Below are 72,089 nucleotides of genomic sequence, written 5' to 3'. Positions count from 1 at the left end.
GACATTCGCTGGGATTGGCTTGGTGGTAAAATGGTTTAAAGTGACACTTAACAACTCCAGTATGGAAACAGATCAGATCCAATCTAGCTCCCTGATAATGTACCTTGAAGGCAATAGAAGATGGTCAAATGTTTGGGGGACAGCAAGTATGTGCAAGACACTGAAGAAACAGCTGACTTATACCTTCATCTTTACCCATGCTTGACTGGGGAGTGCACCAACTAGTGAAAGATTCTCTTTCTGGCTCACCCTCTCTCCATTTATCTGTCTCTCCTTTTCTCTCTGTAATCCCACCTTTCAAATAAATGAATGGAAAAAAAAATAAATAAATAGTTATTTTGGAAAGATTTTTGCGTGATGCCCTGTCCTAATGCTGATGAACAAGATGAAATTATGTGTTCTCGCAAAGAAAATATTAAAACAAAAAGATCAGGAAGAACTAATGTTTTTTTTATTATGATCAATTTATTAGTATTATTTTATTTTTTATAAATAATAATGGCATTGTTATGGTATTTTGGAATAAGTAAAATCTTAGTAACAGGAAATATATACAGCAATGCCTTTTTAAAGATTTTTTTATAGTAGGTAGCTAGGATCAATAATTTAATTGTGAAGTTATACTCATTTTAATACTAGTTTAATTAAAATCTACTTGAATGTGCCAATTATCAATTATTAACTCTACATTGATATATAGCAGAATGTTTAAATTTAAATTATAAAAATTTTGCACTGTTTAACTTACAAATATGAAGACGAATAAAAGATATGGCACTAAAGTTATTTATTATAGCTGTAGTTTCTTTGTCTACTATATTTTAATATGATTATACCTAACAGAAACTTTTCCACATAGTATAAGAAACATTAGTATACCAGAAATAAAGGGGTAAAATTACTGCCTACATTAACTCTTCATTATGTTGGTTGTTATCTAAATTAGGTAAAAGACAAATTAGGCTGACAACAATATTTGTAAGAAACTTGGAAGACAGCGGCAGTATTCTACAGCTGACGTAGAGCACCATTTGTGATAACAGTTGTAAATGTTCTCATTTGAAATGTTGAAGAAGATGAGTAGAGACAGAATGATGTAACTCCTGTGTGTAGGCCAAGATTTACATTAACGTCATGAGGTTGAAAGCTTACTCAGAAATCTCCTACGTAAGCACAGCACATTTATAACAAATGTTGATAGACCCAGACATGGAAACCTCTTTGAAAAACAAAGGGACTGTCAAGTCCCAGTCAGAGTTAATGGATTATAGAATGAGAGATGAGTCCAGCATCTTAAGCCTTTAAGTTGAAAATGTCTTATTAATCATTTTTTATACTTTAACAGTTTTATCACTGTCAAAAACAAGCCACAGGATGATTAAATGGAAAGTCAGAATCTTCAGCAAAATACACAATTCATCCAATTCCCAAATAAATCAAAGTTGATATCGGTATGCTCTGATGGATTAAGGTTTGAAAAACATTGAGGAAAAAAGAAGTGTCAGGTAAACAGAGATTCTAAAATCTAGTAAGGAGAAGTGCCATCCAGGGTTTTCTTAAAAGTGCTTATCTGCAAGATTCAACCCAAAAAATCTTGTTTAGAAGGAGAACAAACGAATCTGAACATTTAGTAACTTCTGTTGCAGGTGGTCATTGGGTCATGACTTGAGAAATTGCTTGGGAATCTAAGATCTTTAAAGTTAGAACAAGTGTTTTTATGTAAAACTTTGGGATCCAAAATATACTACCTATTGCTCCATTATTTACAATTCTTTGTCTATTTCCACACCTGCTATTTGAGATTTCAAAAAGACATTGTAAAAAGCTTCCTCACATTTGACATAATCAATAAAATTGATGAAAATATATGAAATTTATGGAAGGGACATTCAGACTGCATTAAAAGCAGCGGGCAGGGCCCAGTGAGGTGGCCTAGAGACTAAAGTCCTCACCTTGAACACACTGGGCTTCCATATGGACTCTGGTTGGTATCCCCACAGCCCCACTTCCCATCCAGCTCCGTTTGTGGCCTGGGGAAGCAGTCGAGGACAGCCCAAAGTCTTGGGACCTTGCACCTGTGTGGAAAAACCGCAAAAGACTGCTGGTTCCTGGCTTCAGATCGGCTCAGCTCCTGCCACTGTGGTCACTTGGAAAGCGAAACATCAGACGGGGGATCATTTCTGTCTCTCCTCTCTGTACATTTGACTTTGCAATAAAAATAAACAAATTTTAATTTAGAAAAGCCAGTGGGCAAAGATCTCTCCAAATTTGGGTGAGGTAGTAGAATACTCTCTTTTGCTCTCCTTGTCTCACACACATGCAAATCCTTCAGTTTACCTATTACAATGGATTAACAAAAAACAGACACATTGAGAGAGGTAAGATAGAGGGTGCAGAGAATCTACATATCTGTCTCTTTCATCTAATTTCATTAATCTAAATAAACACGCAATTTCATCAATCCGAAGACTAGCTCTGGAAAGCACAGGGGCAGTGACATATGCAGAATTCCTAAGTCCAGGTCTGTTTATTTCAAACACAGTATAGCTTATCTGCATTTCATTGCTTCTGAAATGATCAGCATGATGTAATTCCAAATGAGTTAGAATCACAATTAAATATCATTTTTACTTTGCTAAAGGTTTAGTATGATTGTTTATCTTAGTGATAAACATACACAAAGAAGTAACATGGATTTGAAAAAAACTCAGCTCATAATTTAAGTCACTTCTAATTATTAACTGACTATTGAAAACGTAGTTAAAGGATCACAATATAACTGAATAATATAAAGAATAACTTTAAAATAATTATTGATTATTGTTATAAAGGATGCATTTAAAATCTTTAATGGCCACAGATTCTGTTAGTTTTTACACATATTTATCAGTTCTATAAGTTATCACTTTTCAATGGTATATGCTAGTTATTACTCAAAATGTCATTTTAAATCCCTTGATTAGCATGGTTGAAAAATTAATTTGGTTAATGTGGAGTATCAATTACCTGCCCTAAAAAAAGACTAAGACTGGATGAAGATTTTCATTCCTATCCAACAAATGCATTTATAAATATGTTGTGCATATGACAATTAAAAAAAATAGAGCAAGAGAGAAATTCCTCTAACCAGTCAGCTCTATGATTGGCTTCAATATCCGAGACCAAAGCCAAGCCCAAACTAGTAATTTGGGGTATACTCCAGGTATCACATTTGGGTGGCAGGGGTCCAATGACTTGAGCTGTCACCACTGCCTCCGAGGATCCCTATTGGCAGGAAGCTGGAGCCAGGAGTAGATCTGGACCTGAATTCACAAGCCATACATACACTTCTTAACTACCAAGCTAGACGTTCATTCCTACAGGAAATTTTAATATGTAGCAAGTAATATACGTATGCAATTACTCCTTGCAGTTATTGTGTCATTACCGAGTGTCAGGCACTGTTTGAAGCACCATTCCTGTGTTACTTTATTTAGTTCTTGTTCAAGCACCATCAAGTTTTATTATCTTCATTTTATAAATGAGGAATTTGATGCAATGGGAAGGTTTATTCATTTGCTCTAGGTAATAGACCTAGAAAAAATTAGAGCTCGAATTTGAACCCAAGAAGTATGACTAAAGAGCTTACACTCTTATTACTATATTATACTTGAATGTATATCTAGAGAGAATTACCAAGTACAGCACATCATTATGAAGTATTATAAAATAATGTGAAGAGGAAATTGGTGCAAATAATCTGCAAATAGACAGAATATATCCTTAGGTTATATGATGAACTTATTTAAAAGTATATATATATGGCTTTTTTCTTCCTACTATAAAATAGTTTAAGAGAAAATTTATGAAGGTATGAGTAACAACCACATTTTTGCATGAGTTATACAAAATGTGTCTTCTGAATTACTGGGAGAACTTCTAAGGCAATGAGGACTTCAGGGAGCATGATTTCCCAATATGAAAATGAGAGGCTGTTGAACTTGGAATGTTACCATTCCCTGAGGGATGCTCACAAGAAGCACTGAGGAGATAGACAGAACTCACAGGAGGTCTGTAAGGCTAGGAAGCAAAACAGGAGAGCTAAGGATTCGCCAACATAGTGGCTGCAGGTAAATCTCTGCAAAGTAAAAATATGAAACCAATGAAACTGGAAATAGGGAAGCTCACTGAGTGTAAACGGTAGCTGAATTCAAATGCTACCAGTTGCTCATGGGTTGTATTTCAAATAATTCCTTGATTTATATCCTATTCTACCAGGCCAAATTTAAGGCAAAACAAATTCTGTAGAGGAATTCATCTTCACTGGAGTTGTAAAATGGCTTGACACAAAATTCCATAATTTGAATAAAAAGCAGTAGATTTTTCATTGTTGACACTATTCTCATTTTCTTCAATGTTAGCCTGTTCCATTAACTTGCACTCATTCCATCTGTGTGGATTAGAACATAATTTATCATATATGAGTCTTAACATGTTTTGTTAAATCACAATATTATACAATCACCACCTCCCTGATGCTGGCAATTGATCTCTCATTGCCATCTCACTGGGGAAATACTCAACAATTTCAAAATGCCATCAAGACATTCTGTTTTCTAGACCTATCCTATACCAATGGTGGGCATCTGGATTTTCCCAGGATACAACTGGGCAAAAGGCTGAAATAGTTAGTAGGAACATTTTCCCAGGAAAAGCTAACAGAGGAATTAGAGATGAGATATATACATAAGGGAAAGCAGCTTTAAAAACTATGCTGTGTAGAAAGTTACAAGTGGTGAAACATGAGAAATGATGTAGAGCACACTCATTAGTTATTCTTGATGAAGGGCAAGAAACATGGGACATAAGCAAGATTGAGTGCCGTTGCATATGGACCTCCCATACAGCCTATTAATTCATGCAACTCTGGGCTCACACTGGATCCCCACTCCGAGCTAGCGAATTTCCCAATGAAGCTGACAGTAACTGAAAGATGGAGCAGTGAACATTAAAGAAGAAAGAGGAACATGGGTAACTGTTTACCAGTTCTACTCCACAGGTCCAAATGTTCATGTTCTAGATTTTTCTTATTTGATCGAAGTCAACTATATGAGTCAATAGTGTATCTATTTGTACTTTTATCTATATATCTCTTTCTATTAACCATAACATCCTTCTCTGTATGCTATTTTTCACTCAACATCTTGCTTCTTACTTGGTCACAGGCCTTAGCACAGCCCCAAGCCCAGGAACATGTTGCAAAGCTGGTCCAGGAGAATGGTACAACTTACTCTGCTTTCCATCCTCTCATGAGGCACTTGGTGTCCTATGCTGGATTAGAGGAGCTGGCAGTCGTATCTCCCATGTGCATCTGGGCATGCTGTCTACTGCACCAGCATCAGCAATTGAGGAACTGCCATCCTGATACATTTACTGTGAGATAGTACCAGATTAATGATGATTATCCCTGGGACTGGCATTTTAATCCTGTTCCTGGTAATCTGCATTTTTCTGCTCTATTTCCTGCAGAATACAGTTTTCCTAAATGTAAATATAAATAGTAGAAGCAAATCTAATTGATTGTTTTTTGTTAATTCATTATCTAGTTAGTGGGTTGTATCTCCAGGAAATGTATTGTCCAAATCTCTTTATAAATCTTCTAGTAAGAATTCTATGGGGGAAAATAGTAATGCTAGAAATCTTAGAATAGCCCACTGGGAGTTAATTTCCTCCAGTTGGATTTTCTGCACCTTCTTCAAATCATATTAGTAGAGCAGCTGCCTCCTCTAATGACACATAAATCAATCTCACGTTACCAGTTGCTGAGACTGAACAAATTCAGCGAAAAATCTTCTGTGAAGTATAGCAAACAAAGTAATTTTTGTCATTATTTGTGATTTCTTTCCAAAAAAATAGTGCTATATTTCAAATTTAATTCGTATAGATTTATAGGTAGACAATCTCCTCTATATAATCACGCACAATGAACTATGTGACTGGCCAATCTTGTCAATAAGAAATGGAAACCAGATTCTAATTCATTTGTGATAAATAACCTGCTTTCCATTCTCATGCTCATAGGACTTGGCTGAGTTAATTTGTGAAGAATATGAATAAAGGAAGATGATAATACCATATAGTATATTATACTATATACTCAATATATGTTAATTAAAAGTACATATAATATATTAGTATAGCATATTAATATACTGTATAGTTCATCTTCAGAGTTTCAATATCAAGACTTTAAGAGTTCTCACTAAGGCAACAATATTTCATCTGAATATTGAACACTGTTTTTCAAATGACTAGATGAAGTTTATGCTGTTAACCAGACATGTACATACAAAATGAAGAAAATTCCACTCCCAGTCATGGCTTGCACTGGGTGAAAAACAGCAGATTGAAGTTTTCCTCCTTCATTGTTATCAACTTTATCTGTCACTCTCTTTTTCTCGTCTCAAGTAAAATGCTTTCAAGTGTAAAAGTACATGTTAAAACTTCATGCAGTAAAGAATAAAGACACAAAAGAAATTTGCCTATCATCCTAAGAAAAGTCTATGTTACATAACCACATTTTAAAAGTTCTGTATATGATTGGAAACCAACAATCTACTATAAACTATTTTTGGGTGGTAGTGAGCTTTATTTTATTCTGTTTCTATATTTATATTCTTTCACCTGGCTAAAACTGGAAGCCATATCACTCTTATACATGGAGAAATAATAAAAAGCTTTCTACTAAACAGAAGCAAAACTTGTGCTCTTATGAATTCAGATAGTGGTTACCCTTGGAACTTGGTAATGGATACAGGAGTCATAAATCTTTCAGAATATCACAAAATACTCTAATTGTTCTTCTTTTTTTTTGTTAGTCGCAGATATGTTCAGAATTTTCATCATAATAGCTTTCTTGTTAAGTACATATTCTTACTGAATATATTAACTAATATGAATTCTTTGCTACTTTAATTGGGGATATTCGTATACGATGCAATAAGTGCAGATTGATTTCAGATTTTTAAAAATCATTTGGATTTTCAAACAGCCCCATCATTTTGTACATTTGCTAAATGGAAATTGCCTTTTCATACTTTACGTCTCAACCTGATTCGTTTCTCTCTTTCCTTCTGAAAGTCTTGCAAATAAATACATCTTTTAAAAATTAAAGTAAATCCTGCTAACTACAGAGTAATTGGCTTAAAGGCTGTTAAGTATTAGGAAATCCTAAGAATTACTTTAAGCTGTGTTTTGAAGATTAATAATTACTTCACATGAAAAAGAAGAAGATAGTAGAACATCGAGTAAAGGCATCTTGTATCTTCAAGTCCACTAGAAGTGACTTGGAAGAAAGATGGTACAAAGAAGAGGCAGAAAACATCTGCAAATCTTGTTAAGCACTGTCTCTCTGAGGCTCGGAAGATTTTGACATATATGACTTAAAAGAAGTCTCTAAACGTAGGTACATTAAAGTGCAGGATCACGGAGGCGAATTCAGAAAATGTCCTATTTCTGCAGCTTGCAGCAAAGGCCAACTGAATCTGGCTGCGTGTACTGAGAGGAGTGATGTATGTTCCCAACGTTTTCTCGAGGATATGTGCATTGGAGAGGTTTAATATGTTTGGATTCAGCAGAATGAATATAAATGAGTGACAAAACAAGGGCTGCATGAGTCGTAAGTTCATGGCTGAAAAATAGCTGATAAGGAAAGACTGAGAAAGGAACACATGTGGCTGTCAAAGCTCTAATACAGAAATACCTACAGCAACACAAAGGCCATAGCTCAGCAATTTCAGACTTCTCGTCAAGCATATGGAAGAGAAAAGTGAATATGAAATTAGATATATACAGGGAGCGTAAAGAAAAAACATAGTGGGGTCAGAGTTGTATATTTGGAATTATAAAAATATTAAAGGATCTGGCCTACATGAAATGATGTGGGACTTACTTATGGAAAGAAAAATATAAAGTTCAGGAATGAGACCCAAAACAGTAATTTTGAAACAGCATAACAAAAATCAACAGCCAAATAGAAACAAAATCCCAATGAGGATTAAGTAGACATACAAGAACAAAGAAGACAGAGAAGTAGCTGGAAAATAGATGAACTAGATGAGACTGTCACAGAAACTTAAGAAATGGAATGGTAACAGAAAAAAAGCTGGGCCCGTCGCTATAGCGTAGTGGTTAAAGTCCTTGCCTTGAACCCGCCAGGATCCCATATGGGCACCTGTTTTAATTCTGGCAGCCCCACTTTCCATTGAGCTCCCTGCCTGTGGCCTGGGAACGCAATTGAGGACGAGCCAAAACTTTGGGACCCAGCACGTGCGTGGGAGACCTGGAAGAGGCTCTTAGCTTTGGATCAGCACAGCTCCAGTTGTTGTAGCCACCTAGGGAGTGAATCATTGCACAGAAGATCTTCCTCTCTGTCTCTCCTCCTCTCTGCATATCTGCCTTTCCAATAAAAATAAATAAATCTTTAAAAAAAAAGAAAAAGAAAAATAGCTAATGTCAGGGCTGACGTTGTGACTTAGTGGGTAAAACTACTACCTATTATGCTGGCATCCCATATGGGCACCAGTTCATGTCCTAGCTGCTCCAGTTCACACCCAGTTCTCGATTAACGCACCTGCGAGCAGCAGTGGAAGACCCGACTCCGCACTAATTCACCTGGAAAAAGCAGTGGAAGGTGGCCCAAGTGTTCTGGCCCTTGTCACCCATGTAGGAGATTTAGATGATGTTCTAACTTTGCTCTGGCCCAGCACTGGCTGTTGCGGCTATGTAGGGCTGGAAGATTTAGTATCAATCTCCGAACCATCTCCCTTCTCTTTCTCTCTGATTTTCAAAATAAAAAAAATCTTCAAAAGAAATAACCAATGTCCTTGTCATGATACTCCTGGGAGACCAAAATAAAAGAGGAGAGACTAGAAGCAAAACAGAAAACTTTGACTGCTGTTTCTCTGGGTGGCATAGTGGCAATGTATCAACACAGAGCCAGGAGACTCAGGCTGACAATCTCAGAGAAAACCGCAAGTTCCCCTCTTCTAATGTTAACCTCTCCATTAATCCAGCCTGAAGATTTCTGTCCACATTAGACTTAAAGTCCAATTCCTTTTTTAAAAAGAATTTTTTTTTTAATTTTTTTTTGAGAAAGGAGGAGAGAGAGAAACATCTTCACTCACTGGCTCACTTTCCTAGTGGACAAAGCAGCTGGAGCAGTCAGTTTGAAACCAGAAGCTTCCTCTGGGTTTCCCACGCGGGTGCAGGGTTCCAAATCCTTGGGCCATCCTCTACTGCCTTGTTTATATGATTTGATAATGACATTTTCATGGACCTCAATACCGATTTTTATAAGATGTTAATGTAATACCATTAAATTTATAACTATGAAATATTCATAAAAATTATTCTTATTGAATGAGAAAAAGATCAAATTTCTGGAACAAGAAGGTGAGGTATAGCAAGTCATTTTATTTTTAAAAGAACTCTTGAATGTACAAACATTGTTTCATAATATCAGCATACTATTTTTTAGTGTAAGTGCAAAAGGTTCAAAAACATTGCAGAGCTGGCCTTGTGGCAAAGCCCCCGTGCCACAATGCTGCTCTATGATCTGATTGCTGTAATTCTGTTCCTGTACCCTGCCAATGTGCCTGGAAAAGTAGAAGACGGGCTGGGCACCTGGACCCCTCTCTACTACGGGGGGTATTTTTGGGATGGTGTTGCTGATTCCAGGCTTCATCCTGGCCCAGTCCTGGCTCCTGTGGCCATTTGGTGAATAACACAGAGGATATAAAATCTCTGTCTCTTTCTCCTCTGCTCATTACTGTCACTGTCTTGCAACTGTATCAGTTTTTGTTTTGTTAAAGCAAAGCACTGAGACCATCAAGGCATAAGCAGGAGAGGCTCAGCTCTTCCTCATGTAGAAAGGCTACTGTGCATTATGTTGCATCATTTGAAGCAGCTCGGGGTGATTTGTTAGGACCATCACAGCTTGTAACCACCAGAAAGTTTAATATTTCCATTTCCCTTGGGTTAACATCATCTTAAAGTTGTCGGATATCAAATGGTTCACCCAACTCGATGGATTACAGGCACATTCAGAGCTGTCACTCTGTGCGTATGAGCTAGTTTTACCAACACCAACTTTTCTTTCTGATGACACTTGTACTGAATCATTACAATGGTTCTACCTGTTTCAGCATGGATACTGGTGGAACTGCTGCTGCAGCAGGACTGCATGTCTTTAAAAAGATCAAAAGCACACGTGCATATTAGGAGCTAATGACGGGAGGCAGACAACAGCATCTATCAATGAGAAAAGCTAGGAAACAAGATCATGTATTTATCCAAAATCAAATTCCATATTCCTGTTCTTTATGGGTCTATACTGCAGAATTTTCTTTCTTTCCAAAACTGGATCTCACTAGTGTATGGGCCACGAAATTTATGACATAAAAGCTAGCTTGACAGCTTCCTTCAGAAATTAAAGACTTTAGCCAAGATCAGAGCAAGTCTTGGGACTAGTGAGTTAACAGATATTAGTAATGAATATTAATTTCAGTATATTCAAGTATTAGTTGATTTTCATTACATAAAGAAATAAACAAAGAAATAACAGAAGCCAGCAGACAATGGATTGACATCCCTGAAGTTCTGCCTTACAATTTGATACCCTATGAAAATATAATTTATAAATGAACAATCTGTAGAAGACAAACTTGACAGAAGTCAGTTGCATTAAGCTTTTATGGAATGGAAATGAAAATTTCCTGGCATTGAAAATAATCACACATGCAACCATGGGGACAGAAGAATGAGAAGGAATGGGGAAGGTAAGTATGAAGGCGGATTAAATTAATTTTCAGCAAAGGGATAATTGTGTCTTGGGAAGTTTGTTGCATACTACTTATGAACATAAAATACATAAGTTATTATGTATGTATCTGTGTCAATAGCAGCCTAGAGGTACACAGGAAGGCACAAAGCACGTTCTAAGAATTCGAAAATCATTGCATTAGAAATATGAGCATTCTAACTTCACCCTACATCTAATGAGTCAAGGATGTAGCTCATAAATAAGACATGCACAAGACACTTCACTGAGCTGTACCAGGTTAAGCCACACGTGCAATTCAATGCCTGAATCCAAGGTTCAAGTACCAGCTGTTCCACTTCCACTTTCCATTTTCCTGCTTACACTCTGCAGAAAGCTCCTGGCTCCTGGCTTCCTCCAAACAAAATTCATCTTACTTCACTATATCAAATCACTCTGTTGAATTCTTGGCATTTGCTGGCAAAATCAAACATTTTTTTTAGAACTCTAGTAAGAGTTTAGATATTATTGTATTGATTTTCTTATCTAATCCTCATAATATTCAAGAGTTTTCATGTGGCTTATTATAAATTTCCCACTTCAGGATTATTTGACATTTTCAATATATTTTATAACTTTATTAGATTTAAATGATAATAATGTTTCTTAATAAACCCAAAATCTCAATAGCTTACAGCAAGCATTTATTACTTATGAATATATATTTGGTTTTTACGTATTTTTAAAATCCATCCTTCTGGCATTAACAGGAGCTTGGTTTAATTCTTTTCCAAATGGATCACTGAAATGGAAGACCTAAGCTAAACTACACAGGTATATTTTAAGAAAAAATTTAGTTCATTTTCAAGTATATATTCCGAGATTCAGTCATCAATCAATCGAGCCCTCATTAATATGGTAGAATCATAGGACCTGCATTTTCTTCCAAAAAGATCGCAATGTAACAGAGCAAATTTAATAAATGAATGATTTTATTATGGAAAGAGATTAAAGAAGACACCATGGAACCTAATTCTTTGAGGACCTATCAAAGTAAGAATTGTCATTATAACTATTTACGAAAGTAGACATCAAATGGTGGGATATTTTAGGCATTAGTAGTCAAATTATCAAAAAGTGGTAAATAAACCTAAAAACAGGAGAGAATATAAGAAATATTTGGTGATACAAAGGATGGCTACTTAACATAAATAATTGAAAAGTACCTATGTATGTTGGAGGAATGAGACACATGGTATGGGAAGAGGTGGGAGAGACAGAGAATCAGTGTTTGATTCTTCGATAATTTGCCTTTTTAAAAAAACAAAAAGCAGTAACATTCAGGTATTTTATGTTTGTTGGAATAATCAAATTTCAGCAATATTTTTCTGATTCCCAATGGAAAAGCATTAAGCTATTATAATTCAGATATACATGAAAATGACAGAAAGATAATGGATAAATTTGATTTTTTTTACCATGTAGAATATATTCTATGTAGAATATATTCCATGGGAATATATATCATTATATGCATGATAATGCATCCAAGATGGAAGACACCAAAAAATTGTGCCATGTCCATGTCAATGAGCTCTGAATTCCTTTAAGCTTCAGATATATCATTAAATATACATAATGTATTATTGAATAATATATTGAATAGAAATTTATTGAAAATTATTCAATAGAAATGACTGTCTTTCAACACACACTATCAAGTATGTGAAAAGGTAGGAGAGCACAGAAAAGAATAGAAAAGACAAAGAATAAAAGCTAGTCTCAGGAAAATTAAATGATTTGTGATTAACGCGCTAAAGACTTCACAGGAAAAGGCAGAAACATATCAACAAAAATGCACGGTACAAACATAATGCTGGACACGATGAGGAAGAACTAAAGATGTTGCTACAAATCAAAAATACTGTAGCTTCAAAATGACCGTCTTTGATAGTTAATAGATTGAAAAGGGCCCATGAAAGGAATTGTTGGTATTAAAATTAGGTAAATTACGTCCCTCAAATTCAAACGAATATAATATAATAAACAGATACATGACAGAATTCCAAAAGTAGATATGGAAAACAATAGTGCTAGAGGAAAAGATCTTGCAACAAAGAAATATTTCAAGTAAAAACTGCAGGGAACTTTAAAGATTTAGAGCATTCATCAAAGAAAAGTTTCAGGAAGCTCAAAGATAATAGCCTTGGCAAATTCATATACAGATACCCACAGAAATTCATAAAAAGAACACATGCAAGCAAATTACAGAGAACCAAAGATGAAGGGAAAATCTTGAGAGAAGTGAAAGGAAAAAAATATCTATGGAACAGCTAAAATGAAAATGATAACAGACATTTTATCAAAAAGTCTATAAACAAGAGAAGAGTAGGGTGAAATGTTGAAGCATTGAAAGGGAAAAGCAGAGTTACCTCTCAAGAGAAATTATCCTTCAAGAGTGAAGAAAAAGCAAGTCTTTCACCTTGAGTGCTGTGATGAAATTTTAAACTCAATAGCAATAACCCGATTCATAATGCCAACTTGAAATACTTCTATTGTTTTGCTACTCACTGCTGCTTCTTGCTGTTTCTGTTAACTTGAGCAAAATAAAAAAGAGTCAATGCCCCCGAAACCTGATTGCCATCGTAGGCATCTATTGCTTTCTGGTTTGTTGTATCAGGCAAATCATGCAAGAGCATTGATTCTTCCTATGAAAGGGATTTCTACTTAGCCCACTTTCTCCTTTTCACCTGCTAGCATCCATTGCTAATGGGCACTGAAATAGCATAGCAACCACACTCAATTACAGTTTGGAAGAAAATTAAATGAAGGGACCAGAGATAGATTTAATGGGGAACTAATAAAATTTGAGCTGCAGGGGCTGCATTTTCATGAACCTCTGTTTGATGCAGGAGCAGCTATACAACGTGGGGATTTGAATGAACTGAAACAACCAGCTTCAAGTCAGGAAACATTTTGTTAAAACATTTCTAGAAAGCTACCTAAAAGAATTTCTAGAAACAAGAATCCATATTTCATCAGACATTTCTTTACAAATGACAGTTCTGATTAGAGAATGCACCATACCCGCTGTAAAGATTTTATTCAATTTTGTGGCTGTGCGTTGTATGGGCTAAGAAAAATAACACCATTTTAAAACGAGTATAATAAGCCTCACAAAGCTATTATCTTAAATCTGGAGGCCAAATAACAGATTTTGGACTTGAATATAAATAAGTATTTAGCTTCACTCCCAACCAAAACCTTTTACATGTCAACCTAGCACATACATTTGCCCAAGATGCATACAAGTCTTGACCAGCGTGAAGATGCCAAGATGAGTACCTGTATCTTGAACTCCAGATTAAGACTTTATAAAAACTTCTGCAGACTACATCACAAGCACTAAACCCTGTGTAAACTCCCCTCCATCTGCACAATACTGGACCAGTGCATGGGAATGTGCTCCTCTCTCACACGCTTCTCTTGGGTGTCTTTCTCTAACTCTCCATCTTGTAAGGAGCATCTTGCCTCATGGGGTTTCCCCCACACACCATTAAATGTATTCTCACCCTTACTTAAATAAATTATGCTCCCTTTTATCATATATATGTGTGTGTGTGTGTGTGTGTGTGCGTGCGCACGCACATCTGTAATTTGCAAGACAGAGGAGAAATAAAAATTCTTTATCCATTGGTTTGTTCCCCAAATGATCATAACAGCTAGAGCTGGGCCAGGTCAAAGACAGAAATCAGAAACGTTTCACTGGTCTCCCACGTGGGTGCAAGGAATCAACCACTTCTGCTTTTCTAGGTGCATAAGCCAGGAGCTAGATTGGAAGGAAAGGAGCCGGAGCTAGAATCTGTAACTAAATGGGATGCTGGCACTGCAGGCTACAGCTTAACTTGTTCTGTCACAATGCTATGTATTAGTACCGGGCAAAAAAAATACTCAAATAAAAAAGTGAACAAAAACCTCTATAAAAAATGTGAAGAGAAGGTCACCTAAACATATTTTGCTGGTCTTAAAATCCCAATATTACACAAAAAAATGCCTAGCCTTTCTCTTATTACATTTATGCATGCTTATTATATCTGCTGAGCAATAAAAATAAGATTACCTCTCTACTCTGCTCGTTTGTTATCCCTACAACTTGATATTGTCCTACATCCCTCCTCTTTTCTACTGTTGTCACTAGCAGTGCTTTGCTGTCAGACTCATCCATCCAGATTACCTCTTCTCCATTACTATACTGCAGGAATCCTCACTTAACCAGTGAGATCATGAAGAAGTAACATCTGCTTTTGTGCATTTAGGAATTTGCGTTGTATTTCTCTACCACAAATGAAAGACTCCTTATCAACAAATCCCTCATCTTCCTTGATGCACATATTTCTGTACTGTTCAGTAATGTAGCATGAACCAAGATTTTTCAACATGGGAATGATTATCTAGACTTTATTTCCAGCCTCAAACACTCAGAAATGATCAAAAATCAAATGTTTACAAACACACATACACATAAGTTTGTTAAAAAGTAATATGTTTCAGTGCTAAGCATAATAGTTTCTATTGGCCAGCCAGTAATAGGATGAATATTGGAATGTAAGAAATCACAGTAAATTAATGTGGTAGACTGAATTATTAAGTAGAAACTCAAGAATGGCACCCTATGCTGGAACTGCTGTGTGACAGGTATCATTCTTCATGAACATGTTATTAGACATGCTATAATTAACCACAAAATAGGAAAATTAGTTTATTTGGGCCCACTTCAATAATAGCCCTTCCAGTGCATTGCTGTCTACTGCCCATTGAGAGACCTGGATAGCACTTTGGTCCAACCCTTCAGTAAGTGGATGCAACGTATCTCTTTTATTGGCTGTCTCCTCTCTCTCTGTCACTGGTACTTCATGAAAGAGTAAAACCTTCAACTGAATTAATCAATTAGTTGATTAATTTTTAAGAAAAGAACATGAACCTTTAAAGGCAGAAAACTTTCCCTCCCTCCTGATGGTATAAAGAAGCATCAAAAATATCAGAGACATAGTGAGGATTCAAAGTATTGTGATTTGATTCGATGCAGAATCCTAAATATGCACAACTGTCATCCAGTGAGGAAGCACGAGCTGAGCCTCAGTTAAAAACGTCACAGGATGATATTCAGCCAACATCCTGAAATCATTCCGAAGCAGACTATTCCCTAGGAAAAAGATCCAGAAAATACACAGGAGAGATGACACATTCATTTCAGCCCTGTGAGACTCTGAACAAGGAGTCAATCTTGATTATACGTATATGTAACAGCACAGTGAACGAAAAACGGGTGTTTTTCCAAGGTGCTCAGTACATGATAATTTATATATAGCAGTAGAAAATTAACTCAGATCCAAGGATAAAAGCACTGAGTGAGTCATGCACAACAGAGAGAGAGAGAGAGAGAGGCCTACTTCTAGAATATACAAAGCTTGATAGTCAGGTGTGTAGGATCCAGAAGATGAGGGGGGATAATGTCAATGTTTAACTGCATCACTGAACATGAAGTTCCTGTGTAATGTGTCCTTGCTTTAGATCCATTCTCCTTGGTAAAGCACCAGAATAGAGTTCATACTCCCATTTCTGAGGAAACAACATACTGGCCTGCTGTGACAGCCTCGTGGCTTAATGCTCACCTTGCATGCTCTGGGATCCCATATGATTACTGGTTCATGTTCTGCCTGCTCCACAGATGATTTTGCTCTCTGTATATCTACCTTTTTTCTCTGCAATTCCTTCTTTCTGTGTAAATCTACCCTTCCAATAAAAACAATTTTTTTAAAAGGAAACCAATGCACACTTTTTTCTTATACATTTGTGTACAAATAATGAAATCCTGGAGCTTTGCATGTCTGGAAACACACAAGAAAAAAAAAATGAATGCAGCTGTCTTACTTGGACAGTTAGCTCCCTTCTAATCCCATTTGACAATGTGTTAGTCTGCACTCGTGCAAACCCAGATCAGAGACTTAGTTGAGCAATCTCAAACCTACTTATAAACACATTGCCAGGAACTGAGGAAGTCACCTTCAAAGGAAAGCAGTTGAGTTACACTCCAACAGGGCAAGACTTGAAGGCAACATCCGTTGTGACATTATCTGTCATAAATAGCATTTTTAGAAGCACACAGTGTAGTGTTACAAATATTAAAGTGTAACCAGTTGTGAAAAAGATAATTAGTTAAACACAGTTGTAATGATAAATGGGAACAAAAAGAGAACACAAACAGGATATAGGATGACTGGCAAAATACCCTCAGGAACATCATTAAAAGTCAAGAATTTTGTGTTCAGCAAAACTGTTCAGGCTGCTAGAGTAAAATGCAAGAAGCCAAGAACCTGGAGATGAGCCAAATAATGGGAGAAAGAAAGGAAAGGGAGGTGTCCACTCTCTTCCGTAAGTGGCCTTTGTGAGTGCTGGCCTGTGGATACTGTTGGTCACCTATCTCCTCAGTTTATGGCTAGAAGACACATTATCTGCATGGATGAAATTAACTGAGAGCCAGTGCCATTCTCCTGACTAAAGTATTTACCTAGAGCTGGGATTGTCCCAGTTTCAAAGAAATCTCAAAAGTCAAGATGAGGATTTGGCTAAATCATTATCATTTCCCAATTAGCAGAGAAAAAATGCCTCTGCCTCTGTGTAATTATTTTCCCTATTATTTTTCACATAAGGGATTTTTGTTCGTCACCGAATATGCCGAAAACTATTAAGCATTTGCCCTTGACTGTGACACGAGTCTTTGTTAGAGCAGACACTCTAAGTACCATGCACAATTCCCATGCATATTGATATTTTCTATACAATGAACACTAGCTGAGGCTGACATGTAATGTAAATAGAATATTTCTTTTTCAGATATAGATCTAGGGAGGAGTTTTGCCTGAATTTTTTATTATTTTGATTTGGTAATATCCAATTTATTTCAAAACAACACAGTCATTACTTTGTGACATATGTATTAATCCTGTTCTATCAAGCTATAGATGAACTGAAGACATGAGGCACAAAATAAGTAATAGTACTCTGCTCACACATTTATGATAATGAGCTGAACATCACTTCGTGGAATAAAGTTAAATCCAGTATTTGGATAAAGATAAATAGACTTAACATTCACGGAATCAAAAAGTATAAAATTTTGAAGAAATTATTATAGAAAATAGACAAAATAAAACTTAAGCTGAAGGGGAATTTGTGACATAAAAAAAGATACTGAACACACTCATAAAACCAGAAGAAATAAAATGATGACATGAGACTAAAAGAACAAAAAGTATCAGGCATATGAGTTTCACCATGTTTCGTGTATTAAAAGAAATACAGGTTTGTTATTTATTCAATACATTTTATTCCATTATTTTATTTTATAAAACTTTAAATAGCACATTTTCCTTAAAATATTTACTGTACAAATTACAGACTCTAAGAGTGTGCATGCATATTCTGCTTTTCAACTATAATATGAGCAACAACAGTTTCAATAGTGTTTATTGTGTTTGATTCATAAAACCATGGGGAAACTCAGAAGTTTTTCAATAAGAATAGAGAAAATTTAAAGTAAAAGAGGTAGTTTTTTTATTGACAAATTTACACCCCTGAGAAAATATTTTCTTTGAAAGAAAATTAAATTAGGAGTGATAGCTTTGGGCAAAAAACCCTTAAATTTAGAAGGTTAAATCTCCATTGATTTTTGAGTGAAACACATACAATTCTTTTTTAGATAGTATTGTATGAAGCATTTGTGATCAGAAAAAAGTTTGAATATTTAAACATAATATATTACGTGTACCTGGAGTCACTAATAAAGAATGTTCATGGATGTTTAAATATTTCTAAATAGTAGCATTTGGAAAGAAAACAAATTTAAAGAAAGAAAAAAAAGACAAAATTTTGGACATATCAGCTTTCACCAATTCAAACAATCTATGCACTTTGTAATACAAATACAATTATATTTGATTAATTTGGGGGAAAATTGCCTTCCAGATATTTTTAATTTGTCCTCATGTTTGTTTATTCTTAAATCACTAAAAATATAATTTATGCATAATATTCATGCAAAGCAAGTTGTTACAGAATTTCTTTCCTTGAAGCGAAACACAGCAGACAGTCCACAGGTAAATGCGGTTTCACTCAGTTCTTTGGCAAAACAGTCATTCATAATTTCAGACCTTTATGTTCCATTTCAGAGCGGAGACTTAGCTCCACTTGTTAGAATACTACCCATACAAGGACACAAAATGAAAGGTCCCTCTGGATGATGTCTAGAGTATGCAAACTCAGGCAAATTTGTTTTAAAAGAATTATGTATTTTACTTGAAAGTCAGTTACACAGAGAGAGAGGCGGAAGGGGGAGACAGTGATCCATCTGTCATTCTTCCAATCACTGGTTTACTCCCCTAACTGACTGTAACAGTCATAGCTAGAGTAGTCCAAAGCTGGGAGCCAGGAGCTTCCTCTGGGTCCCTCACTTTTGTGCATGGCCCTCAGGCCTCGTGTCATCCTCTGTTGCTTTCCGAGGTCATGAGCAAAGAAGTGGATTGAAAGTGGAACAGCTGGGACTTGAACCAGTGCCCATGTAGCATGCAGGCACTGCAAGCAGAGGTTTAGCTGGTATGCCACCATGCCAGCACAGAAGCAAATTCAATGGTTGTTGCCAGATGCTTGCTGAGGGATGTTAATACAGAGAATTGCTAATCAATGGGTATAAAATACGAGTAATACAGTATGCAGAGTTCGAAAGATCCTCTCTACCACACTGTATTTAGTATAATACAACATATTAAAATATTAAGGAGATAAATCTAATCGCATGCATTTTAAGCATAATAAAGAGATTGAAAACCATACAAAACTAAGACATCATTTAGAGCTTTTTTGGCTGTTACAACATTATTTAGCAGAAGACTATTCTTAGTTTCCAACTGAAGTAGTTACGGTTCATGTGCCTTTGTCTGAACTGAATTCCTCAGAATCACATTCATGTTTTTTCGTCTTACGTCAAAATAATTTGTTGTTGACAGGCTTTCCCAATGCTTACTACTTTAAAATTGTGGGGTCTCTTTTCGGTTGATTTTTCTATTAACTGTTGTTTGGGGCTAAAAGCATTTCTCATTATTTTTTTGACCATTCAATTGAGATTTTCATTTAGCTTCAATGAACTTCAGATGAAATATGATATTTGGTTTGCTTTCCAAATACAAAAATATTTTCATGCCATTTCTGTTAGTTTACCTATTTCAATTGTTCTTTATGGAAACATAGAAATCATTGTAATAACTCATTGTTTCCCACGTAAGGTAACATGAAACCCACTTAACTTTTATCCTAATTCCTTTTCAGTTTTGTTCTATTTTGTATAGAAGGCTTGAATGCTTACACTATCTGTATAATAAGTTCATTGACGTCTGTATAAATAACTTTTTGTCTTTTTCACTGAAATAAGCAGTTCAGAAAAGAAATAAGGAAAAAAACCAAAAATGAACCAGATAACAGGCATGATGAATATTGTGTAAACATTTAAAATGCAAGCCACATTTACACAATAAGCTCAAATCACTTGGAAGATACTCCTGTCTTTAAGTAATAATAAAATAAATATCTGTTACATAGAAATGTGGATATGATTCAGCTACTTATTGTTGCAAGAGCTTAGAATTCATTATAAATTAATGAATATTTTTCAAAAATATTATTCAATTGTCAGTGCATAGACCAACTCACTGATGTGTACATAACACACAAAACATTTTGTTTTCAAATTTCTATTAATCACCTATTTTGAATAAACATTACTAAACTACAATTTTCATATAAAATAAAATCTTCGTTAAACTTATGTAATCATGGCATACCACCTCAATAATGAGTGTAAAGCATTTATATAAACTATAAAATTTTCCAATTATCCTCATTCCTACAAACACTACCCATTAGCCTCAGGGAACTACTGCTCTGCTTCCTCTGATTAAAGATTACTTCTGCTTGTTCTAAAATTTCATTAAAATGAAATTATGAGGTTTGTATCTTTTGGCTCTGACTTTTGTTTAGCAAGCAACTTTTAAAAAAAATTATTTATTTATTTAATTTATTTATTTATTGAAAGAGTTATAGAAAAAGAGACAGAGATATCTTCAAAGCCCAAATTCACTCCTCACACACACACAGTGCAGGTCTTGGCCAGGCCCAAGCCTGGCATCTGGAACTCCATCTGTGTCTCCCAGTTGTTGTCGGGGATCAAATACTTTTGCCGTTATCTCAGGCCTCACAGAGAGGAGGACTAGAATCGGAATCCTGATGGGATACTAGTGTGGCAAGCGGCCAGTAATGCCACAATACCTGCCTCAGCACGCTGTTTTTGAGATGAATTGCTATTGTGTTCGTAAGTCCTTCCTCAGACTGCAGCCAGAAGTCACAAGATAATTCCAAGGTTCCGTGTGTCTGTGTGTGGGGGGGTCCAACCACTTGGGTCATCTGCTGCTTTTCCAGTAGCATCAGCAAAGAACTGAATTAGAAATGGAACAGCCAGGACTCGAACCGGCACTTCTGTAGGATGCTGAAGTCAAAGGGGACAGCTTTACACCCTTTACCATATGATACTCTGGAACAATTTTACAAAGAAAACCACTATAGACATTCATGTCAGCTTGCTCATTATATACTTAATATTTTTGTTATATGCTTTGAGGTGAACTTATTATTCAGAAAGCATATATTCAGAAATGACGCTTTCAAACCATTTTACTTATTTTCTAAAAGAATCCATTACGTCATTTGTTTATTCTATAGGCAAAAGGACAGAGAATCAGAGACAGCAAGAGACTCTCTCTGTTGTTTTCCTCCTCAAACATCAATAGGCAGGGTTGGCACAGAGTATATCCAAGGGCCAGGAACTCCAACTAGGTACCCCATGCAGGTACCAGGGATTCAGGTATTTGACTGTCATCTTTGTTTCCAGGTGCAGCAGCACAGAGCTTTACAGGCGATGGAGTTACTGTGGGATGTAGGCATCTCAATGGTAGCTTAACTTGTCGTACCACAACACATGCTCAAAATGTACCTCTGAAACAGAAATTCATGAGGGATTAAGTTGCTTCATATCTTCATAAATACCTGCAAGTCTTTTATAGTCATTATGTAGTGATATTTTTTGTAAGTTTAATTTACATTTAATTAATGTTTATCAATAATGACTGTCTAGTATGTGTTTAAAAGAAATTCACACTGTTTAGGGAGGAAATGTTTGTTCAGAATTTTGCCATTTACTGAATTGTTGGTTTTCCTGCAACTAAATGGATCTCAATTATTTACCCACATCATATGTCTAATAATTATCATAAACTATTTTGTCTATATCTAAGGCCAAGTCCCACTTTCAAAATGGCTCTTACGGGGTAAAAGGTTAGGGTTCTTAAATTATGAAATAACTTCTTTGTGCTCAATGAATTTGGGTCCTTTCTATAACACAAAAATATGCATGTCAATGGTTAAGAATTTTTTTCTAATTTTTCTCACATTTATTGTTCCTAAATTTTGTTTGTGCGCATTTATTTCCTATGTCATCTTCCTCCAGGTTTATGTTGTAGTTTGTGGTACATCTTGAGTAAATTTTAACGAAAAAATTGAAATTAAATTTTCTTCCAACCGGTGTGCTCCGCTTTCCTGAGGCTATTTTTCACAAAGGTTTTTTTTCTTTTTACATTGAAATTGTTTGGTAAGTTGGTCAAAAAACCAATAAGCAAGGTATGTGAGAAGTCTGTTTCAGGTCTGTTTCCCACACTATTGATCTTTATCTCTATTCTCACATGAATACCACACTGTCTAGATAACAAGAGTTTCATACTAAGCCTTAAAGTCAGACTGTGTAAGCCCTCTGAATTTGTTCTTTCCAAGATTGTTTCTACATTTACTATACTCCATATTTAGCATTTAATACAGAAACAAAATTTCCATTTTTATAGTAAAAGAATCCTGCTAAATTTTGCTTGGGTTTGTATTAAATCTATCTAGCTCAAGGTGAAAGTCACTGACATCCTAAATTTGAAGCTTACAAGTTTTGAAAATGTTATTTTTGTTTATGTATGTTAAATTTATCTGTTATCCCTATACAAAACCTGATCAAATTTTATTAACTTTATTTTATATCTCATGATTTTGAATTATAGTCAATGTCATTAATATTCTAAATATATATGCCCATATTCTACAAGTAACAGTTCATTTTGATATCATGATTATAAAATTAGATAATATAGATTCAAAAATAGTTTTACATATCTAAGGAGCATACAATTAATGAAAAACACACATGTGCATATATATAAACTATGCAATACATTTCAAAATTATTTCTGACTTTTTATCCATTATGAATAACTTGTTGAAGTCAGCCTCAAAATTTTCATTCATTTGTAATTTATTCTAGCCTTGTTCAACACTTTTAATATGTGGGGTTGTTAAATACATATCAATATATTTGAAAGAGTTATAGAGAGGGAAAGACATAGATAGGAGATCTTCTATGCCCTGGTTCTCTCCCCAGATGACCACAACAGCTTGGCTGTGCCAAGTTGAAGCCAAGATTCAGAAGCCTTATCCAGATCTCATACACATGTACTAAGGGATGAGACATACTGGCCATCTTCCACTGTTCTTCCTTGCTCGCGCACAGAGAGCTGAATCTCAAAGTAGTTAGGATTGAAGCGGTGCTGATATGGCAAGCCAGTACCATGGTCATTTCTTAGCTTATTGCATCACAATGCTGACTGCACTCACACAATAAAAGCAAAAACTTGATTCTGCTTGTGTATTTGACATTTTTGAAAAAAAAAATCACTGGCTACATATAAATTTTGACAAATCTTCTGTACAGTTAAGGACTGATGGATTTATGGTTCATTAATATCTTCTTATGAGAGTCATGTAGTATCTTTTAAATGTTTTAGTCTTTCATGATGTGTCAGTACTGCTTCAAAAATTCAAGTTGAAATGATTCAAATTCATCTTTTTATTCCAAAAATGTAATACACAGCTTGTCTTTTTTTTTTTTTTTTGGCTTGGAGCTTTCACTATTTTCTTGGCCTGTTTGGTTTGTAGGGTGAAATGATACATGATTACTATTTCAAGGCACTGACAGTGATCTTTGAAACTGTCATATAATTGGTCTTTTTCACCATTCTAAGTCTTTACATAAACAGTAATAAAACATTTTTCAAAAATATTCATGAATTTATAATGATAATTACAAACATACATCAAATGTTAGTTTTAATGCATTCTTTTTATTACTCAGTACAACCTCCCGTCACATTTAGAACCCTGATAAGCAATGGAATCAATTATGATTACAAAACATATTGTATATTTACTAATTCTCATTATTCTATAGTAAATGAAAATATTTTCAGATGAGCAACAGCAACCTTATTAGCAATGGCCTACTGGCGCTTTGTTCTTAAGCAAAAGTCTTTATTTATTTAGGGTGTTTTTAATGGGTATACAGGAAAGTTCAGACTGAAGAGATGGAATAAAAGAACTGCTATGTGGCTTGGCCCTGTAGTGTTTAGTATCCAGACTGATTGGTAAATAAAATTAATGTGTTAGAAGACCCCCCCCCCCATGTTAAGTCCTCAAACAGAACATAGATTTTAGGGGAGAGAAGCATAATTATCAACTTTAAATTCGCAACTGGAATAGCAGCTAGACTTTCTTAGGATTTGGGGGGGGGGGGATTTATTTTTCTTGGAAAGGCAGCTATACGCAGAGAAGGAGAGAAAACAAAGATAGGAAGCTATACCAAGCGAAAGATCTTCTGTCTGCATGTTGACCCCCAAGTGGCCACAATATCCAGAGATAAGCCCATCTGAAGCAAGGAGCCAGGAGTTCTTCCGGGTCACCCACACAGTTACGGGTGCCAAGGCTTTGGACCGTCCTTGACTGCTTGCTCGGGCCATAAGCAGGGAGCTGGATGGGAAGCAAGGAGCAGCCAAGACATGAACCGGCACCCATACGGTATCCTGGCATGTGCAAGGCAAGGATATAGTCACTAGGGTATTGTGCCGGGACCAAAGCTAGAATTTATTAAAAATATGAAAAATAAGACATTGAGAGCCACAAAGTGTTTGAGTTTCTTTATATATGGTTTTTTGCTTGCTTCATTATTATAAATTAACTATAATTCTGCAGTAGTCCAAAAACAAGAAAAAAAAGCAAACGGATGTTTTATTTCAGAGATATATTGCAGCCTACATCTGCACAGAACTTTCATTTTGCACTCCTAAATCGATCTCCATGGAGCGCACATCTAGTTAAGGGCTGCCGATCACCTCCGAACAAATGAGCATGCACACATTTCTGCCTGTGACCTGCCCTGCTTTGCTCCATTCTCCAATTTAAGCTTTCTTTATAGTTTCTCCTGTCAGTTTTTATGCACTGTAGCACACTCCCATAATCTGAAAATAATACTCCCCAAGTCTCCCTGTAGCTAGCTTACCCTTGACTTCCAGTTCTTCATTCAATCTTACTTTTCCCAAGATAATTAGAGCGCTAGGTTAACACCTCATAACTCTAAACATGCATCTGTCGCAATGTTGACTGTTCTAGGAACATCAATTTACTTCTCCTTAACTAGCATTAAAATACAAATCCCTGAAGAAAAGATGGTACTTAATTTATTGCTATATCCAAGTTATTTGAAACAGTTTTTATAGTAAAGTCTTAATTCAAAGGATAATGGAAACATTTTAAAATAACTGATCATTACACATGTCAAATCCTTAGTATTTTTGCCTTTTTTACCTTTGTTTCTCCACTTCACATTTTAGCAAACTCAGAGTCCTCCAGCATGAATATGTAACTCTTTGTTAAGTGCAAAATTTCTGCTGAATTTACGTCAGTAACATTTTCAGGTGTGCTATTTCAATCCACCTTTCCGATTTTCTCCTTAAAACTTATCTTGCTCTTATACAGTTTACACATATCCTAAATCATTGTCCAAATGCATTATTTGGATGATTTAAAATCTACCCAGGCAATATATAAATATATAAATGTATAAATCAATAGAAATCTAGCGTTCTACAGAACAGATAACTTGGCATTCAGCCATATTCACCTATATTCATCTATATTCTAATTCCATATCATTGGCCTATCTGGGTGAAAAATAAAACGTGTATTCATCTGTAAAAAAAATCATCTTTCTATATAAATGATAATATCTTCCTCACATTTTGTAGCTGAAAACCAATGTCACAATTTTATATATTTACTATGGAAATAGAAGATGCTGTTTCCCGCACAACATCCAGACTGAACAAAATAACTAACACTTTGCCACAAAGGGATTCACCAGAGTGTGATCTTTTAGAACTTTTTCCAGTAAAATAGTGTCCTATGGAGTGCATGACAGAGAAGATACCCCCACACGTAGAGCCAGCAGCAAAACCTGTGGAAGAGAGATCCTTGCATTCTAAGGGGAGTTGTGTTATACTGAATTGAGCTTTCCTCGGTATCATTTAACTCAATCATCAGAGGACATCCTTGTAGCTCACTAGAAAACTAGGAAGGGATAAACATTTTCAGCTGTTTCACTGAATAGCTATATGACAGGAATCAAACATAATGTAAGGTGATTGAACTGATGATGTGGAAATAGTTCACATATTTAACAACATGCCAATCTTAAGTGTATTCATCTTATACTCAAAATAATGGAAATTACTCTAACCTTCCCAATGTTTACCACAATCATAAGGTTTAATAAACCCACATGTTCTAGAAAACAGATATTAGTGCTATTAAACAATGATTTCATTCAGAATACCTTTCATTTTAAATTTCAAAATCAGATACAATTTAATATGATTAAATATTCTGATCATTGTTTTCTCTTAAGTCTACATGTCATTTACAAAAATAAATGTACACAGGCAACATAAGCAAATGTATTTTCTTTCTTTAACCTTGTCCATCTCCACAAAATGCTTGCAGATCTGAGCTAAAGAAAATTTTCTGAGGAATTTTATTTTGTGATATATAGGCCTTCCCTCATCATAAATAACCCACAAGGTTAATTCTCTCAAGACAATGCTGGAATATGAAAGAATATTGAAAAGAGATAATGAATTAAAATTGCTTATATTATTATTAACTCTTTCTTCATTGATCAATATTCTGTTTGAAGTTACAATTGAAATATATTTATTTGGTACAGACATAGTTTTTTTTTTTTAAGATTTTATTCATTTTATTACAGCCAGATATACAGAGAGGAGGAGAGACAGAGAGGAAGATCTTCCGTCCGATGATTCACTCCCCAAGTGAGCCGCAACGGGCCGGTGCGCGCCGATCCGATGCCGGGAACCAGGAACCACTTCCGGGTCTCCCACGCGGGTGCAGGGTCCCAATGCATTGGGCCGTCCTCAACTGCTTTCCCAGGCCACAAGCAGGGAGCTGGATGGGAAGTGGAGCTGCCGGGATTAGAACCGGCGCCCATATGGGATCCCGGGGCTTTCAAGGCGAGGACTTTAGCCGCTAGGCCACGCCGCCGGGCCCACAGACATAGTTTTTAAAATATAGAAATTACTATAGCAGGTTAATAATTTCAGTGCTGTTTGCTTCCAATGCACAACACACAATTAATATCTTCTCAGCTACATCCAGAATAAAACCAGAATTCAAAATTAATAATGAATGTGTGATTCTAGTGATGACACTGACATTTTAGAGATAAGCCAAAATTAAAATGTGTGACTGCAAAACACTGAGAATTACATCCACTGTTAATTTGGCATGACTAATCTAAGATGGAGATGCAGAATAATTTTATACATCCATAACATTAACAATGTTATATTGTTATTTTCATAGCTTGAGTTTCATTTTTTCAATATGCAGCTATAATGATAAAGATTTTTTGGCATTATTTCTTGTGAGAGTTTAACGGGGCAATTCCAATGGAAAATATGGCTATATATTTTCAGATTTCACTGTAATCGTTATGATTTCCCTGCCAAAAAGCATGGGAGGACAAGAGGGTAAAAAGTGAAATCTGTAGAAAATCAAAGCATTGGGCAATAAGAACTTGGTTCATGTGTAAGAGAAACAGATAAAATACAAATGCATTTTAGCTTATTTTAGATATAGAATATAAAATAATTTTTATTATATGATATTTCTTCTTAGTTTTTTAAGTTAAGATTGATTTACTTGAAAATCAGTGGTACAGATAGAGACATGCCCTTTGATGCTTCACTCTCTAGCTTGTTGCAACAGCCAGAGATGAGACAGGAGAAAGAGATGAGCCAGGAGTGTCATGGGGGTCTCACACATACGTGGCAGGTGCCATCTACTGCCATTTCCCAAACCATTAGCAAAGAGCGGGATAGGAAGTGGAGTGGTTGGGGTATGAACTGGTTAACACATGGGATCCTGGCAAAACACATAGCAAATCTACCCACTATCCATAATGACCACCCCCATCAGTCCTTTGGTGTTTCAGCTTTTTGGAAGATTTATTTTTTAGACTTATTAGTGTATAGCTATCTATATCTATATGTATACATATAGATATAACTTTTATTTTTCAAAATAGAGTTCCATAGGCTCAGGAATATCCCCTCTGGTCTTCACCAATCCCACTCCCCCACTATTATTACAATAGTATAGTCCTTCAGCAGGCACAACTCCATCATTTTGCTGTTTAAGTGTATCATAACTTTGTAGTTATAGTCAATGGTACAAAGTTCAGCATGTGATTGTCAAGATGTATTTAACAGTCTTACTGGAAGTCCATCTTTTATTCAGGACTAGAGATACAGGTTGCTATTTAGATTTGCGTCTCAGTATGCTAGTCTCCATTATACAGGTCCTCTAGATGAATATATGTATTTGCATATTTACCTATCTATCTATTGAACTTGTATTTTGCATGCATGTTGCCTTTTATCAGAACAGAAACCCCAGAAGTGGGCCCACTCATGTATAAGCAACTAATCTTAAACAAGAGATTTGGCAATCACCCAGGGAAAAGGTTGGTCTCTTCAACAAATACCGTTCGGACAACTGGACAGCAGTCTTCAAAAGTAAAAAGGAAGACTCTCACCTGTCAGCTTATACCAGATCAGCTCTGAATAAATCAAGACATCTGTATTTTATGCTAGGATGTTTGACTTAACGTACTGTTATTCCTCCTGATAATGCGCTTGTAGGCAGTAGTGATGATTCAGTTGTTTGGGATCCTACCATCCATGAGAAAGACCTAGACTGAGTTCTTGGATGTAGGCTTTGGCCTTGCCTAGGACACTGAAGCCAACTGGGAATAAAACAGTGGGAGATAGCTTTTAATAATAATGCATAAACAAGCAAACAAATAAATACCTCAAAATTGTGGTCTCCTGCCGAGACGCTTTCTGTTGGTGGTGGTAGTGGGTTGCTGAAGGGTAAAGGACAATTTGGGATGGCAGCAACTCAGGTCAAAGAGACTGAGACCACATTTCACAGCCTCAGATCCGGGTAGATGTTAACATGCACCCTGAGAGCAGCAGATGATGACTTAGTTTGGGGGTTTCTTCTACTGACACAGGAAACCTGGGAAAAAGTCCTCGCTCCTGGCATCCGCCCTAGATGTTACGGGCATTTGGGAAGGGAGAACAGTGGATGTGAACCCTCTTTCTCTGTGGCTTTGTTTTTAAAATGAAAAAAAAAAAAACCTTGAAAAACTATGCTCACAGTTTTGCAATTACTATTTCAACAATATAGATTCAACATTCACTCAGCTATATATAACGCACAGTAGAAAATTTAAGTACATAATAAGAATGTGTGGTTCCAAAATATTTATAACAGAAATAAAGAAGATTTTTTAAGGAAGGATGAAAACTAACCCAGGTTTTAAAAATAATTCATGTGAAGCTATGAAACATCAAATGTACTTTTTCTTTAAGGGATATTTGTTCAGTATTGTTTGTCAGGAAGTATTCAGACGAAGCCTTAGACTGAACTCCATGGGCCTGAATTTTGACATTATTAACAATGCTAAAATTTCTTATTACTTTGGCTTAGAAAAAAATGATACAGATGATTATGTCCTCCCTGACATTTCCTCCTTTCTAAAATAAAATTATGGGTGAATTGTCAACAATGGAAATGCCCGCTTCAGAAAAAAAGAGTGCTGCTGAGTTCACAAATTAATTCACAACTGCCTATCACAAACAAAAAGCCACCCTGGGAAATGCCATTTTAATGTTGCATAAAATAACTCAATTTCATCTCTAAGCAGGTGTGACATGGATGGAAGGTGAGTACAATTACCTCCCTATCTTTCTGTCAAGAATTTCTACATTATTTACTTTATTATGAAACTGCATTTAAAAACACACTCTTTCATTTAAAAATGCCTAACTTTTCAGCAAATTATTAAGTGCATAGCATAGTCTTCGTTTAGGAAGAACGACAGTGTCTGATGAAAAGGAATTTTCCACATATTAGAATATTGAACAGATAAAGTAGAATGCCATGTCCCAAATAGCTAGTTAGCAATTTGAGTTTAAAGCTTTCTCATGTCATATCTAACACAGAAAAAGTACATGATTATGCAGGTCAGTGAATGCTCTATCCTTATATAGGGATTGGCTCATTGAAGTTAGTAGTAAACCTGTTTCTCTCTCTCTCTCATTCTCCTGTCTCTTTTTCTTCCCTACCCTTAGGACTGCTATATGGCACACGGCTTGCTGCACACCCCACATATTCTTGAGAAAGGGAAAACTGGTATCTGAAGCACGATTTCAAGTTTTCACAATACCTGCTTGATTTAAAGGACTCTAGAAAATAAAGGCATATCCTCATTTTACTTTGAAGGCTTCAACTGCAAAGTATGGATTACTATTCATGTAATCATTGTCGGCTTACTCACATGTTATCACATTCTCTTCACATCATAAAAACATCCTGGTTTCTATTTTTCTCTATGATTAATAAATAACATCGCTTATGACAAGAATACAATTATTTCCCCCAGGACCTAATCTTGGCAGAGTAATCTGATAAAGTCACAACTCAGTATCACAAGGCAGCTAGGTTTTATTTCTGTATCAAAGTGAATTTGTGTCTTTTTATTCTTCCAGTATTCAGGACCCAAAAGAATTAAGTAAAAGGAAATTTCTGTTATTGTCCTGCTGCTTCTCTTGGGCAATTCGAATATTTATTTTAGCAGCGTCCTTTTTTTCCCCCAAGTGGGTTATCATTTATCAGACTTTGGCATTCAGTGGAGAATGACTCATTGAAGAACTAAAACTTTCAGACTTTTTGAAATTCTTTCGTCTAAAGTCAAACATGACTGAATGTAATCCATCTTTGACCGTGGCAGCAGAGCCTAACTAGTGTGTGTTCAATTGCCTTAGAATGAATACTAGAGTGTTTAAAGACCACCTGCTTGTATGCATAACATGGAAAGAGTGACCAAAAGGCTAATTGTGACTTAAACCACCATGCAGTGGCTAACATATTCCCTTAAGCAAACAGAGAACCTGCAATTGAAAATTATTTTGACTTAAAAGAATGAAAGCTATTCATAAGATGCAAACAGTTTGGAGTAAAAAATGGATTCCATGGAAATACAGCTGGGAAGAAGACAGCTCTGTTGTTCTGCCCCCTCAAGCAAATGAATCAATTTGATTTTATGCTAATTAAGAAGCATCAACAATCAAGTGGTGCTGTTTGTGTATTTTTAACTGCAAGGAAGAGATGCAAATAATAGTTTCATTCTATGTCAACATATTTTGCATCACATTTACAAACAGACTAATGAAATCAGATGTCAATATGCATAATGGGGCTCGGCAGCGTGGCCTAGTGGTTCTAATCCCGGCAGCTCCACTTCCTCTCTGTCTCTCCTCCTCTCAGTATATCTGACTTTGTAATAAAAATGGAATAAATCTTCAAAAAAAATTTTTTTAAAAATATGCATAATGACCTCTAGTTTTTATCATTATAATGCGCATATATCTGTACATACATGCATCCGGGGGTGTGTGTGTATGCTTGCATCTATTCTTCAAGTAAAATGAAGAATGCACTTTCTAAAAAACAAAATGAAATTGTAGTGTAGAAACACACAGCATCTTTACATGCCATTTTCCATGTGATATTTTTAGATATTGAAATGAGAACTCACATGAGCAATATTTTTATCTTGATACATAAATTTTTATAACTCACATACAATTTACTGAGATTTCTACACATGTTGTAATTCCTGATGATTTCCATTTATGATTTCAAGGAACAGTTAAGATACATTCCAATTGTACGTTAGATTAAACATGCCTACACGTTTCATTCCTGTCCTAAGAGGAAACATGGAACGCAAGAACAGGCATCATAAATTGCATCTGTCTACATGAAAATAAGTCTGGAAATACCTTAGAACATACTAATTTGATGTCAAATTTGGTAAACTGCTTTCAATAATTTTATGTAGTCTGACATTCCTCACATACTTCAAAGTATATTATTTTAAATTTATCTCAACACAGTACATACTAATTGCTTCACAATGTATCCAAGAATCTCAATGTTAATCTGCCACATAATCTAAACATAACTGCAAAACATACACAAAATGGAATGGACCACCTTGAGGATAAAAACAGAGTAGGGGAACTACAAACATGAGCGTTCTCAGCGGCAATGTTGATCACTTCACTATTTTTGTGTTCCCTCCTATTTTTTTCCTTAAATCATGACAATATAACCCACATGCAAATGAGTTGTGTATGACAAGAATATTATAGTTATTACTCGGATTCAAAGATGTCCACTGCAGCTTTAGAAATTGTATCTTGGAGTGTGTTCTTACAACTGTGTTCATACCCACTGGTGCTTTGCACTGCAAACATTTCCAAATACAGATGAAGACTGTGAAGCCTCCAATAAATAGTGCAGCAGAAAATAACTGTGCAAGTATCAGTAAAAAGTAAACTCTGCTTAAAATGTAAAATTCTCTAAATGTAATACTTTTTCTTTTGAGTTTATCTGGACCATCACTGGCATATAAGGCCAAAATAAACAGCCGAACATTTTCTGATCTTTTGCTTCAGTAAAAAACAGCCTCGATCTCATCTATTTTTCTTTTCTTCCTTCTTTCTCCCTAACTCCTGTGGTGCAGCAGCCCTGTTAACAGTTCATTACTCAGGAACATGCTCACTGTTCAGGGTATTATTTTACTTCACAAATCACAAAAATCGAATATATTCCAAATTTTAGTCTAATCACATAATCGAATAGTTCTCTCCAAGAATATGGTGATTATTTTTGCTTTCATAAATTATCACAGAAACACACAGTATTTTCAGATTTGTCTCAAACTAATCATTTAATTTTAGTAATGTCTTGGTACCTAAACAAGCAAAGAACCACGCTCAGGTAATTTCACAGTGAAGGGAACATTTCATTTCTCTTATTCCTTGTATTAGACTACTTTATGTGATTCCAAGCCCTTGAGGAGCTTAATTGTTTCTGCATTGGGAAGGAGGGATCTGCTATTTCTCCGCTTTCTGCCTGCTCAGCAGGAGAGGACCTTCTGGTTGGACTGACAAGGTCTAGGACTTCTACCTCCCTGTGAAGGTAAATGTCACTTTCAAGGGGATGCCGCAGATATTATTGTGGCTTCTTATGTTGGCCACGCTGTGAAACCTAATCTCATCACAATGAAAACTAAAATTCTGACTTCGTAGTTGGTGCTATTTTCCCATTTTAATTTTTTAAAATCAATTTTCATTCTATATGAACATTTAAAGAGGCAGAGACAGAAAACAAAGAAACCTTCCCTCTGCTGATAAACCTGCTAGATGTTCACAAAACCTAAAGAAGGGAGTCAGGTGAAGGATGAAGTCAGGTGCCAGCCAGTTACCTCAGGTATTTCCCATGGGTGGCAGGTACTCAGCTATTTGAACCATAACCTGCTTGCTCCTTGAGTCAGCATTGTTTGCAGAGGTGGAGAGTGAGTCGTCACCCACTCCCAATGTGCCTACTTCACAATCAGCTGGAAACACGTGAGAAGAGCAAGTCACTATGTATCCAATGCTGCAGGTCCTACTATTGTGCAAAATAGTACAGCATACTAAGTGTTGTTGATGCAATGATACTACTTTAATAATAATGTCAAATTTCTATACTAAGCTGAAGTTTAACTACATTTGCTTAAATAATTTATGCAACACTGCGTATTTTATTCTAGAAAATGCTAAATTAACAATTGCTTTGTAAGTAACTACTTCTTGAAAAAATAGAAATTATAAATTAAAGTGATATTGTATGCAAATAAGATCCTATTATATGCTATTTTTACCTATCCTAACTGAAACATACTGGACAGACAGAAAAACATGCAGGAATTATTAATTAAGTTTGAGTGATTACAGTGTTATATAGTAAAATGAAATAAGACATAAATATTAAGCAAGTCTCTGTATTATAGAACTGTGCCTGCTATAAAAAATTACCAGCAATACAATGTCTTAAAACAAGTTAATTGATTATCTGATAGTAGCAAGAGTGAGAAACAAAATCTAATTGTAGTTAAGCAAAAGATGCAAACAGTGCTGTCTTCCTTCTAGAAAACATAAGAAACGATCTATTTCCTGTCTTTTTCATTTTTTAGGCACTTGCACTTCTTAATTCTTGGCCACTTTCACCAGGTTCAAGCCCCCAACACAAGCCAATGAAACCTTCACTGTATCATTTCACTTGGATTCTGACTTTCAGTAAGAGACAAATGATTATAAACTTTCAGAACCAACTAGATAATCCTGGTTAATCCTCTATCTCAAAATCTTCATAACCTCATGACATCTGCAACGTCACCTTACTGTGAACAATACCATGTTCCTAGGTTCCAGGATGAAGGCATGTACACTGGGGATGAGGTGGGGGAATTCTAGATATTATAGTTGCAAGCTTCTGAATTTCTTTCACAACAAATTCACTGTATATTAAGTGTTTCCTGTTACTAGGCCAGAAAAATTAAAACCCCCTTCTCTGATCTTTGAATCTGGGGATGGCAATGTGACCTACCGCTTTTCCCTATGGAAAACAGAAGGCAGCTCTGAACAAGATGACCTTTCCATGATGAGAAAAAGAGAACCAAGCTCTGCACCCTGTTTTTGCATATTCCATGAAGGTGAGCTCTTTGCAGGTGATGTGAGGCAAGTTTTGAATTCAGGGAAGTGAAGATTCTCAAGTCATGCTGCAGTGGCTAGGAATCCATCCAGTCCAAACTGAGGTCAATAACTGCAAGCATCCACCTGCTATTTTAGGAAACAGGAAGCTAAATTTTCTCTTTTTCTTCCATCTTATTTTTCCATCTTATTTTCTGTACACACCTAAGCTAAAACAATATGGGAAAACTGAAGAATTATTATCCAAATAACCCTACATAATTAATCTTAATTAATTTGATCCTAGAGTGACATACTTTTTTTTTTTTAAGGACAAGACCTTAGGCAATGTATCCTGTAGAAGAACAAAAGAAATTGTTTTATAAAAAGGAGATATCTGTGTCATTGGTCATACTTTGAAATCGAAAGTAAATTCTGGGAGATGAGAATTAAATAAATAACTGGGCTTCGGGGGGTTGTGCTGGTGATATAGGGGAGTGTGGAATCTTATGAAGATTTCCTCTTTAAATATTTTACCCTCACCTGCAAACTGCGGATTTCATCTGAAGGGGTGAGCAGAAACTCAGATTTCTCATCTTTTAACTCAGACAACCTCTGCTGTCCTTCAACTTGACATCAGAGCATAACACAAAAAGAAAATGAAATACAGAGTCACTCATAGAATGGGTCACCTCTTCACCTTATTGGCAGGAAAGTGATTACTTGCTCGGTCAATGAAGACAAGCAGCTGATCAAGACCAAGTAAGTGTCAGGTAGAGTTGTGCTCACTGCAGCTGGCAAAATGAAAATCTATATTGGGACCCCTGGGACATGAAGAAAGAACAAAATTGCTTTGAGCCACTGTGGTGGCTGATAAATGGCAGACTAAGAGGAAAACATTAGTCTCTTTACCCACCTGTGGAAGTCTAGCTAAATCCACACAAGAAATATGCACCCCTCTGGTATGCAACTGAGTACCTAATTTATTTTTTCTCACCAGCACAAATATTCCTGTGTTCATTATTCATTGCACACGTTCAAAGAGAAAAATGATGAGATTTGACAACGTTGGATATGGGCAAAACTTTCGTTAAAGTTGTATGAATAACAGTAATGTAACTGCTTTGAGAAAATGGGCACAATACAATTATTTTTTAAAAGGCAATTTGTGTGCAGAATAAATATATTTGAGGATACAGAAGGAAAAAGAGGAATGCTTGATCTATTCAAAGACATAAAATTCAAAGAATATATCATCATAAATGCCCAAGTTCATATTTATCCTAAGGGCTTTTTATCTATGGAATATATGCAATTAATCATTAAGTTAAAGTGTTCAAATAAGTCTGAATCAGGGTGAGCATAATGGCTCAATTATTGAATAAATCTTTTTGTATCACTGTATTTCACGATACTCGATCTTAAACCGTTACTAAACTGTCTAAACATCATCCCAGTCCAATGAATATTGGATTTTTCTTTAAAAATCCACTTTTACAGAAAATACTGCCACTTTCAATTCCCTATGTAGAGTAAATATATCCTGTTGGAATTCTGTTAACATCAGCAAATCTGATCAAATGAATTCATATTTCTTTAAGACTTTAAACACAGGTTTAACATGTCTATAATGAAGTCTATAAGTACAAAATAATACACTGGTTGGACCATTGTGATTCTGTCCAAGCAACCTTAGTATACTTTTTTTCAAATTCAACAAACGTTATCATAGATCAGACTTTTGTATTTGTAGTTACTTATAAATATGCACTCTCCTTAGTGTACATCGAGACACACCACACACATGTGCTCAGTACACAGAATCCAAGTTCCTTGACAAAAGCAGTCCTTTCCTGGGAGTATCACCAAATAACCCAACTCAAGTGAGAAATTTATTAGAGAGAAGCTTTATTTCTTCCTAAAGATTTATTTATTTATTTATTTGGAAAGGCAATTTACAGAGAGAAAGATCTTCCATCCACTGGTTCACTCTCCAAGTAGCCAAACAGCCAGAGCTGAGCTGGTATGAAGCCACAAGTCAGGACTTTCTTATGGATGCCTTGTTTGTGGAAATATGATTCCCACTCTGTTCAACATTTCAAGGAAAGCATATCCTATAAGATAGATAATCTATCGATCTAACTAATAAACTAAAAAAATAAGTTCTAGTGAGTAAACTGTTCAGACATCCACTCTGGTTTCCTGTGTTCCCTTCGTATTCCACTATTGCACTCATAGTTCCAAAACCAACCTGAGCCCCTGAGTCTTTTATTAATGGTGCCAGGAAAAGAAGGTCATTCATTTGTATTATTTCCTCCTGACTAGGGACATCAGGCCGTGCCAGGCTAACGCAAGACAAACTGAAACTACAAAAACTCAACTTTCTCCTCTTGCATTCCATGGTAATGTGAGGTTCATCAGAGGAAATTTGGATTTTGTCATTGAAAAGTCAGGGAAAGCCCTGGTTTTTTATCTATTAAGGACAATCTAAGCAGCTGAGTTTGCCTTCCTGACCTCTGGGATTCTCCCATTTCCAATGTACCTCCTGTTTGTGGTCGGCTCACTTTGTCAGGTGCTAATTTTTCAGGAGTTTCAGGATTTGCCCCATATTAGAAGTAGGGGTTACTGAGTCATGATAACTTGCCTTTTCTCTCCAAGTTACCTGCAGCATATTAAAGAAAAGTTAGCTGTAAATCAGCTTGTCTTTGAAGCCTGTTGTCACCATTCTCACTTTGTTATATCTTATGTGTAAAAAACCTTAAAGGAGGGCCCGGTGGCGTGGCCTAGTGGCTAAAGTCCTCACCTTGAAAGTCCCGGGATCCCATATGGGTGCCGGTTCTAATCCCGGCAGCTCCACTTCCCATCCAGCTCCCTACTTGTGGCCTGGGAAGCAGTTGAGGACGGCCCAATGCCTTGGGACACTGCACCCGCGTGGGAGACCCGGAAGAGGTTCCAGGTTCCCGGCTTCAGATCGGCGTGCATCGACCCGTTGCAGCTCACTTGGGGAGTGAATCATCGGATGGAGGATCTTCCTTTCTGTCTCTCCTCCTTTGTGTATATCTGGCTGTAATAAAATGAATAAATCTTAAAAAAAAAAACCTTAAAGGAGATTTTCATGAAATGACAAGAATTTCTTTCAGGATCTGTAGACATTTTCTGGAGCTTTCTCTAGATGCTTGATGCAGTAATTTCTCAGTTTGGGTCTCGAGCCTTTAACAGATACCTTTCAATTACGCAGCTCAGAGCTGCTGAATGGTGCATGCACATTTGTGAACCCTTCTTGCCCATATGGAAGCGGACAGAGGGAGAATACACTTCCCACAGGCTCACAGTTAGCCTGTGCTAGACAATGCCTGTCATGCCATCCTGAACGGGTAGATTTGTTCAGGCAAGCTGCTCCCAGTAACACAAGGCTAATCATAGAATCAGGGATATAGGGAGGGACTTGTGTAGTGTAGTTCCCTGTTCAAGCTACTTTTATTTCTAAAGAAGTATATTTAGAATAACTAGAATTTTTAAGGTTTTGTTCAAGTGCTTCTAAGGCATGCCAATAACCAGAGCATCAGGACATGTAATATGGCATATCTCTCTGGTATGAGGATGTTGCCTCATAGAGGAGGTTTATAAATGGTCAGAGATGATGCTACTGTATACACAATGAAACACTGGGTCTTCGCTAATTGGGCAGGCATAAAGAAATGGCAAAGCCCGTAAACATTTGAAGAATGGATGAACAAGGGGAAATAAAATTCATGACAATATGAGAAATGCGTGGAGAGATGACGCAATATATCATTTTAACAGTTTCAAGACATGAAATCAGCTATCACTTTTGAGTCTGTTCCTTGCAGAGATATTGAACCTGATTTTTAACCATAGCTTCATGAAAGGAAATGAGGGAGAGAATCAACTCAGAAATACAGCCCAGAATTTTCTAATCCTCAGTTTCCCAAAGCAAAAGTTACTGCTTTTTTACTGGTGTTCTGCGTGCAGCTGCCATTTTTCAGTCTGCGGTTCTGTCCTGACAGTGTGCGTCTTTCCTGGCTTTCACTTTTACCAGATATTGGACACGGAGAAACAGTCCCATCTTGCTCATTCCTTGATTCCATGAAGCGCTAGACAGAAGGAGGCCCAAGCGGCCACTTCACTGCTTGCCTCTCTTAGCCAGAAACATGGACTTCGCATTGCAGGCTAACAACAATCTTACTGACTGGACCACTTCTGGTAGCTGACACAAGCCTCCTTTCATTTGGATGTCACAAATCAACCAACCTCATGTACAAGTTGCTCAGAGAAAGTTTATTTCTTCCAAAATCTTGTTCAAACTGCTTTATTGCAGAACTTTTTTTTTCTAGGTGTTTGGCTTGCTTGGTAGAACATTGCAACATTCCAGAAGCATCTTGGGATGCAAGCTCCCTTGAGTCTCTCTGCCAACGTTCCTCAGTCACCATTTATCCACCTTTACCTTCTGTGACAGTCTCTCATTGTATGGAGATTAGCCTTAAGCTTCACTCTCCAGTTAGCCCATTTTTCTGGTGCTGTGATCTGTGTTTACCTGTTACATCACTGCATTAACTTTTAGTACATTTCCTACTTGATCTCACAGCATCTAACCATGACATGCACACTCTAGAGGATAGTTTCAACATATTTTAGACATCTGATTCTCTAAAATAAGTCATATTTTTTAGTACTATTGTCTTAATTTTCTACTTCTAGCAAAAATTCTCTGAAAAATCAATTAACTTCTTGGATGCCAAAGCTGTCTCTTATATCCCCAAAATGTGGTGATTATGCTTTGGTTTTATTTCCTTTTATTGAATATCACATCAATTTTAAATTTCTACACTTCGATAATCTTGGTTTTCCATTTATACTGTCCATTTATTGAACATATAAATAATATTGCAAATTAACTTTTAGCATGTTTAAGTAAGTTTTACCGCACTGGTAGTTTAACAATAATTTGAACAATTTTTATAGAGTAAAAAGTATGTCATACAATGAATTCTTTAAAAAATAATATTCTGGATTTAATCGAAGAAAGACAGATTGACACCAGTTTACTGCAATGTTATCCTGGCTCTCAAAGAGAAGAAAACTGAAAACTTAATAGGGATTAAAACTTAGGGGGTTCCAGGCCTGGAGCAACAGCTCAATGGCTAACCCCTCACCATATGGATGTTGATTCATTTCCCATCAGTCACCTCCTTAAGTTTAGGCAATAATGATGGCATCAGCATTCTGAAACTTGGAAATATGTTAGAAAGGATTCAGAACCAAGAACTTCCCAAAACTGCAGCTTTCCACATAATTGTGTGACTTAAAAAGATGGTAAGAGGGGCTTTGCCAACAAGTGACACGGTACAAGGGGGGGATGCTACCAGATGGCATAAGAAGTAAATATTTTATATATATTAATATTTATAGTTAATATTTTTACTGGAAAAGAAGACCTACAGAGAGAAGGAGAGGCAGACAGAAAGATCATCTTTCTGGTGGTTCAGTTTCCAAGTGGTCTCAATGGCCACAACCAGGAGCTAGGAACTTCCTTGAGGTCTCCCACAAAGGTGCAGGGTCCCAAGGCTTTGGGTCATCCTCCGCTGTTTTTCCCAGGCCAAATCAGGGAGCTGGATGGGAAGTGGAGCAGCTGGAACAAGAACTGGGACCCATATGGGCTCCCAGCACTTGCAAGGTAAGGGTTTAGCTACTGAGGCATCACATTGGCACATAGAGTACATTTTTAAGAATGAATGAGATAAAACTGCCTACTTGTCACATTCTATTATTAGCTCATAGAGACCAATACCATGCATGGAAATACGAGCAACTCTTACAGTGTAACATCTTGTATTTTAAACATTTGTGAGATTAGTTATCCATAACCGGGCTGACATGCCAGAAGCACAGGAGATACAACTTTGAAGTCTTTAAGTACTAATTGAAGCTCTTGATACATAGATACTCAGAAGGCAAAAAGAAAGAGAGTAAGTTTGGGTCAATGAGAATCAAATAAGGCACTTAAAAGGAATCATAAAGATGGAGACTCAGAAATCATTAACAAGCTATGACTCATTTCTGTATAAGAAAAGTGATGTAGGAAGAAAATTGAGATGAGGAGTAAAACATTTCATGGAACTGTCATTTCTGGGCATCAAAAGTGACCTCTAAAAACAGGGGAGTTAGGCAACCTGGAAAGTGTAAGCGACAGATGTGAAATTTTTGATGACTATAATTAGCACCAGAAAAAAATTATTCAGAGTTCACATTATTTCTACACTTTCACATTCATGTTCATGTCCAGAGACCTGTTGTGGAATGCTTGATTATTTTAAAGGTATTTCTCCAAGTGTTGAGTGTAGCTGTCCTAGGGGCTAGCATTGTGGCTACGAGGATTAAACTGCCACCAAGGATGCCTGCTTCTCATAGGAACTTCGGAGTACTGGCTAGTTCATTTCTGCTCCAGCTCCCTGCTATTGCTGCTGAGAAAAAAGAAAACGGCCTTAATACTCAGGCTACTACCACTCACGTGTCTGAACTGTATGAAATTACATTCTCCAAGTTTTGTCTGGTCCAGCTCTGGTTATTGTGGCCGGTTGGGGAGTTAATCAGTGCATGCAAGATCTCCCTTTCTTCTCCTTCATCCTCTTTCATTACCTGTCCATAATTTTGCCTTCCAAATCTATGTATAATTCTTAAGAAAAAGGAAGAAAGAAAAAGGAAGGAAGGGAGGGGGGAGAGAAAGAGAAAAGAAAGAAAAATCAATCAATCAGATTCCATGATATGAGCTAGTTGCTTGCTACATCAGAAATAGAATATCTGGGCTTCAAATTGACACTGGCAAATATAAGGCAGGCATAACATACAGCTGTTTAAGGTGCTGCACCACAGCATGTCCATTCTACAAATCTTCTATTGAATGCTGAATGAGCTGAATATATATTCCCAGGTAAATTCTAACAAACTACAGATTGTTTTGACTTCTAGCTACAGCCACCATAATATATTAAAAAGGAAATAATGAACACATATGCGTCACTAAGAAGCTATTCTTTTGGGGGAGACTTAGAAGTTTTGGAAACTATGCCAAGCATTATTTCTGTGGATACTTTCAAAACTTTGCAACAAAGCCCCATCATTTGTCATTTACATGGGATAGATCTGGATGCCTTGAGGGGCTACAATTTTTCAAGGTAACACAGACTCCCTAAAATATTCATTTACCACAAGGCCAAGAAACCCATAGGTCCTGACATTAGAGTAACCTTTTGAAATGCTGCTTATTACATACATATATATTTCAAGTTTTACCAATCAGGTTTTCCTAGCATTAATGTAACTCTTCAGGAAGCTATGAGGCTCTGGGTCAGCCTTCAGAATGACTACAATCTTTACTTAAAACTGGACAGCATTTAAGAAGTGTCCAACCTATCCTTAAGGGTCCACCCTTCCCTTATAGAACACCTGAGTTAAAGCATCTGAACTTCTCTCTGAAGACTCCCAACATGGTCTAAGACTGGAGGGAAAACACCAGGATTTTCCCCAGTATGGCTGCAGTTCTCTTCAATCCAACCTGGAACTCTTCCTGCCCTGGCTTCTACTAGTGGCTGCATGGCTCCCCACTGACGCATAATTTTTTCCTTCCATAGAGACAGGTGCTTCTTCTCTCCGCCTGCAAGAGGAAGAGATTGATAGAAAGTGGCCGTTGCCACTGAAGAACAGAAATTGTGTGCTGAAGCCAGAAGTCCATTGACAGAGGAGTGATAACAGGGAGAAGCTGGCCGAGACTGAGGAGCTAAGACTCTCGTGTTCTCTTTCCCTTTACTTGTTCTGCAGTGCTGGTTACCTGGACTTATAAATTTTTAAATCCAGTGCCAAGTGGTGGACAAAAACATCGCAGTGATACATGAGGTTTGTGTATTCCCAAGTGACTTTCTTGCATTTATGCAAGAAAAGCAAAACAAAGCTAGATCCTAACAAGAACAACAGGAAACAGAAGAACCCATGTTGAGGGCTGACAATGGAATCTGTTGGGCTCCCACTGCTAAGCTAACCCATGCTGAGGACAGGAAAAGATCCCCACTTCTGAAGCTTTGGGCTTCTGTGGAGGCCACTCAGGAAGGCCTTTGAAGTCTCCAGCAATACACCTGTAGGCACTGAGCCCATTTCAGAGAGTGAAGTCAAGTGGAGGATCCTTACCCAGCATGCATAGGGACAGATGTTTTAATGACTTCAGATTTTCTTCACATTTCGGAATGTTGCGAATACATGGCAAGATTATCCTGCAGAGGATATACAATGAACTCAAGTGTGCCTGCTATATACCCTGTGCACATAGAATAAAGGCAATTTTATATAATATGCTAATGATTATACGAACAGAGGAAAGAATAAAATCAGCGTCAGGTGCTCAACTTCTTGGTGTCGAGACAATGGTACAAAAACTATACAAAATTATTTTTAAAGTTCCTTCTGCAATAAATCAAGGGATCTTATATAGTCCAGAGAATTTGTCACTTTGGATATCATAAGCATGTGATACTGATCTTATTCAAAATGCAGAAATCCAGAGAAATGGATGCTGGGAATTGTAAATGAATTAAAATATTTTCAGATCGATTTGGAATCTATTAGAACAAAACTATGATAGTATATTGATATTCCATATACTTTATTTCTGTTTAAACAATCATTTAGTCAAGTAAATTAACAAAAATATTTGATTCTTACTCTATAAAAAAGTTCAGCTTTTGTGTGATATGCTAAATAAGTATTGAAAAATCAATTCAAACCTAAAGAGCTTCAAGTGTAAGATGTGATTTCTTTGAAAACTATCTAATATTTTTACTGTCCTTGGAAGCATGTAACAAATATCACAATGATTCTTTTTTCTCTTCTTTAAATACTCCTCCAAATGTATTCTACATCAGTGAATAGTAATTTTCTGAGCATGGCATTCAAATGGAAGAAAGGGAAGCAAATAACTAAACCATGTCTTACACTAGCAAATAAGAGAATCAGTCCCCTGAGTAATCTTTTTTCAAGTATTTTGTCACATTTCTATGTAAAAATCAGTTATATTTCCAAGGGCATTTTGGAAATAGAGTCATTTGTCAAATAGTAACAAAACTATCTCAATTTTTATTACAAAAGTTATGAAGCTGAACTACAGAGACTCTTGCCCTAATCTGTTGGTTAAAAAATATCTTGGGGGAACTACAGTTATCATACTTCAGTACTAGGGTAAGCCTATGTGAATGACCAGGAAGGTATTTTAAGCACCATTAATGTTGATAAAGCCAAGCTCGGCAGTCATTTTTCATGAGCAGTAGCTTCATGGACGCAGCCCCACTGAATAAGCTCTTCATCTCCAACTGTTCCTCTGTCTCGATGAAATAGCTCCGTCTGTTCATTCATCATGTGAGTGATGGGTGGTAAATTCTCCACATTTTTTCTACCGCAGAACTAGTGTATTTTCATGGACTGTGCTTTTTAAGCTCATTAATAGCAATGCTGTTATACAGTTCACTCCAGTGCTTTCCATGGACTGCTGCTCACATCGTAAGAAGCAATAAAAGGAGGAAGAATAGGGAAAGAGAATGGGACCCATGGTGAGTGAGGCGATGTGGTAACAGCTCATTATCCTTAGCGAGTCAAGGAATAGTCAAGGGGAAGATGAATGTGATGAATGAAGTTTTGGAAACAAATAGAAGCTGCTGTTCCCCGTCTCCCTCACCCTCTCCTTACCACATGGCCACAGTGAGCTTTCTGTGGCACAGGAGTCTTTGCAGGTGGGACATTATTTTCAACACTGCAGACTAGATCACTGCAATATGCTCTGCTTGGAGTTCCCTTGGAAGACCTCCCAGCAGCCTCAGAAAATAGGGAGTGCAGCTGCTGGAGATCGTTAGTCTAAACAGATTTGGCTTCACTGGAAGCCTAAAGCCTGGAACTAGAATATGTATCAGGACTTCTCTGTTAGCTCAGAAGTTCTGAAACCTACAAACACATAAAATGTTAAAATATTCAAATGCCTCTATCTTGCATTTTACAGATATAAGACTTGGGCTATTAGCACTGTTTCTTCCCCAAAGAAAAATAGATTAGACAAATATGGAAATTTTATTAGTATATTTGACAACATCCCATTCTTAGATTTTTGAGTCTTGAATTCATGTTTTGTGGCAGAGAAATAAAGACAAAAAATATATGTATATGTTTAATTTTTGGCTAGATATATACATCTGGAAGTTATAATTAAAAATGAAACATGATAAAAGTAAAAATGTTTTTATTAAGCTTTCCATCTTATATGGTTTAAAATAGATCATAATCTGAACTGCTCTTTACTATTTTGCTTTTATGTTCAGACCTAATGATCTGAGTTGATTTTATAACAAAAATAAAATAAAAACTCTTTTTAAGTCTGAATATAAACTCCTGATATCTTTAATGTCTATGATTTATTTCCTTTAAATTAATGAGACTAAATCAACCCTCTTTGTGGATTCAACAAATGCAGACAGTGGTTTTGAAAATGTATTTCTATCAAATCCATAGATGTTACATACCATTGACAATGCACTAGATATGATAATGAGTAGATATTATGAAGTATACTGGAAGATGTGCCCATGTTATAAGTGAATGCGGTGCCCGTCTATGTAACAGGTTTGGCTATTACTGCTAGAACCAACGTGCTGCTGATGGTCATGGATGGCCACATTACTGCATATGTGTTTTATTTTATCTTAAATATTTACTTATTCACGTATTTATTTGGAAAGGAAGATATTCAGAGGGAAGGAGAGATAAAGATCTATCCAGTGGTTCACTCCCCAAGTGACCACAACTGCTGGAACTGAGCCAATCTGAAGCCAGGAGCCAGGAGCTTCCTTCAGGTCTCCCACCTGGTTGCAGAGGCTTCGGGTTGTCCTCGACTGTTTGCCCAGGCCAAAAGCAGCAAGCTATATGGGAAGCGGGGCAGCTGGGATATGAGCTGGAACCCATATGGGATCTTGGATCATGTGAGGCAAGGACTTTAGCCACTAGGCTACTGCGCCAGGCCCTTGAAAGCACATGTACTTTATCCAGACAGTGAGCAGCAGGATCTTTAATAACTGGAAACAAAAAGAATCCTAATGTCTGAGGCTGTTTTTGAAATTCTTCATGTATAAAAATAAAATGAACTTAGTATTATGGCATGTGTAAACACCTATTGACAGAGAAACGTGGAAGAGGATGTTAGGATGGTTGCAGAAGCTGTACTGATGGTCTTTCACCTCGCTGCCTGCCTGCCCCTCACCATAACTGAAAGTTCAGGGGCTAGCACCACAGCATAGCACGCTAGTCCCCAGCCTGAGGAGCAGGTGTCACATGTGGGTGCTTGTTCAAATCTCAGCTGCTCCACTCCCAGTCCAGCTCCCTGTAATGGCCTAGAAAGCACTGGGGAATGTGTCTGGGCCTTGGCCTCCTATATCCACGTGACAGCCCTGGGAGAAGCTTCCGGCCCAGCTCTGGCCTTTGTTGCCATTTGGATGGTGAAGGAGTTGATGTGTGATCTTTGTATCTGCCTTTCAAGCACTTAAAAAAAATAAGGAAGAATATGTCAACTCTGGAAAAATCCAATGCTCGTATTCATTTCAAATGTTCTTCAGGTTTTCCACAGTAGTTGACTAAAAGCTTACTACCATGATGAAAATAGAACAAAGCTGAGGAAATATCTCAAACTACTACTAAAAAATCACTATTTGTAACTTGACACTTCCACAATTAATGAAAACGTTCTTTTGGAATTAAAGTTGAATATTTTTATTTAAAGTACCATAAATATTAGACTACGTATCGATTTAACACATGACCACAAACTACAATTAGTTTTCATATCAAAACTGAAACATCTAAATCTGTTGTGGTCTCTACAAGAGTCTATGTTTACTTTTCATCTCAAGTTTTACTTACTGCAACGCCTTTTCTTTTTAATTTGAAAGTCAAGAGTTTCACAGGGAGAGAAGAGAGAGATTTTCCATACGTTAGTTCACTCCCTAGGTGCCTGCAACAGCTTGGGATGAGCACGTGTCTCTCACCAAGGGAGGCCCTAAAACATGGCCGGCTTTTCCCCGGCCAAGGTCATAGTGGAGCAGCCAAGACTCAAAATCATGTTCATATGTGATGAAGGCATTGCAAGTGATGGCTTTGCTTACCACAGACAGTGCCAGCCCTAATCCATTTTTGCTAAAATTCCCTAACAATCTAATGATGCTATAACAATGTGAAATAAAAGTATTCATATGTGTGTATCTGTTTACATTTTTAATATCAGATTCTCACTAGCTTTAAATTAAGGATACATATAACATTGTGTTCTCCGCATATTTGCTTTGTTTCTTCAAATAATAATGATCAAAGTTGGAACTAAGGAAAAGTCAAATTCAAGAGCATTCAGAAATTAAAAGTTAAGATGTTACAAGAGGACCTGCTGCGATAGCGTAATGGTTAAGGTCCTAGCCTTGACTGCACCAGGATCCCATATGGGCGCAGGTTCTAATCCCAGCAGCCCCGCTTCCCATCCAGCTTCCTGCTTGTGGCCTGGGAAAGCAGTCGAGGATGGCACAGAGCCTTGGGACCCTGCACCCATGCCTGAGACCAGGAAAGAAGTTCCTGGCTCCTGGCTTTGGATTGGCACTGGCCACTTGGGGAGCGAATCATTGGATGGAGGATCTTCTTTGTCTCTCCTCCTCTCTGTACATCTGTTTTTCCAATAAAATAAATAAATTTTTTTAAAAAAGATGTTTATGCTACAGAAATCATGAAAAGCTCTGAGTACATTTTCAAAGTTATTCCAGGAAGCACAGTCATATACAGTGTTTTGAGATACTGGGGTGAAGCTGAATTTGAACAACTGATAATGGTCAACTCTAAGCCTCGAATGAAGAGACTAGTTTATTTACACCTATTCAAAATAATGGAAAGTAGGAAAGAGTTTGTTGTCAGCAAGTGTGAAACAATTGGTTCCACAGAGGACAATATTATGTAGAACATATGAATAACCTATTAAATAATTTAATACGAATTCATTTTTAGTGTGTAAAACATTTGTGATTTTCATTTTATATGTGGAAATATGGTCATGCCTTCCTAAAAATAATTTTTATCAGAATAATGATTTTGATCTAGGTGTGCATATATATTAAGCTGAAACTATAAAATATTCTCTGATAAAGCAGGAGTTTTAATGAAAATATAGATGCTGACTTCCCCAGATTTGTCTAGTACCCGTTGTCTCTTACTGATGACTGCATCAAAAAGCAAGAGAAGGTGTCTAGGGGATTTAGAGTGACGGAATCCAGACTGTAAGAAACAACCGGATCTGTTTTGCAAAACTATCTGATGAATAAGTCAAAATGGCTTGTACATGACAATGTCTTGCTTTTTGGGTTTTTATAAATCCTAATTCATATACAATAACTCTTGCTTTCTTCCCATGATAGCAGAAATCCTTGACAAACTCTCTTCTCTAATAATTTTACTAATTTTACCAAGTAATAGATTTCTAAAATTCCAAAGAGGTTCATTTGATGAGCTCAGCCTCTATTTAACAAAAGGAGCCCCATTCTGCAGACTGAACTGTGGTTACATGGTAAAGGATGTAGAATCACCACCATGCAAACACAGAGCGGTTGGGGAAGCTGCCCAGGAGGTCCACTCCACAAATAGACAATTTTAAACATTTACTTAACCATCATTTGCATTCTACAATATTGGAGATATTATTTATACACACACACATTCTTGATAGTAATACAATGGCAAATCAAAAGGCAAGAACTTAGATGAAACTATCTGCTTTATTATTTGTATTCTTTTAATTAGTATAGCCATACATACATTCACTACATGGCCATGCAATTTTACATCTGGAAGAACTGTTAAGTTGTACCCTAGTGTTTTGTCTTTGTTGTAAGAATTTGGGCAAGTCGTCCTTACTTTCTAGTAATACATGAGATGAAGACAGGACATATTACCTGAAACCATAAGGATTAAAAGATTATCACAGTTATTGTGTGTTTTCATTTTGTTTATTTTGCTTAATGAATACACATAAATGCTCATTTCCCAGATTTGAAAATAGGGTAAGGTTCTCAATAAAAGAAAAATATTAAAAAGACATAAATCATGGCATATATTGAGTTTTCTCTTATATATTCTGTAGTTGAAGTTCTCACTAAATAACTTAAATAACTTTAAAGTATACTATGTTTTATCAACTCTTTGCTAGTAATCATTGTATGAACAAAGGACGATACTATGTTTTTATATTATTTGTTCATGTTATACAGGCATACATTACAAGGGTGAACTTCTTGATATTTTGTTACTCTTGCCCATGACACAGAGACAATTGTTTGAATAAAAATTATTCTAACAGGGACACTGTTATTTTCTTACCTTTATACATGCATTTTATCAGAGTTGATGCTTTCTAAAAAATATTTATTTTTATTGGAAAGGCAGATATACAGAGAGGAGGAAAGAGAGAAGAACATCTTCTATCCATTGATTCACTCCCCAAGTGGCTGCAACGACCAGAGCTGAGCTGAGCTGAAGCCAGGAGACAGGCGCTTCTTCTGTGTCTCCAACCTGGGTGCCCAGTCCCAAAGCTTTGGGCCATCCTTGACTGCTTTCTCAGGCCACAAGCAGGAAGCTGGACAGAAAGCGGGGCCGCTGGGATTAGAACCAGTGCCCATATGGGATGGCAGTGCAAGCAAGGCAAGGACTTTGGCGCTAAGCCACCACGTCCCACAATTCATGCTTTAAAGATTATGCTTGTATATCTATTTTTGGTGTTATTTTTTTCAGTTACAATATTTTAACCTGTGATAATTTACTTGAAAGTTGATAATATTACTGCCGTATAATAATATTAATACTTAGTAGCTTGCAGGTAATTACTTTTTTCACTTGGAAGGGAACAGCAATTCCTAGGATACGAATAACTTTCTAATGCAGGTTTTAGATAATTGGAGCAAAATATATTAAATAAAAAAAGATGTTGAATGGTTTTAATGTGAGAAATGTGCTAAGAAGCAACTGGAGGGAAGAGATCAGAGGTAAGAGAGGTCTTATTTAAGGGATTGAAAATGCAGCGGTAACTACAAGTATAAGGCAGAATTTATAAGATTGTAAATACAGAATTATTAAAAAATGACATGCATTGGTCTCCACTGGCTAATACACCATCTCCAAGCTCTGCGTTCCCATGCAAACATCAGCTCATATTATGGCTGCTTCATTTCAGATACAACTCTCTGCTTATGGCCTGGGAAAACAGCTGAGAGTCGCCTGAAGTCCTGAGACCCTGCACCCACATGGGACACCAGGAAGAAGCTCCCAAGTCTTGGCTCCTGGCTTTGGATTGGTTAATCCTTGGCCACTGAAACCATTTTGAGAGGTAACCAGAGGATGGAAGATTTTTTTATGTGTCTCTCCTGTCTGTAAATCTGCCTTTCCAATAAAAATAAATAAATCTTGGAAAAAAATAAAAGGAAGATGATGATGATGATCCAGGAACCACTTCGGGGACTCCCCAACAGGCAGAGACTCCCAAGGCTTTGGGCCACAAGCAGAGAGCCTGAAGGGAAGTGGAGCAGCTGGGACACAAAGCAGCACCTGTATGGGATCCAAGGTGATGACTTAGGCACAAGGCTACTGCTACAAATACGGATTAGAAATGAATGTTTGAGCAGAAAGTTGAAAAACACGTGCTGGGTGCTGCTGAAATTCTTGTAGTTACTAAACCCACAAGACTGAGAATGACAAAAGTGAACCTAGAGACTTTAGGGTTATGAAATGAATATATTTTCCCCCAATCAAAGCATAGTTTTTGCAATAAAGTTCTAGAAAAAAATCGCAAAACTATAGTATTGCAAAAACAGCGTTTCTAGAAAAAAATGGCAGAACTACAGTATTGCAAAAACAGCATTATCATAAGCAAAATGCCAAATTGAGGGCTGTGATTATAACAGACTCCATCAAGACTTGTTATGATTTTGTTGTTTCAGCTAGATAATATGATGCAAAACATGACATCCATAGGCCCTTCTAAGAATACCTATTTAAAAGTCTAGAGATAATGAAAGTCTTGCTAAAGACTGGAGGATGTAGCCCTCGTCCAAATAGTGGGAAACACACAGGTTCTGAGAGTACTGCACTGAGAAAACACCAGAAGCCTGGAGTGAAAGAAACGTAAATACACAAGCAGAAAAGGAAACACCAAATACTGGTCTTCAATCTTCTTTATACTCTAAATACATCAAAAAGGATAAGCCAGTGGAAGGACACACTTTTCAATGTACAAGCAGCCAAGCTGAGTAAAGTGAAAGATAAAATATCTTCCCAATGGGGACATGTACTGGGCATAAGGAAAAGAGACTTGGCATTGACCCCTTAGAATCAGCATAGAACCTAATCCACCAATGTGCTCTAGCCAGGAGTGAGTGTCTGGCATTGTCTCCCCAGCAAGCTTTCAGAAAGCAAATAATACTGGTTTTCTACTATTTTGTTTTGTAATCTGAAGTGTTTATTAAAACTGTAACTTCTTTTTATAACGGTTCTATGCCGGCAGCACAATGCAGACAGTATGTCTTCCTAGATCCTGGGATGCATTTGTCTTCCAGGGCTGCTGAAATAAAGTACCCAAGATTAAATGGCCCAAAACAGAGGGGATTTATTGTCATTCAGTTCTATGAATTTGAACTCAAGACACTCAGGAAGAATATGTGGCAAACCTTTCTCCTGGTTTCTCGAGAAGCAGAGTCAAGGCAAAGAACTTCCCATGCATGGGCCAAGCAGGGGAATTTACAGGAGCAGCACAAATAAGCAGACCTGAATAATACATATCCCAATTTTAAAAAGAAAACAAATAGCCATGAATTCATACCAATATATAAAAATATTGACTGGATGAATGAATGAGTTTACAAGTAAATACCAATTAATCTGTGATGCAGAGTAACTCATAATCCCATAAGGAGACAGACCATAATTCCTCATTCCTCAAGTGTGAGAGTTATAACTTCCGTCCAAAGAGCAGAGAATAGGGCTTGTACCAGAGGAGTACACCCACATTATAGAAAAGACAAGTGCTTCCTCAGCCAGATCAACAAAAAGCCACATTGCTAATTCAGGTCTACAGCAATCACCTTGATGGATTAAATCATGTGTCACTACATATTTTTATTTTTCCTTCCCCAAACCCGTTCAGTCCAATAAATTCAAACAAGTCCCAGCTGAGGGGCGTTCAACAATGTTCCTGATTTGATAGGCTTGCAGATCTAAGTGAAATGCAAGCGCTCTAATTCTTAACTCACCATGAAAGGAAAGGGATAATAAAGGTAGAAGAGACCTCATTAGAAGCCACTGGCTGGCACTGTTCTGATACTTCCCAGCCTCCAAAACCACGGGAGGAAAGACTCCCAACTGAGCCACGCAGCCCGTGATACGCCGCTATGGCACTCACAGCAAATTTAAAAGAATACTTAAGAAAGCTAGACTTTATGAAAACAAAAATGTCTGGGACATTGTAACTCCCACGAGGGATCTAAACAGACATGAAACATACATCGAAGGGGGTATCTTATTAGGCAACCTAGAAGTTGAAGCACATTTGTTAAAAAGTGTGAATGACGCTTGGAAGTGTGGAATTTGGACAGTAATTAGATACAAATAGTTGTCTACAGAATTTGACTAACATAATGCTAAGGTAAGCTATAACAGGAGAAAACAGGTGCTAATTTTTAAAACCTCTGCACTAGTTTCATAACACTTTTCTAAGTCTGAAAACTATTTTGCTTCAAAATGAAATTGTTTCATATATATGTGTGTGTATGTACGTATCTATAGATAGATATATGAATGAACAGGCTCCAAACATACTTTTATTCATTTAATTTAGTCATTGAACAAATAATTAACACAGATGTCTTGGAAAATATGGTGAAGTTCAAAACTGGAGGTTAATGAGAATTTTTGAGAATCTCACAATTCCATGAAAAAAGTTTAGTGAATTTTACTATAAAGTTGTTTTATCCTATTTTACTCCCAGTTCAGAGTCTTTCTACCAAGCTACAATGCACATAAAATGTATTCTTCAAACTTGTTGTATTTACAATGCATTTAGAAAAAAAGAAAATGTATTTTCGTTCTCTCAACTGTACAACTTGAGAGCTTAGTAGATAAGTACAGATGGAATTTCTAACTGCAAATATTGTAATGCTTTATTTGATCAAAGAATGCCAGATAGAATGATATAATACAAAGTTGTTTCATGCTTCATTTTCAGATTTTAGAACATTTAGCATTGCATTGCTTTTCTCTAACAGCAATTGTCTTGTACACAGAGAATTTAAAATAAGGACTTATTTATCCTTTTTATGTGGAATACTTATTATTCACAATATGCAGAACCTGTTTGGTCTAAGCATACTTGGGAATTTTGGAAATTTTGCAAACAGGTTTCTAACTTGAAAAATGGAATTTCATTCAGAGAAATTGTAAAACACTAATAAATTCCAATCACAGCAAACACGGAAATACTAATGTGAAGTATTAATATCCTTGAGACATGTTACATATTGAATCACAATATTAAACATTTCACATAATTTTAATAATTTGATGGCTATTTTCAATTACAGGGGATAAATTTTGTTAGACAATCTAAGAAATCTGCAGCAAATGTACAATTTCTTACCTTTGTGTGTACATTAAAGAATTCCATTATTTATAAAAGCAATTTCAAAAACTAGCACAGTTTAGGATTCTGATGATTTCTAAGCTATTTCTAACAATGAAGTAATCTGTCTCTGAAGCAATTCCCATGTAACAGCCAGTAACCCTCACGGAGTGAAGTCAAGATCTCAGCTACGCACAATCAGGACACTTAGTGGCTTGCTTTTTTGACTAATGGGAAAAAGCAGTAAGATTTTGTAGCTAAGTCCCCAAAGCATTAACTATGGCAATAAATCTGAGGTTCAGAAAGGTGAACATGTATTGTGTTTTATTTTAAGAATAATTTGCTTAATTGACATTGACTGCATGGTTAATGATGTCAAGATTGTTTCTAGTTGGAGAAACAGGGAAGTGATTTCCTGATTAGAAAAGTTATGTGCATCTAGAAACATTACACAAGCATCATATGCCATATATTATATATATGAAGATTTGCATACACTGAGCAATCTCTAAGGATTTGCATGTATATAATCATCCCGGCACTTGTTGACTAATTAGAGGAATGGAAATCATCCATAGATTCTTTTCCTACACATCTGTCAATCACCAAATGAGAACAGATCTATTAACATTCATCACTTTCCTCACTCAATTCTCTACTTTTATCTCCACGGGTAGAAGTGCTCCATGAGCTGAACTGAGTCTTACACAAAGAAATATTGCAGTCCTACTGCTCAGAATCTCAGAATGTTACATTATTTGTAGACCAGATCAGTGCCAATGGAATAAAATTTAGATAAGCTCTTTGGCCCTGGACTTCATCCAATGTGACTGTGTGCAGTCAGTTCACTAATAAGCAATCTCATGTGAGATCTCACACTGAATGAAGAAAAGTAAAAATCGACACCATGCCAACCACATGCAATGGAGTGCAGCCTTTATACCCACAGCATCTTTGGCTGCTCTTTTACAAATTGCTTGACTCCAGTGAGACAGAGCACACATGTGCAAACACACACATGCTTCATACACAACAGATTTACTTCCTACAGAGGCACCAAGAGGCATCTGTATGCACCAGGAGTCTTGCAACGCTTAGGAAAGTCTTGTGAGCACGTGGGATCTTGAGTGCTTGCACCCTTGAGCTGTTCTACCACAGCTCAGCGATCATTAAAAGGAGCTCCTGCTGCTTATATGCCTCAAGGCTTGTAAGACAGGCCAGGAAAAGTTGGAGGACCTCTTACCTCCAGTGGAAACAACAACAAAGCCTAGTCTCCCCTGGGGAATGCTTCCCTTTCTTAGATTTGGCACTTCTACTGCATTTTAGTGCTGAGAATGAGCAAGGAAGGAGACAGAGACAATGTGTTAGACCAGGCTACCGGAGGACTGCCGTCCAGCAGACTGGTACTCACAAGAAGCAGGAAGCTTCAACTGAAGAGAGACTCTAAGAAATGTGGTATGACCTCTCAAGTGTATTATTGAAATCACCGCAACTGAAAGCCAAGAATGCCAAAGAATTCTGCAACCACCATAAACCAGCAATAGGTGGGCCCGGCACGATGACTCAATGGCTAAATCCTTGCCTTGCAACTGCCAGGATTCTATATGGGTGCTGGTTCGTATCCTGACTTCTCCACTTCCCATTCTGCTTATTGCTTGTGGCCTGTGAAATCAGGAGGGGGTTGCCCAAAATTTTGGGACCCTGAACCCACACGAGAGGTCCAAAGGAAGTTCCAGGAACTAGCTCGTGGCTTCAGATTGGCTCAGCTATGGCAGTTTTGGCCAAGTGGGGAATGAACCACTGGATGGAAGATCTTTCTCTGTAACTCTTCTCTGTATCTCTGCCTTTCCAATAAAAAAAAAATCTTAAAAAAATTGTGAAAAGCAAGCATGGATATTATTCTTGTACAGGTTGAAAAAGGCATACAAGCACTGCCTATACATTGATTTTAGGTTTCTAGAAGAGCTCTCTGCCATCACACTCTCCATTAACGGTGTGTTAATTTCTTAGCTGTGTTGGAATTTGACTTTCAAACACCAGGAGTGGTGCTTTCTCCTCCTCTAGGTAAAAAAAAAAAAAAAGGAAAACTTCCTAGAATTGGAGGCTATGAATTCCCTCAAGATGGAGTTATTTTTTCCAAATGAATCTTTATCAGTAACTTCATGCCACTGCCAAAGTTCCACTCACCTTTCCAAATGCAAGTTGTAAATTAAATACACACCAATCCAAAATGATCCAAATTGTTAAACTGCTGAAAGAATTGTTGCTTGATATGTAACTGCAAAAATGATCAGATAGTTTGAGATTATTTTTGCATTATCCATTTTCTTAACCATACAAAAATATAAAAATGTGTAAGCTGTTCTACTCTAACCCACAGTCACTCTAAGTTTGCATCACATGGGGTTTTTGATCTTTGTTGCTCTGACATGCTTTAGGAGGAGTTGGTCATTAATTTTTCAGGTATTATCAGTTAAAAAAGCAAAGTGACATATTTGTCTTTACATATTCATTCTTTTACTGATACATGCTTTCACTAAGAGACTTTGATTTCTAACATTGTGAGCTCCATTTTGTTTTTTTCATTTTTATTCATTAATCGCACTGTATTATGTGACACAGTTTCATAGGTACTGGGATTCTCCCCACCACTCCCCAAGCCCTCCCCGCATGGTGGATTCCTCCACCTTGTTGCATAACCACAGTTCAAGTTCAGTTGCGATTCCCTCATTGCAAGCATATACCAAACAGAGCCCAGCATCTTACTGCCCAGTCAAGTTCAATGGCTTCTTAGGAAGACCCTTTCTGGTTTGAAGACAGAGCCCGCAGAGCAAATACGTCACTTTATGTGTATAAGGCTCAGCTATCATTAGCACCCCTTGAGAAAATGTTAATCCTGCTGACCAAGAAATAGATGAAGAGATATAAACTTATCTCTGGGTAGGCTTTGTGTTTTTGCTTTTTTTAACGTTTCCATATGTGGGTTAGATCGACTATTGACATGCCATTAAGTACCAATTTCACAACGTCTTATTTATTACTCATCACCTAATTTATTTCTCCCATATCCAGTTGACACCCCTGTGTCATAATGCAGCATCAAAGAGTAACTGGGAGTTGCAAGATAGATTTGATGAAAACATGTCAAGACAGTGTCAAGAAGAGACTGTCATGTGGCATCATATACAACCAAAGAAACAATTTCTAACACCCTGATGTAGAGCCCGTTTCACATACACCACGAGAGCATGACACCTTCATCTCCTCAGTAATCTTTACACATCAAGTGAGCACTGCATGATTACAGCCTTCATTGACCAAATCCAGTAGATACTTACCAATCTTCCTCTTTCTCAACTTCACTATGCCAGTTGACAGAAATGATTATTTCTTTGTGAAATATTTTTTTCCCTTTTCTTCATGATTCTCTTTTTTTCCCCCCCACAAGGTTCTCAGGGCACTCTCCACCATCCTACTGCTTCTAATCCCTCCATGGCTTCTTGGCTGAAGACCAGATGCCCAGACCTTAACCCCTGAACTTTCTTTTGCAGCTACCTCTAAGTTTCTCCTGGCAGCGCCACACAATTTAAAGGCTGTGCTTCTTTCCTGTTACCCAAATCCATCCTTCACACTGATTGCTTAATGTTTCTATTGAGTTGGTTCAAGAAAATAACATGCCAATAACTAAGCACAATGTAATCTGCTAAATATATAACTTATCCAAAAATAGAATTCTTAATCTAGCCTCATTCTCACATCAGTTCTAACTAGATGTTCCCTACATTGGTAAGTTGTTCTCCCCCAGCCTCTGAGACTGAAGATAGGAAATGTCTGCTAAATACCCACTTCTCCTTAAGCCACTAGATATCCATCGCGGAGGCCTGTGCTGTAACTCCTACACGTATTTCAAAACTGCCTATTCTCTTTGGTTCTTTTTGACAGCCACGTGGATCTAAGCCAACATCTATGGATTACAGTAAGTTTCCAAATTGCTCTTTGTCTATTTACTCTGGCAGAAAAAAAAAATTCTCCAGCAGTGGTATTTTTAAAGCTAAATGTTCTCTTTTATGATTAGAATGACAAGTCAATTTCGTATGTTCTCCATTATAATCCAGAAGGTCTGGAATTCTATGTGCTATATCTATGCTTTTGAAATATTCTTTTTACTCCACCGCACAATTGACCCTCAAAGCACTTTCCTTATTAAAATAGAAACACTTGCTAACGATGTTTTTATTTTTTTGAATTAAATACATTCAACACAGAAATACACAAAAGAAAACACGTGTCTGCTTATTACTCAGGCACAAGTATAAATAAACAGAAGTATTTGGAAAATTCTTTCCTATTTACAACACTAGTTCTCCTCTCATGTTACAAATTGCCATGCAAGCATTATCTCTGTATTATTAAAACCAATCAATAAGGCTCTAACACATAGTGCTTAGATTTGTTTCTTATTTTGACTTCTGCAATGGAGTCATACATTACATTACACACATGTGTATATATACATATATACATATATACACATGTGTATATATATTTCTTCATGGAATTTATTCATGGAACATAATGTTTTGCAACTTTATCTGACATGTGGTTCCTTTATTTCCCTGATGCATACATTTGTAAAACAAGGATAGCACAAGGTATTGATCTACTTTATTATTGATAGGCAACTGAATAATTCTTAGCTTTATGCTTATAAATATTAACTTCAGAATATTTTTACAAGTGAATACTGGTGGGTACTCACAAATTCTCTATTTTCCTAAGAATACCTGAGGGAGAACTCCTCGGGATTCTAGTTGTACAAATTCAACACATGGGGAATTGATTATCTGACTACTCTCTAATGATTATAAATGATTTTATGTGATTCCACTTTATACATAGTTAATTTGAGTATAGTGATTAAAATCATTTTCAATATAGATAAACCAATTTATCTCATTATCTCGATAGTTTTAAAATTTACTAATAGTGTTCTTCAGTGATAATTTTTCAATTTCCCGTTTCTGGTATTCTATGAGTCCTTTTTGTTCCTGGGAATTGTCTGTTACATTCAAATATTTCCAATTCAGGTAATTTTTTTTCTTTAGACTTTTTTTTACATTCAGCTATTGATCTTATATATCTATTCCACTTCAGATTTAATATTCAGTTTTGTGCTTTAACTTTAATGAACTTGTTTTATCTCCACAGCAAAGAATTTAAATTTGGTTCTTCACTCACAAACACTTCATCTATCTGTGGTTTTATTTATATTTATTTAGAGCAACTTTCACCGATTATGTTTATGTAAATGTCCATATGTAAAATGATCCCTTTGTTATTTTACATTAATACATTGTTAACTTGGATGTCACTTTATCATTGAGCCCTTTTGGTTGAATATTTTTTGTTTTAAGTCAGATTTGTTTTTCAAATCCTATCTTATTTTAGTTTGTAATTGCATAGTGATGGAGAATTCTAGGCATTAGACAAAAACCAAAACCAAACAAAGGAACAAAAACCACTGACTCACCTGTGTTTGTTAAGACCCTGGTAAATACTCCTACAGGTCAGAGCGCAGCCTCCATCGCCCCCTGGAGCTGATGGTGGCAGGAAGCCTGCCTGGCAGGTCATGCCTGAGGCTAGTCAATCTCTGTTGTTTTCCTAGGCTCCTACACAGTGCAGGAGTCTGCTGGAACAATTTTTTGTTGTTGTTGTTTCAGCCTTATGCAATCAGAAGATAGGCATTGATTTCTAGGAGATAGATTCTTGTATTATCTCGTGTCCTCAACCAGGCTCCAGGTCGAATCAATCACCTTGCAGGATCATAAAAACCCCCCAAATTCCATGTCTTAGTTTCCCATACTTGCTATTGCTGCTTCCCAGAACACTGGATATTTGTTTAACTATTGATCTCATTTTCAGGGTCTGTAATCCAAGTTCTCAACCTGAAGTCACCTTAAGACACTTGATTATAATGAATTATTTCTGCTGATAGCCCAATATTTTAAGGAATTATCAATAAACACATATGTGTGTGAGTGTATACATATTTTTCAGAATAGGGGTTATAATCAGATAGAATGCTATTTTATGTCTATTACTGAAAATCTATTAAGTGTTGGTAACGTTATTTATTGAATGATTAACATATCAGTCTGCCATATTTATATGACAATAAATGCCATATTTAATTATTTTATTATCAAGTAATTCCAGTTACCTACAAAAATCTGGTATCTTTTTTTTTAAAGCATCTAAAAGAACTACAGAGAGAGAGAGAGAACAGGAAAGAGATCTTCTATTGGTTCACTTCCCCAACAACAGCAACAGCCCTAGTTGGGCCAATCTCAAGTCAGGAAGCAGGGGCTTCTTCAGGGTTTCTCCAGGAAGGGAGGGGCCCAAACACTTGACTCATCTCCCACTGATTTACCAGGTCATTAGCAAAAGGTTGGATTGGAAGGGAAGCTTGCAGGAGATTAATGGGTCCCCACACATAATGTTAGCACCAGGTGAAGACTTTACCTGATATACATTGACGGTAGACCCTACAAACTTTTCTTAAAGTGAGGCATGATCTCTCATAAATGCTGGGCATTTGACAGACATGGCTGAGAAGTTTTTACATCTTTCCAAAAATACTAGGTAAATAGTTAAAAATAAATTATTGCACATGTTTAGCTCATTTACTATGTAATGCAATTAAAATCGGAACACCTTCCTCATTTAACAAAAGGAGAATTAAACATTAAATGTTTTTTCAAGAATTTTCCATATTTGATTAAGATGATGCCAGCTCAGTTGTTCTTTAATTTGAGCATACTCTATCAGGGTAAGGACTCAAGACCACAAGGATTCATAAATAATAAATCCTAGGAGTCAGAGATGCTTCAGTCGAAACAGAAGTAACAAGAACGCATGTCTAGATTGGACCTTGTTATGAAGATTTAACAATCTAAATATTTAGCTGGCCAAACAGCACTACTGGGAGAAAATCTGTTTAAATATTTAGAAACATACTAGACATGAATTGAAAGCTACACTAGGAACAATGCTGAATTAGAAAGGTATAAAATCCTATCTGTTAGTTCCCCAAATCGTTTTCCTTTCTTATGGGATTTCTTTTTCCTTATCTTTATGGGATTGGTATTTATAGAACAAAATGCTAAATAGGTAAATGATGAGAATGTATATCCAGATTTAAAATCCAACCATGCTCAAAGAGGTCATTAGTTAAAAACGGGGAGAAATACAAGCACAGTAACGGGCATTTGGTTTAGTGGCTGAGCTGCCTCCCCTATTGGCATGCCTGGATTTGAGCTGACTCTGCTGCTGATCCCAGCTTCCTGATAATGTGCACGCTAGGAAGTAGAGGGATGGGCTCAAGTGACTGGGATCCTGCCATTAATGAAGGAAAACTTGACTGAGTTCCAGGCATTTAGCCTGGGGTCTTGCAGATATTTGGGGTACTGGTAGGGATTTTGGGGTGTTTCATTCACAGATGAGAGATCTAGCCCCCTAAAATTCAACTGTTCATTGTCAGCTTTAGAACTTTGTGAAATTATTATTATAATAGCAGAAATTAAAAACATGTTTTATAGCCCCATGTTTTAAACAGAATTGTTAGAGGGAGCTACACAGAGCATGTGACATAAGACAGAGACTTAAACAGAGCAATAAAACACAAGCAAGCAAGCAAGCAAAAGTGTGCTGCTGGGAAAGGTTGCAGGCAGTGAATACTACAAGGGAATATTCAAAGAATGTTTTTGGAATGTTGAGAAATGTAATGGCTGACATCACTGGAGCAAAGTGAGAAAGTAAGTAAAAGAACTGGCAAGAAGGTGGCTACATTTGGTTGTACTTAGCAGCATTGAGGAGGCTCTGGATGAACACCTGCCCGATAGTAAGCAGAGGAGTGATGTATGACACATGTTTAAAAAAAAATAATTAGCGTGACTGCAGGAAGGAGAATTGCCTGTATCAAAGAAACAATAGGAGATCAGACAGGAAGTCATAGGCATAACCTAGGAAATAAATGGCTCTGATCCAGACACTGCTGGAGGCAACAATGGTCAAAATCTGGAGGCATCTCAAAAATCCAGAACCTAGGAAAATACAAACCAGAAGTGTTCTAAAATTGTTTGTTTGTAACAAAATTGCCATCATTTGTAACAAAGTATAGTAAGAAAAAAGTGGCTGTATACAAACTAGTTAGGGAAACCCACAGATTTTATGTATATATATATAAACGTATAATAAAAATGAACAAATCTATAAATTTAAAATATATTATAAAATATATATTTAAAATGTTTGCTCATTTTTACTCTATTTTTAAAAAGATTAATTTATTTGGATGTCAGAGTTGCAGAGAGGGAGGGAGAGTCCAAGACAGGAAGAATTTCTATTCTCATTCTCCAGATGGTCCAAGGTGTGGGCTGAGCTAGGAGCTAAGTGTTTCAGGAGAGGTCCCAACACTTGGGAAGTCTTATTTTTCCCAGGCTGTTAGTTGTAGCAGAAGGGAAGAAACTGGAACATAAATCCTCACCCATATGAGATGCCAGTGTTGCAGCTTTACCTGCTGGGCCTCAACCCCGGTCCTGAGACTTTTCAATTATGTGAGTGTGTTAGTCATTACTCTCCAGACAATCAAAGTCAATGAATGTATTAAAGGAATCAACTGGCATGATTGTAGAAGCTGCTAAATTCCAGGAGCTGCAGATAACCAATAGAAAGCTGATGGTGTATGTTCCAGAGCAAAGGTCAAAGACTTGAGACACATCAGCAAGAACCAATGCTTCAATTTAGGTGGAAGAAAAGGAGCAAACCCAATATCTAAGTCCAAAGATATTCAGGTTGGAGGGGCCACCCCTTACAGAAGTATCACTGTTTTATTATCATCATCATCTTTATTATTACTAAATTCATATTATTGAGGGCAATCTGCTTTCCTCTATCTACAGTTTTGGATGTTATTCTCACGTAGAATCTCATACACACTGATTTATTAGTATAATGTTTGCCAGAACCTCTCGACCCCATACTCCTCTCAAGTGATAATATGATACTGGTCCTCACATAGAGTACATATGAAGATGACTATCTCCTTCTCCATAATTAAGTTTTGACCTTCAAGAAAGAAGTAAGGAGGGGAGATCCAAAACAATTTACAGAGAGAAGAGGATGAACCATGTAACGATAATTGAGACAAAGAACCTAAGTATTCTTCTATCATACTTAAACTTAGCGCTAATATTTTCAAGGTTTATTTATATGAAACGTAGAGGTAAAGAGAAAGAGGGAGAGACAGAGAAGGAGGTCTTTCATTTGCTGATTCACTCCCCAAATGGCCGCAGCATTGCATGGTTGAGCAGGAAGACAGCAGTCAAACTTTCATTTGGGTCTCCCACATGAGTGTGGGTCCAAGAATTGAGACATCTTCAACTGTTTCTCCAAGCACAAGAGCACTGAGGAGAACTGGAATTGGAACCACCTGGATAGGAACTGATGTATTCGTAAGATGCTGACATCAAAGGTAGAAGCCTAACGTACTACCCTAGGACACCAGGCCCATAATTACTCATATTGCAACATACAAAAAAATCATAAAGATTCCTATCATACCCCAAGGGGTGAAAAAGCATCCGTAAGTGTTTGGCAGCAAGTTTCTGAGGATTCCAGACAATTCTACCTTGCAGTCTGGTGCATTCCTCTCCCACATTGTTATCTGTGTCAATCTTTGAGATCGCAAGATGGTATAGCCTATGTGAGGCAGGATTTTAAGAATATTATGGAGGAGTGGTCGCTGCTCTACTGTGAGGAGACCCAAAGAGGCCACTGGAATGCTAACAAGAACAGGGTGCTCTACCAACAGTCAGGAGTTTCAGCCTGCAGCCAGGAGCTGCACACACACCATCATGGAAAGGGCTTACCCTGCTGCAGCCGGGTTTCACTCCTGGAGCCCTGCTGACATCTGGACTGCAACACCACAGCTTGCTGCATCAGAACCCTCTGGCTGATCCACAAGAGCTGAGAGGAAATCAATATTTACTTTCTCTGATGTTAAACGTGGAGTAATTTTTCACGTGACAGTAATTGAATATGGCAGATTTGGGACTGAAAAAGGCATTCTGCTGTCACAGAAACTTCACATGCACTCTGGTTTTGTAGCAGGAAAGTGCGTAAAGCTTGGAAGAACATCAAACAAGCATGAGGAAAATCTGGGTTATAGCAGCATGGAGATTTTAGAGGAATTTATATAAAAATGTTGGTATAAAATGCACACATCACACACTATCTGTGGCTGATGTTGTGGCACAGTTAGTTAAGCTGCTGCTGGCATCTGACGTTGCAGTGCTGATTTCAGTCCCATTTGGTCCATCTGCTTCCAATCCAACTTCTAGCTAGATCTGCCTGGAGAGGAAGCAGATGACTCAAGTACTTGGGTTCCTTACACCCACAGGGGAGATACTCAGAGTTTAAAGGTTATCATAACCCTATTGTGTGCATTTACAGAATGAGTCTTTCTCTCTCCGCCATAAGCAACTCATTTTTCTTTTGAGAAATCATGAAACTTGCAGACATCTGTGTGACAGCTCTATTGTAGCTGGAATCAGATTTCACTTTTGTTGCACTGAGTCTTTCAGCTGCCAAAGATGTGATCACAGCGCTTTGTGAATGAGGCAAGAAGAGCCCATCCTGACCCTGGACTTCGGCTTTCAGGCTAGGCAGGCTAAGCCACCGGATCTGTGCTTTTCAAAAGCTCCTTTTTCCCAATTCTGATGAATATGGAAGATATGGAAGCTTAGATGAACCAACTAGTCTTATCTTCTCACCTGGTGGTCTTACTGCATTTCCTTGGAGGTTTGAAGGATGGGGGAACAAAAACTGGACTAAATACATGTTTTCTAAATAGTTTAGAAATATACATCTAAAAATCAAATAATCGAGTTCCGCAATGAGTTTGTGCCTTAGAGGAGATACTGAGAAGATCATAATTTAATGACTGGAATAACACAGACATGGTTCGAAAACACATCTCACTTGTTTAAGTTGTGGCCATTCCATTGTGCGCTCATTGACTTTGATCAACATAAAACATTGTTTTCCTTCTGCTTTTGTGCACCAGCTGCCATTTCCATTATTATTTCTTGGTAAACAGACATTCTGTTGCGCTGAGTTCCCTACCTGGACTGGGAGAGAAAGTATTTCTTCTTGGGCGCTGAGATTTAAACGGGGCTCCCTCTGAGGCAATGCACCACTTTTCTAATTATGTCAATCTACTTAAAGCCACGTATACATCAGGGAAACTGCAGTGTCGTCCTAAGTATACATCAGGGAAACTGCAGTGTCGTCCTAAGTAGCACACTCTTTACATTCAAGTGTTACTAAGTATCCTACTTGCTATTTTGTGAGCAGGGCACACACAGAGAGGAACCAAGGCCAATAGGAGGGAGGATGTTGAAGCTTCTTATTTATCGAGAATTTTCCAACTTCTCTTTTTTTTACAGATAAACGTCAGAGATATTTATGTAAAAGAAATACCTAAGAATGACTGCTTCCCCACAACGTAAATACATCCTGCTCATTGCACAAGAAGCAGTTTTCTTTGTTATTATGCTTTTGTGCCCCACATGGTACCAGGTTAATGCCAAGTGATATGATTACTCAGTTCAAAACCTAAGTCTGAAACACAACTAAACAGCTCCTCAACATGTATCCCTCAGTCATCAGGAAGCAACCCCTGATGATGCTATCATTTGGTCACTTTTCCCTCACCATGACATGGGCTACACTGATCACATCCTTTTCTAACTTTATCCATGTATTCAGAAAAATTTTAATAAACATCTTTTTCCAAGTACTGATGTGTAAGTAACTTGGGACTTTCGTTTTTCTTTTTTCCCCTTTTTTGGCTGTGCAAAGTGGAAAATACTCGAGCTGTTTAAATGTAGTTTGGCCTGATCTCATGGTAACACTTGCTTATCAATCTGGTGATGGCAAGAAATGATCCCTTTGGAGGGGATTGTTGCTTTTCATGTCCTGGAGGAATTGAATTAATTGCTGCCAGCATCAATGTGACAAAGTAGCCCTGTCTGTCTCTGCCTCTCTCCCAAGGACATGCTCATTTTGCATGTCTGCTTCCTTTACGCTTTCTTCGCTACATGCTCCTCCAACTCCACAACTGTAGCTAAATCATTCTTCTGAAAAAATCACTCTCAGGCATTATGTAAAAGCAACAGAAAATGAACCAAGAATTCTTACAGTAAATGTACGAATTCATGAACAATTCAATTTTATTTTTTGTAGGATGCGTTTACTTTACGAGGCAACACATTTTTTTTTTTTTGAAATTACAAATCTGTTGGGTTTTTTCACAGATGTTAAAGTTTTTAATTTGGATATATTTACATGATTTCCTGACAACTATACAATACTTTCAAAAGTTTTGTTTTGTTGAAAACAGTGTATTTTTTCAACTACACATGAAAAGTATGTTCAGAAGTATTGAATTATAACCAAAAACTAAGAGAAAGTGGGAAAAACATATATAAAAAAGCTGTAAATCATAAAACTTAAAAATGGAAACTGGATTGGAAAAGTCCAGTAAAGTAACAGTTCCATGCTCTTCAGTTTGCTTATTTGCATGAAGAAGTATTACAGCATTACCAAACTACTGTACAATCTGGTGACTGTTACATCAATGTAACTCTCATTCACCATGGGTACACTTGCATACCAAATAGCTATGATACAGGCATAACAGAAATAAAACTTTAAAGCTGAATTTTATATGAAGAAGAAGGGAAATAAAATTGTGAAACTTAGATTTTACTTTCTTGTCTTTGGGGGGGAAATAGTAGCTGTTACACTCACAAATAAATTAGCTGGAAAAATACATCAAAATGCAAAAATTACATCGTTACAATGAGATTAATGATCAGTTCATCCACCATAAGTGGTAAATTTGCAAAGGAAGTACTGCATCATTACAGAGACCATTTATACAACCCAAATGTGCAGAATGATAGCAGCTTTCTCAAAATGGTGTTACATCTTACCAAAGTGCAAATTTTTAAAGTGAATAACAGTAACACATTTCCAATGTTTTAACTAGGACATGAGGGTTGTTGCTAAGTTCATTTGTATTCTCACAAAGAGAATCTCTACCAAATCTTATGATATTTTTGCTTTATAAATGTATTATATGATTCCTATATTACTGATCAAAGGATTCTATTGGTTCGATGTGCTAAAATTATTTAACTATGAGACAATTATTTACAGATGATCTAATTAATGTAGTATTAAAACACACCTATTCCTTTACAAATTTTGGAAGAATCAGTAAGTTTAAAAGTGGACTTGAACTTCTCACCCATTTCACAATTCATTGGATTAGTTCCACTGAACCAATTTTAAGTCACTGGTTTCAACACTGAACATGTCTATGAGATAAAGGCACTTTATAGACAATTTTGCAGAAATCTTGGAAATGATGAAGGAAAGGCGCTATTCCTCTGCCTCACATGCTGTAAATACAAGGATGATCAGAGTCTTCCATATGTATAGCTCTAATGAGTTCCTTCACAGGTCCAGAGTGTGTTACATTCATTGCAGACTTAGCATCCATTTTACTTATGCTCTTGGTAGTTCATTAAGTCACATATAAGGGGCTTAACTGGTGTTTTTATATACTTGTGTTTTGTAGGAGTTGTGCTAGAGGTATTCCTATTTTGCCTAGTATCACTAACTCTTTCGAAATGACCTACATATTTGTAATCATGCTTTTCAAAAGTCACTGTAAGGTATCTTATGAATGTTCAGTAAGGATTATACTTGATTTTGCTGTAATATTTGATGCTTTTGATAAGCTCTTTTTGTCAATTCCTTCACCCTTGGTTTTGCATAGAACTATTTTCTACGGTTTTAATTATGCTTCCTAGAACACAAATTCACTCAATTCTTATTTTGTTTGAACTAGGTTCATCAACCATTAACTGTCCACCGAGTTTCCGGAGAATTGTCTGCTCATATTAGATTTTGTTGGTGTAGAGAATTTGCTCTCGGTGATTCCATTCTTGCAGTTCAAGATCTATGTCTACTGACTTCACTTTGCTATGTAGTCTACTGCTCATCTTTTTAAACAGGCTACAACACATCTCAGGCTAAACTGCTTACCCACCTCTTCCTTTTCTTGTTTCAGTCAGAAAAAAAAATCACAACATATGCAGACACTCAAGATGGAAATTAATTTTTTTTTTTGCTTTTCCATTCTTTAAGTGTTAAAAAAACGGAGTGCCTTAGAGGGGTGGATGTGGATCTACGGGTAAAGATGCTACTTTGAACAGCTGTGTCCCTCACTGGAATGCCTGACACTGCGGAATCTGGCTTCTGACTTGTTTCTTGCTAATGTGAACTGTGGGAGGCATCAAGTGATGACTCAAGTATTAGAGTTCCTGCAACCAAGAAGGGAAATCTGAACTGAGTTTCCATTTCCCAGCTTTGGTTTCTTGGTTATACGCTGCAGGTATTTGGGGCACCAATCAGAAAATGAGCTCCTATCTTTTTCAAATACATTTGAAAAATATTTTAAAGAGGAAGTTTTAAGTATTGATGAAAAAGGTCAAAGAAAATGGACACTTGATTTATATGTATTACACTGAAGAAATATTCATCATCATCTTAAAAATGTTCTGTAGAACATACAGAATTTTTGGTTGAGCTTTATTATAAATCTGACAAATTATGAATTATATACTGCTAGAATTTTAATGAGTTTGTGCCAATTTCGAACTTCCAAGTAAGTGAAGTTCAATATCCTTTCATTTGGCTATTGTTAATTGCTCTTATCCAGTTTCCTGCACAGTTACTGATTTTCACTTTTTATTTATTGAACCCTTTACATAGAGGAGCATGAAACCTGACTACAATGACAGATATGTTGCCTCAAAAAGAGTAAATTATTGAAAATGTACACTGAAAATATTCATCAGTGCAAAAATTTCCACAAAAGCCTTGCACAAAACCCTCCCTGATATTATGCAATGACCCAAGTCCAGTGAGTGGACAAAGAGCTAGTACACTCAACACATTTGTATCAATATTTATCTGAAAAATCCCGACATGCTTCAGTGCTGCCTCTGGTTACCTGATGCCGTGGTTTCAAGTGCCAACTGCTCTGCTGTGCAGCAGCTCCTCTACAAGCCTACTTTTTTCTCCAGTGCGTAGAATTTGAGAACTTTTTCTTGCTGTTGTTTTAATGGCACATTAAATATTTTAAAGAATAGAAATTAATATTCTAAGGGATTTTTATCTTAGAACAGTTACTTGACAAACAAAACTACTTTAATATAGCCCAATTACTTTCTCTTTCTTTGCCACAATCCTTAGAAACAACTCTTCTGGAGTGTTTCTAGAAGTACTGCCTGATTTATTAGTTTTATTTTTAAGGTAACTTGATACAAGACATTCCTAAGTACAAAGTCCTTCAATTTCATGGTAACCCATACTCTGCATTGTGTCACTCAGGGTTTGGACTGTGATTTTTCTCCCAAAAATGGAATCCCTAATGCAAGCTTTTTAACACAAACACCATCTGCCTATCCTAAGGTCTGACATCTAGAGGAAGGCCAAACCCTGTGAGGGAGTTCCACATTTATCTCAGATGCAAAGATAAGGCTGCCTAACCTCCTCTCGTCCTCTGTGCTGAGGGAGGTGGACTGCTACACTAAACTGCTGGCTACAGACGCAGCTGGCCGAGTCTGACCTCCTGAGCCTGCTAACAGCTGTCCAATCTGTGCTCAGAGCCAAGAGACACGAAGTTGAACATCATATCTGTGCTGCTAGCTCTACCCTTAATTATCTCAACATTCCATGACCCCAGATCTTCTCCCAGTAAGACTAGCACAAGTTGCGTTTCTTCTATAAAATCCATTAAATTTATACAAGAGTAGTATCTGAGTGTCTGGATTTTCAGTATTTGAGTCTAATTAGTATCTCATTACTATTTTTGATCAGTCAGTAATGAAGCACAATCTGAAAATTTTATAGGAATGAGAAGCATCAGTAACAAGCAATTAACTAAATGTTTATATAAAATTTTAAAAAATCAAAAAATGAACAAATGCCTGTGTGTATCAGTTTTATTGTCAAGTATTGTTTAAAATCCCGGAGCAAAAAATTGCTCAGAATAATATAATACCATGCTCTACTTCTTTCCTGGGCCACATACAAAGAGCTGGATGGGAAGCAGAACAGCCAGGACACAAACCAGCATCCATAAGGGTGCTTGCAAGAAAAGGATTTGGTCACTGAGCCACTGCATTGGTTTAGTTACTTAGACAATCCCAGGGCATACGTTAACACTTCAGGTTGCTACTCTTCATTTGAAGGAAGCTACTGTTTCTGAATGAGTTTTTCTAATTTCCCCCTTTTGTTCTCCTTTAAAATGCATGTTACTTTCTTACAAGAGAAATCATTGACAAGGCATGACATTCTTTATTTCTTTTCAGTAGTGGCAATGAAAATCATGTTTTGTTACTCTTAACCTGTTCTCCTCAAACATGAAAGCTTTAAAATTAATATGGGCAATCGGACAAAAATATCAAACACTAAAACAAAGGCAGCAGGGATGCTCCTGCCTCCAAACCTCAGGTCCTACATCAAGGCTCCTTTATGGGTTGAACTCACAGGTCACACTTGGAAAACACTTGGCATCAAGAAGAGTGCTCCCCACATCTGCCAGAGTCCGGCCTCTAAAGGACAGGTTAGCTCACCTTCCACAGTGTTAAATTTTCACTAACTTGCCCATTTAGCAGCTTGCATTCATTTGTGTGTATGGACACAAATGTTTCTATGTGTGCATTTGTGTGGGGGGATATTTTAGGACTCCATGGTTACACAGTATATTACATTCATTCTGATAAATTCATACATTATTTGGAGACCATGTAAATCTTTATCTGTTAGTGAGTTCATGTAGGACAGTGCAAGTGGAAGCCCTATAAACAGGAACTATATCCAAATAGGCATTAATTCTAACTAAGGAAATTTTCCTTTTCTTCTAAGGTTGAGAAACTCCATTGCAATTAACTCACTGCTAACATGTCAAGCTTGGTGTCATACCAGGGCTTAGCAACAGATTGTTTTTAGTTGCAAATTAGACATTTCAGGAATGGTGATATGTTGTCCATCAGATTAAAGGTCACTGTGCCTGTTAGTAAATTCCTTTTGTGACACATTAGCTACTCCATTCATGTAGCTGTAACTCAGGATGCAGACTAATAAGAAAGGTTATCTGATGTTGAAAGTTCAAGCCATTAAGTCTATTGGTAATTTACTGCATTGTTAATAGTAAATTCATTTTGTTCAGCATTATCATGTGCTATAAAGCTCACTTTTTATTTTAGGCTGCCATGTATTGATGACATTTTTACAATTATTATTTTTAGTTTAGTTTTACATATGTATTTTTATTTTCATCTACTTAAAGTCACAGCAAGAAAGAAGGAGAGGAAGAAAGACAGTGATCTTTCATCCACTTTTTCATTCCCTAACAGCCCAAATGGCGAGGTCTAGAAACCACAGAAATCCATGTGGGACCCACAAATGGGTAGCAGGGACCTGAGATTTTGAGTCATCGTTCATTCCTTCCAAGGATTTATTAGCAAGAAGCTAGACTGGAAGCAAATGTCAAGCCAATTACCCTGATATCAGATGTGTGTGTTGCAATGATATCTTAACTTGCCCTGCCACAACATCTGTTTGTCTTCAGAATTTTCTCTCTTTTAAACAGACTCCTGAGCAAACTTTAGGACATTTGCCTATGTCCATAGCCCAAAATTCTTTATGGATTTTTTACTATTTTGTTTCTAGCTTAGTTTTTTACTAGTCAATGACTCAGGCTTTCCAGATTGGGTAAGTTGCTCATCTCTTAGTAGTCAATGCTTACCCTAAGCAGATGAATAAAATTTGTTGGATTGCAAATGCAACACTATAATTATAACAAGAGCTCAAATAGGAAAAAGCTTGAAAATATCAAAATGATTTAAGACTAACCAGACAGTCTGAATAAAGCTATAACAGAAAGGTTTGATAGTAACTTTGTGATTTTACAATCTCCGAAGCATAAATGTCCTCCTACACAAGAACAGAAGAACACAAGCATAGGAAACTCTACATGGCCTCATTGGCGAACTAAATCAAATAGGTCAAAAAAAAAAATACTGACTCGACACAAAACAAATTTCATTTTTCCTTTGATACCATTGATTCTACGATCTAGATCAAACAATTTTAAGTAGTTTAATAAGCTAATAAACAGAGATGTGCCAATGGTTAGGCACTGATATCCAGTAAAATATAT

The sequence above is a fragment of the Ochotona princeps genome, chromosome 23 (assembly GCF_030435755.1).
Source record: "Ochotona princeps isolate mOchPri1 chromosome 23, mOchPri1.hap1, whole genome shotgun sequence".
Lineage (NCBI taxonomy): Eukaryota > Metazoa > Chordata > Mammalia > Lagomorpha > Ochotonidae > Ochotona > Ochotona princeps.
The sequence above is the reverse complement of the archived record's forward strand: the minus strand, read 5'-3'. Positions refer to the sequence as shown.